This window comes from Salmo salar, chromosome ssa15, assembly GCF_905237065.1.
Source record: "Salmo salar chromosome ssa15, Ssal_v3.1, whole genome shotgun sequence".
Taxonomy (NCBI): domain Eukaryota; kingdom Metazoa; phylum Chordata; class Actinopteri; order Salmoniformes; family Salmonidae; genus Salmo; species Salmo salar.
In genome coordinates, this window is record NC_059456.1 from 29963410 (window position 1) to 30035498 (window position 72089).

Genomic DNA, 72089 nt, shown 5'->3' on the forward strand with positions numbered 1-72089 from the left:
GAGTTACACATGGAGTAAAACAAACATACAGTCAATAATACAGTAGAAAAATAAGTCTATATACACTGCTCAAAAAAATAAAGGGAACACTTAAACAACACAATGTAACTCCAAGTCAATCACACTTCTGTGAAATCAAACTGTCCACTTAGGAAGCAACACTGATTGACAATAAATTTCACATGCTGTTGTGCAAATGGAATAGACAACAGGTGGAAATTATAGGCAATTAGCAAGACACCCCCAATAAAGGAATGGTTCTGCAGGTGGGGACCACAGACCACTTCTCAGTTCCTATGCTTTCTGGCTGATGTTTTGGTCCCTTTTGAATGCTGGCGGTGCTTTCACTCTAGTGGTAGCATGAGACTGAGTCTACAACCCACACAAGTGGCTCAGGTAGTGCAGCTCATCCAGGATGGCACATCAATGCGAGCTGTGGCAAGAAGGTTTGCTGTGTCTGTCAGCGTAGTGTCCAGAGCATGGAGGCGCTACCAGGAGACAGGCCAGTACATCAGGAGACGTGGAGGAGGCCGTAGGAGGGCAACAACCCAGCAGCAGGACCGCTACCTCTGCCTTTGTGGAAGGAGGAGCAGGAGGAGCACTGCCAGAGCCCTGCAAAATGACCTCCAGCAGGCCACAAATGTGCATGTGTCTGCTCAAACGGTCAGAAACAGACTCCATGAGGGTGGTATGAGGGCCCAACGTCCACAGGTGGGGGTTGTGCTTACAGCCCAACACCGTGCAGGACGTTTGGCATTTGCCAGAGAACACCAAGATTGGCAAATTCGCCACTGGCGCCCTGTGCTCTTCACAGATGAAAGCAAGTTCACACTGAGCACGTGACAGACGTGACAGAGTCTGGAGACGCCGTGGAGAACGTTCTGCTGCCTGCAACATCCTCCAGCATGACCGGTTTGGCGGTGGGTCAGTCATGGTGTGGGGTGGCATTTCTTTGGGGGGCCGCACAGCCCTCCATGTGCTCGCCAGAGGTAGCCTGACTGCCATTAGGTACCGAGATGAGACCATACGCTGGTGCGGTTGGCCCTGGGTTCCTCCTAATTCAAGACAATGCTAGACCTCATGTGGCTGGAGTGTGTCAGCAGTTCCCGCAAGAGGAAGGCATTGATGCTATGGACTGGCCCGCCCGTTCCCCAGACCTGAATCAAATTGAGCACATCTGGGACATCATGTCTCGCTCCATCCACCAACGCCACGTTGCACCACAGACTGTCCAGGAGTTGGCGGATGCTTTAGTCCAGGTCTGGGAGGAGATCCCTCAGGAGACCATCCGTCACCTCATCAGGAGCATGCCCAGGCGTTGTAGGGAGGTCATACAGGCACGTGGAGGCCACACACACTACTGAGCCTCATTTTGACTTGTTTTAAGGACATTACATCAAAGTTGGATCAGCCTGTAGTGTGGTTTTCCACTTTAATTTTGAGTGTGACTCCAAATCCAGACCTCCATGGGTTGATAAATTGGATTTCCATTGATTATTTTTGTGTGATTTTGTTGTCATCACATTCAACTATGTAAAGAAAAAAGTATTTAATAAGATTATTTCTTTCATTCAGATCTAGGATGTGTTGTTTAAGTGTTCCCTTTATTTTTTTGAGCAGTATACAATGTGAGCAAATGAGGTGAGATAAGGGAGGTAAAGGCAAAAAAGGCCATGGTGGCAAAGTAAATACAATATAGCAAGTAAAACACTGGAATGCTAGATTTGTAGTGGAAGAAAGTGCAAAGTAGAAATAGAAATAATGGGGTGCAAAGGAGCAAAATAAATAAATAAATAAATAAATAAATAAATACAGTAGCGGAAGAGGTAGTTGTATGGGCTAAATTATTGATGGGCTATGTACAGGTGCAGTGATCTGTGCGCTGCTCTGACAGCTGGTGCTTAAAGCTAGTGAGGGAGATAAGTGTTTCCAGTTTTATAGATGTTTGTAGTTCGTTCCAGTCATTGGCAGCAGAGAACTGGAAGGAGAGACGGCCAAAGGAGGAATTGGCTTTGGGGGTGACCAGAGAGATAGACCTGCTGGAGCGCATGCTACAGGTGGGTGCTGCTATGGTGACTAGTGAGCTGAGATAAGGGGGGACTTTACCTAGCAGGGTCTTGTAGATGACCTGGAGCCAGTGGGTTTGGCGACGAGTATGAAGCAAGGGCCAGCCAACGAGAGTGTACAGGTCGCAGTGGTGGGTTGTATATGGGGCTTTGGTGACAAAACGGATGGCACTGTGATAGAATGCATCCAGTTTATTGAGTAGGGTATTGGAGGCTATTTTGTAAATGACATCGCCGAAGTCGAGGATCGGTAGGATGGTCAGTTTTACGAGGGTATGTTTGGCAGCATGAGTGAAGGATGCTTTGTTGCGAAATAGGAAGCCAATTCTAGATTTAACTTTGGATTGGAGATGTTTGATGTGAGTCTGGAAGGAGAGCTTACAGTCTAACCAGACACCTAGGTATTTGTAGTTGTCCACATATTCTAAGTCAGAACCGTCCAGAGTAGTGATGCTGGACGGGCGGGCAGGTGCAGGCAGCGATCGGTTGAAGAGCATGCATTTAGTTTTACTTGTATTTAAGAGCAGTTGGAGGCCACGGAAGGAGAGTTGAATGGCATTGAAGCTCGTCTGGAGGGTTGTTAACACAGTGTCCAAAGAAGGGCCAGAAATATACAGAATGGTGTCGTCTGCGTAGAGGTGGATCAGAGACTCACCAGCAGCAAGAGCGACATCATTGATGTATACAGACAAAAGGCTTTCCCTGTGGCTCAGTTGGTAGAGCATGGTGTTTGCAGTGCCAGCATGGTGTGTGGAACGCCAGGGTTGTGGGTTCGATTCCCACGGGGGGCCAGTACAACAACAAAAAAACATGCATGAAATGAAATGTATGCATTCACTACTGTAAGTCGCTCTGGATAAGAGCGTCTGCTGAATGACTAAAAATGTAAATGTAAAATGAGTTGGCCCAAGAATTGAACCCTGTGGCACCCCCATAGAGACTACCAGAGGCCCGGACAACAGGCCATCCGATTTGACACATTGAACTCTATCAGAGAAGTAGTTGGTGAACCAGGCGAGGCAATCATTTGAGAAACCAAGGCTAAATATGTGCAGCGCTCAAAACAACTGTTAACTCGAAACTGCAAAAACTTGACTTCAGTGAGTTCAAGACAACTGGCAATTCCGGGAAAAAATGAGCTCTGTCTGGGAAATGTGTGTTGAACGGTCATCCAACTCGGAATTGTAAATTGGGAACTTGGGCCTCTTTCTAGAGCTACGACTTGAAGATCAATGACGTCATCATGATTCATCCATGTTTTTTTCAGAGTTCCCAGTTGTCTTGAAAACACCATAAATCCAGAGATTGCCAGACTTTGATGACAAAATTTGCCCATGAAGGACCGCCTTGCCAACTTCCTGTTCAAGTGAGCACAGCACAACAAGGTGAGTCCAAAAATGTCTCATATGCTGCTGAAATTATGTAATATGCCAGGGAGATATGTATACTGTAGCTAAGAAAGTAATACTGTGTATGTTGTGTAGTAAGCTGTTAGTAGCCCATTTGCCTCACCCTAATAATTTGGTCTATTTACCCCTCTTCATTTCGCCTACTGTTGACTTGGTGGTGCACATGTAGCCTATAACCTGTTTTAGAGAAATGTCATCATCAAATTTTGTAAGAGCTTTCTTTGTCTGCTTATATGCCCCATTTATTTATCCTACGGTTCTGACTTGGTGTACAGGAAGAACTTCTCTGCTGACACCAGAGCAGAGTAAAAGGCAATTGACAGGAGTGTTGGGGTGTCAGAGTTCTTAAAGTGCATGTTCTGAATTCTGTCACTGTACATTTCAAAAGTGCTAAACAAATAGTTACATAGACTACTTCTGTCCTAGCTCGCTCATTAATGTCTTAATTGAAATTACGGATTGCCTCTTATCCGCTTGTCGTCCCATTATGCCATCAGTTGTACATCGCAATTGGAAACCACATTTGTTTAAGCAAGTCAGCCATATCAGCTATGTATTTTTGAAAAGGCAGTAAATGAGGCGGCCAGACAAGGCTCCGCTGATAGCCAGATATAGCAGTGGTAAGATGTTGAGACTGCTGTTAGGACAGCTTTATGTAGGCCCTAACAGTTTGTGGGCACCGTTTGTCACCGTTAAAGTGCAATTAATGTATTATTTAGTGTTTTGTTGTGCAGTTTTGCTAGCATGCATCCCAATTATTAGGGACATTCTGGAACAGGTACCACTCTGGCAGAAAGTAGCAGATTCTCCATTTAAAGACATTGAGTGAAATGTTATTAGCAGAATCTAGAAATAAGTTAGAGAAGCAAGAAATGTCAAATAGAATGGGGTAAGTTTAGAAAGTGGGAAAGGGAAGCCGAAAGACAGTCAGACAGGAAAGTTAAAGGAATATTGGTGAAAGAAAGTAAGAAGAAGAAACAGATGGAGGAAGATAAGAAAAGGAGGAACAGGGGTGATGATAAGACTTTCCACCCCCCTATTATACCCTGTATCCACTGCACCAGCACCAGACCTGGTTGCCCAACAGCAACTTGCTCAGCCGTCTCCCCAGCCGCAGCTCTACCCCCAACAAGACCTGATACAACTGCGGGACCAGCAGACCCTTAGGCAGCAACCCATGAGCAGTGGAAATCTGTTCCGTACACTGCCCACATTGACTCTGTTTTTTAATCAGTGACAGGGCCAGCAGTGGCAGGCTCAGGGAGCTACTCCAAATGATGGACAGAGGGGAAGAGCAAGGGGTAGAGAAGGGTAGGGGGAGCCAGTGCTGACGGACGGACTGGACGACAACCACTACAGGATCGGAACTTTGCTTGTTACAACGGCGGAAAGGGGGGACGTTTCGCAAGAACATGTCAAATTTTTACATTTTAGTCATTTAGCAGACGCTCTTATCCAGAGCGACTTACAGTAGTGAATACATACATTTCATTTCATGCATTTTTTTTTTTGTACTGGCCCCCCATGGGAATCGAACCCACAACCCTGGCGTTGCACACACCATGCTGGCATTGCAAACACCATGCTCTACCAACTGAGCCACAGGGAGAAATTAATCTACCAAACAGAGGGCAGTGGGGTGAGGTTGGAAAACCAGACCTCCACTGAAAACAACCCTCTACAACTCACATATGGACTGACGTGAGGTAGAGACAGTTGACACTCTTGGACAGCATTTAAAGATTTTTTAAAACCCCCATGAGGAGCCGATGGTTCGTCTTTTTGTCAATGGGGAGTCAATCGATTTTCTAGTAGAAACTGGCGCTGCAATGTCTGTCATAAATTCTAAATCTATGTCCGAACCTCCCATGTCAAATGAATCAGTCACCGCTGTGGGAGCCTCGGGAGTGACTATGAAAGAGTTGATCATGATGCCCCTACCTGTTAAAGTTGATAACACATGCATTCAACGTCAAATTATTTATTCTGCATGTTGTCCTGTAAATTTGGCAGGAAGAGATCTTCTCTGTAAATTGGGGATTACATGTGACTATGCGTAGGATGTACAGGATATTGATGGGTCACATTATGACCCTATTGACAAATTTTCTCAACTACTTGCAGTTACAGACTGGCTTGCATTGCACCGCAAATTTCTCACCATTGACAAGAGATTTATAATATGAACAGAATTGGCTGACAGGGACCATACCCCAAGAGAGCTTATTATGCAGTGACGCCCAAAATAACTTACTGTGAAGCTCTCATGTATAGTGGGCCCCAATTTTGTGCTCTGAGTGTGAAATTGACTAAAGAATAGGCTTTGTTGTATTTATTTAGTTGAGGGTGCCACATGTTTCGGTAGCTAAAACAGATATAGAAAGAGAAGCTTTTGTACCTTGTCCAGACTCTCCTTGTAATACCCCCATTCTTCCCATCCGAAAGGCCTCAGGTGACTGGCGTTTTGTTAAAGATCTCAGACCGGTTAACGATGCAGTCTATGTGCTGTGCCGACGTCAGCTAAATGATTTTCAGTTGTTGATGTGGCTAATGTTCTTTAACATTCCGCTGGCATTTATGGTAGTGAGTGGAAGCCCACCGGCAGGTAGTGGGAGAAGATGGAACGAGATGGATTTTGGCAGACATTCTGCAAAAGATTTGATTTGAGTTTTCTGTTCCCAAAACTGGAATCAGTTATAAATAGAGTGGATTAAGTTTTGTAGACTTTAGCTTTTGCAAAAGTTGAAAAAAATTGTGACTTTTCAAATAAGTTACAGTACGTTATACATTACAATTAGTTAAGTTATGCTATCCTTATGAACCATATAGTATATCATTACAGCAGTATGTACTGGTAATATATGTTAGCTAGCTACCTAAAATTAGTTGGCTACTAATTACATTTTAGTCATTAGCAGATGCTCTTATCCAGAGCGACTTACAGTAGTGAATGCATACATTTCATACATTTTCTTTTCATTTTTTATTTTTTTTGTACAGGTCCCCTGTGGGAATCAAACCCACAACCATGGCATTGCAAACACCATGCTCTACCAACTGAGCCACACGGGACTAATAGATTGAACTTGCAGTATATTAACTATATACTATCTAACTACCCTACGGTTATTGACTTGATTATTCACATCATTCTTAGCTTAGCTAAATGGTATAGTCGTTGTGCATTCTCAATGGAAATTGTTAAATCGACTGCTTCGTAAATTCGCTCATCTGAATGTGCCAGAGCGCAGAATAACTGATGAATTTAGGAACGCTCAACTCCTGTTGAATATGGCCGGTGTGTATGGGTATTCCAACACAGCGTGGGTATGTGAGTATGTTGATAAAATGTGTACGTATGCTTTGATGGCAGGTTTGAAACCTGTTATCAAAATGGGTATTGCGGGGGTAGTGGACCAATATTTTTCAATGGGATGAAATAGTAAAGGAGGTTTTGAGAGTGGAATCCAATTCCGCTCACTTTGCAGCCGTGCGTGTGATTAATACGGTCACAGTGAAAGCCACCCTGTTTTAGGTGTGGGGAAGTTGGTCATTGGAAAAGTGAGTGCAGGGGTAATGGAGCTCGAAATTGGCTAAATGTATTACTCAATTCCATAGTTTGGGTAGCACCAGGGATTTAAGTAAGAAGGTAATGTCATCAAAAACAATGATCTGTTTCCATTACGTGGAACTGTGTCAAGAATTGAAGTAGATCCAAGTAAATGTTTTCAGTACCGAATATTGAACTGATAAGCCAGCACCAATTTTTTGAAGGTCCAAGCAGATTTGTTCAACAATAGGTTTAATATTTTGACTAGTTTACGTCCCAGGAACAGTTTGATTACAAGAGGGGCTCTGGGATTGTTTACTTTAGAAGGTGCCTATTCAGCTTGACGGGACTGTTTCATCTGATGTGTCTGAAGTATATTGCTATATAGGACTGATGGAATGTCCACTAACAAGTTTTTTTTACATGTTTATCAATGATTCTGTCTCACTCTTTGAAATGTTTCCCAGAGTGTTGTCTTAGTGAAATTCTGCAGTTTTATAAAGTATAAAGGTATCCGGATTCTGCCGTAAAGGGAGCTCCCAAATAAGTAAGGCCTGACCATTGGTTTCTTTGTTTTTGCCCTACATTTTAACACACACACCAGCACAATTCAACTGTTATGAATATTTGTTAAGTGGTGTTAACACCGTGTTCGATTTATTGTGTAGAGTCTTTTTTAATCTGGTTGTAAACTGGGTACGCAGAATGATGGAAATGTTTTAAAATGGTTTCTGAGGTACAGGGAAAGAAAAGGAAAAGAAAACACTTAATGGGGTTGAATGACCTTTGTTCTGACTTCCTAGTGAAGCCTGATCACCCTCACTAGAAAGACTGGAGACATTGGGTGAGATTTAAATGGGCTATGTAAACACTGATAATTAGGAAGAAGTTTATTATTTAGCAATGTCCTGTGTGGGATTTGGAACATGAGAAGGCGAGAGAGCACTGTCCCTGAATGAGGGACACCTGTCTCTAGTCTATTTTACCATTACCGTATGGGATATATTTATTTCCTTTTGGAGTTATCAAGAGTTGTAATTCTAATTTGATTTGTTATTCTAATTTGTTTATTTTTGATTTAACAGGCAGTGTTGTTGTTTTTTAATAGGGCTAGGCCCCTTTTTTTCTCAATTTCCGCCTGAATGACGTGCCCAAAATAAACTGCCTGTTGCTCAGGCCCTGAAGCCAGGATATGCATATAATTGGTACCATTGGAAAGAAAACACTTTGAAATTTGTGGAAATGTTAAAATAATGTAGGAGAATATAACACAATAGATATGGTAGGAGAAAATCCAAAGAAAAACCAACTGGAATACATTTTTTTGGAGACCATCCTCTTACAATGGCAAGTACAAGGTCATACGTAAAATTAGCTCCCTGGATGCAATTCCTATAGCTTCCACGGGGTGTCAACAGTCTATGTTCTAGGTTTCAGGCTTGTAACTTCAAAAAATGAATAAGAAATAACAGTTTTAGTAGAAGGACACAGTCTTGGAAATGTGTGTTTGCGCGCGCCATTAAGACAGGACGCACATGTTAAAATCGGTATGCTATTGAACATACTTCTTTCCGTAAGAAATATTATAGTTTGATTACATTTTAGGGTATCTGAGGAGTAAATAGAAATGTATTTTGACTTGTTGAAGCAAAGTTTAGGGCTAGATTTTTGGATTCCTTTCTTTTTTTGCATTTTGAACGAGTGTATTACTCAAATCGATGGTGCCAACTAAACTGACTTTTTGGAATATAAAGAAGGATTTTATCTAACAAAACGACACTACATGTTATAGCTGGGATCCGTTGGATGACAAATCAGAGGAAGATTTTCTAAAAGTAAGTGAATATTTAATTGTTATTTGTGAATGTATGAAACCTGTGCTGGTGGAAAAATATTTTGATGTGGGGTGCCGTCCTCAAACAATCGCATGGCATGTTTTCACTGTAATAGCTACTGTAAATCGGACAGTGCAGTTAGATTAACAAGAATTTAAGCTTTCAATCAATATAAGACACTTATATGTACCTAAATGTTTAATGTCCATAATTTGTATGATTATTTATTTGAATTGCGCACACTCCAATTTCACCGGAAGTTGTCCCGCTAGCGGGACGCCTAGCCCTAAAAGGTTTTAATTACCGGTTGCCTGGGGCCCTTTGGTAAATATGCACATTTGTTTTCTTCACATCTGCCGATAAAAGGAAAAAATATATGTTAGTAATGGTTGACAGTTACTCCAAATGGGTTGAAGTTTTTCCCACCTCGAGTGATGTGTATTGTTTTCCCCACCTCTAGTTTTATATAAAGAAGTGCATTGCTGTTGTTGTGTTGTTTGTTTGTTGTTGTCTTGCTTCCTTAACAAATCTCATCAGATTGGGTCTACTGTATGGTCGAGATATCTCCCTAAGGGTTGGCCCTCTAACTCCCTGACCCTGTAACTTTGCAGTGAGATCGCCAAGATGATAGGAGAATATAAGCCAATTTCATAAAAAATGGTTCAACTGTGTATTCTTATTCTCTTTGACATTTGTTTTAATAAGTTGTATTAAGAATATAGCTATATGTAATAATTTGTCATACAGTAAATCATTTGTCTGGATTTCCTGATTCAGAAATGCCCTAAACTAAACTGTTGTATGTCCTCTCTCGAAGTTATGGTGAAGGTGACCACAGATGGTATAGATGCATGGAAGGGATAATTTGACCAAGATCAGTGTGAACCTCAACCCTCCCTAACCGGCTGAAGCAATGGCGACAATGGCGTTCAGTATGGTCCTGCACCACTTCTACCTGAGTCCGAGCCAACAACCTGTTCACAGCATCCAGTCAAAGCTATCAACTGCCTTTTCTCACATGCCTTTTCTCTCAGGAGTGCGACATGAGTCCACTTGAAGTGAGTATAGAGAGAGATCCCGTCAAAACTTCTTTGAACATGTGCCAAACAAACTGAAACACTGTCTGAAGAAGAACATGAAGAAGCGCCAGAAGGATGAATGGTGGGAGGGAGGGGGGCTGGTCAACTGTTAAAGTTTTCTTGTGCTTTTTATGGAGTTTTCTTAATGTTCTCTGAACAATTTGAGAACATTAATTTAAATTTAACCATGAAGTAACCTGTAGGAACATTATGCTTATTAAGTATTGAAATTCCCACTGAAGAATGTTATTTCTTAACGGTCTCTGAACTATTATATTTCAGAACATTCCCAATGTAACCATGTTTGAACTTTAAAAAAACGTTGAAATACCAAGGAAATAACTTGTTTGTCAAGTTCCTTAAATGTGCTGAGAAAGTTCCAAACCCAAGCACCTATCCCGCACCATTCCCAGAAAGTTGTGGGAAGGTTGTATGCAAAATAACCATAGGACATGCACGCTCTCTGTGCAAGCTGGGTATTTTGAGATAATACTGTGTGGTGTGTTTCCATGACCAGTGCCCAGTTCAGGTCTACATTAACTTTGCCCTACTTAAAATAACCTACTTGTTACATTAATTCATAGCCTTGGTATTGAATATATACAAAGGGAGACATTTCTACAGACTATTTTAACTGAACATAGTGCAAGAATAATATTTAGAGAGTTTTTTTCTTCTTCAAATAACTTTAAAATAAATTGATTTTAGGGAGGGCTAAAATGTCCAGTTTAGTTTCAGTCTGAGCTGACTGTCCAGTCCATTACTATTAATCATTTCTGAAGTGTATTTTTGTTTTGTTTTATGCTATGTTGAAATGTTGGACTTAGTTATCTAGTGCTGTCCAGTCCCTTGTCCTTTGCTTTGCACTCAGGCAGTCTAGAGAGGAGCAGAGTGTCTGAAAATGGACACATCCGCCCTGGAAACGTGTATAAAGTTGATTTGCTCCCAGTGTGTTCCCAGTGTGGAAAGAGTTTTACCATGTTAGCTAACCGGAAAAGGCATGAGAGAATACACACTGGAGAAAAGCCTTATCACTGTTCCCATTGTGGAATGAGTTTTATTCATACAGGCAGGGGCGAAAATCTGATATCAACTTTGGAGGGGACAATTACATTACATTTTCTCAAGAGCAATTCCTGAGGGGGACACCAAAAGTAGTGCTGTAACACATAGCCTACATTGTAATATGGTAAATGTATATTGAGGAACCAAAGAAATAAGGTGTTTGCCGTACTCCTAACTACCGGTACCCAAAACTACACAACTAATCACAACAGCAATACCATTGCCTTTAACAAATCTTAGTTCAGTCACCAGTTTAAGTTGAGAGTGGGGGTATCCATGGCATTTTCCAATTATGTTCCTATTTTACAAGTCAAAAAAATGGAGAACCTTTCATAATGTTGCCAAACAAAGACTCAACAAACTTACCTGAGACTCCCTGTCTCTGCCAGTCTGTCCCTGCATATCTGTCCCCAACTCTGCTGTCTGTGTGCCATCTGTTGCCTGCTCTGCCTAATGACATCATTGTGAAACATTTCCATTAGAATTTCATTTCTTTCTTATGAACATTTTATCAACTAGTCTTTGAGATATTAGGCTACTAGGGTTCTTACTTTGCGTTTTGGTGTACTGAAAAATACTCTGATGTCCGTCTTTTATTTTTCTGACATTTTTCTACCTGGCTGGCTGGCTGGCTGGCTACACACACACACACACAGTGTGTAGGTTATTTACAGTAGGAGATGGGCTTCTATCATTTTATCTTTTATCATTCTATTTGGGCTTCGATCTAAAAGGTAGCTAACAAATGTGAAACGGATTAAAATGACAAGAGTTGACAGCTGTATGAGTTCACCATTTACACAACATATGCTGCAACCTTTTGTAATTTTAATAGTTTGTTTCATATTGGCTGGCTTCCAACAATAGCTGAATTTGCAAAGCTAGCGAGCACCAATTCCGTTTCAGTGGTGTTTGCTATAATCTTTGCTACCCGGGTTAAATAAAGGTGAAATAAAATAAATAAATAAAAGTTCCCTTGCGACAATTTAGCTTTTGCAACGAGACCATTAAATATATTTAAGACCATGGTAGAAGAGAGTGTAGTTCTGTTCAGTTTGGACTTCAGCTTATCGCTAACCTTATCACAGGGACTTTGAAGCACTAACTTACATCATCTGCATGCTGATCTTGGAATAAATTGACGATAGCAAAGATTCCATCTTTGACGAGGCCACATAAATGGAATAGGTACTAGCTAGCTTAATAGTTAATATTTCCCGCTAGCTCTGCATATTCAGCTAGTGTGTGTGCGCGATTGACTGGATTAACCTCACGTCAGTTAGGTTCATTGAGTGCCTTTCAGACAGTGGATACCACCCCTCTGTTACCTTGTCAACTAAGGAACTGGCAGTGGATCAAACCATTGTGAGGCAAAGGGTGGGGGGATCGCAATCTTTTGAAACTTAAAAACGCGCTATTAAGTGTCTATAATCAGCACAATTGCTTTCATTGCGTATTATTAATATTATTTAAATTACATAGTTATGTTTCAGTGATATATTGGGGGGGACAAATCATATTTTTCCCAGGATGGGGGGGGTCGTGTGTCCCCCGTCCCCCCCGGGATTTCCGCCCCTGCATACAGGTTTGAGAAGAGCTGCTAACATGGGCGATAGATGGGAGACTGTGGACTAGACAGACCCAAAAATGTGGAGGTAACATCTGAGCTCAGAGTTTGGTACATGCTGTAGAATGGACTTATGTTTAGTAGACCAAGACCCCAAAATTATTTTCAACGGAAACCATTTACTGCAAATGGAAAACGTTTTGCCCCGAAAACGAGAGTTTCTATTGGACAAATTCAGGTAGGTTGGTCTCCTTTTCAGTCTGTTTGCTTTTGTTGCCTTCCATTTGGTTCGTAGTAAATACACCCCCAGCGCAATAGAGACAAACCATTTCAAATAGAGTAGGTAGGACACACACACACCATCCCTGGTGCCCTCTTTTCACTCACACTGAACCACTGTAGTCAACTACTAGATTTTGAGCGGCCTGCCAAGTTACAATGTTACAGGCATTGGTTACATGTTATTATAATGTAACAGGTTAGGTTACACAAGCTATCACAATGGAAATATCCACAGGTCGTGGTAAACACATGGGCCCACTGTACATACGGTCTACTGAGATGTAAGTCATCCCACCAGACAGAGCTTGTGTTACTCTAACTGTATCATGATGTCAACATGATGAAGGAAACTTCCCAGACTCCTGTAAGATCGAAGCATGCTATTTGACCCGTGAGGAGTGGCATCATGTGCCTGCGTCCGAAATGGCACCCTATTCCCAATATAGTGCACTACATTTGACCAGAGCCCTATAGTCAGTAAGCCCTATGGGATATGCTCAAAAGTAGTGCATAATTTAGGGAATAGGGTGCCATTTGGAACACAGACATGTGAGTTGCAGGTGGAGCAGCAACCATGGACACAAGTGGCAGGTGCTCCTGCCCCCACAGAAAGTATGTCAACCATTTCCTTAACATTCACTCCATTTGATTCAATGCATGGACATTTTCCTTTGGAACGTATATTATTATAAAGTCAACATCTTAATGAATTGTGTATTTAAATATCCATATTCCAGACAGATGGAGAGAAATGCAATTGTGTGTTTAAAAGCCTATTAATTAATGAAACAATATTCAATGTGTATGTACTGTATAATGAATAAATCAAATCAAGTCTTGGAAAATGTAAAGAAGATAGATATCTGTCTTATTCGAGAGGTGTTGTGCTTGACAATTATTCTCTCTCTAATAAATTGCAGCCAAGTTTCTGTGAAGTGAAATGTCTGCCAAGTTGGTCCGACAAGTCGACAGGCCAGACAATTAATTTTACCCTCCGTGCACCAGTATATTCTGCCTAAGGACTAAAACGACTATTAAAACCTGTGATGATATACAGTAAAGGTATATCAGCCAATCTTAGTCTTTCGATCTGTCTTCTCTCTCTGTCTCTTTCTCTCTCCCTCTTTCATATTCTCTCTCTATAACAAACTATAACACATCAATTTTATGAATATCCTTTCTGTTCTAGTTTCAGGCCCATCACAGGCACTTCTAGGGGTTCGGGTGATTTGCTCTTGCTGTCCGGACCTGTAAGTCACACGAGTCTGGTCATTACCCCAGATGAAGTTATTAGATGACTGAGACTCTGAGGTCATCCAACCTCCACCTTCTCTACTAAGCAGCCAAGGCACAGTACGTGAGGCTTGGAAAATAAAGATTAATCTACTAGGCCTAGTTGATGAAAAAGAGTGGAATTTGAAATGTCATGTGTTATATTGAATTGAGAGGATCAAGTAATAGGCCATAGGCTTAATTTGAAGACCAAATATTATAATTGTCTCTGGTAGGACTTAATTTCTATGTATGCACTAGTAACATTCAGAATTCCAAATAAAGAAAATGCCACGCCCCTTGGTTGATTATGACATCATAAACACTTAGCCTCCGTTACCTGATTAGTTTCCATGACAATACACTGTATCAATCACCTTCTGTGTGTCACAAACAAAATAGCTTTCTGCAAACCTATCTGGCCCTAGATAAACTCCATGAATACCTGATAAGATGCTGCTGCACAGTCGGTTGAACACTGTAGCCTTGATTCTAGATACCCCAGGGTATTACCTAACCACTGGCTAATTCAACTTCTTCTGACACTTGACCTCTGTGACAGGCTAAAAGGAGTTCAACCATCTGTGCTGCCTGTCTGCTAGTTTGTAACCTGCTTAGAATATAGAACCATGTCTGCAATCCCAGGTAGAGCGACGTCTCGCTCTCACCCCTCACCTATCAAAACTGTGGTGGTCTACAGGAACGGTGATGAGTTTTTCCCCGGAAGGAGGTTTGTGATCAATCCACGCCAAGTGTCATCTTTCAATAGCTTTCTGAACACCGTTACTGGAGGAGTGGAGGCACCATTCGGAGCTGTGCGGAATGTTTACACACCTAGGGAGGGACACCGGATTCAGAGTTTGGAGACTTTGCAGCATGGAGAGAAATATGTTGCTGGTGGGACAGAGCGCTTCAAAAAAATTAAGTAAGCTTTTTTTATGCCATATATTCCACATGGTTAAACATATTTTCCTTTCTCTATGCAATAGCCTAATGTTAATAAATGATCACACTTATTATAATCAAATGAAGAAAAAAAGCCTATAGACTTAAACCAATATCGTGTGAAAGTAAAGATGTCACTTGACTCACATCGTTTTGGTGCCCTTTAGTTACTTTCACATCACTTTGAAGAAGCCCCAAAGAAAGAAGAGTGAGGTGGTAAGTAAAGTGTCATTCAGGTGCTATGTATTCTCTAACTCTCAAACTGTAGAGCCCCACATTGGAGGTGTCATATAATACCCAGAAAACCTTGCGGTCAAACAGGGAAATGGTTTCAGTAGTTTTTCCACCATTAATTTTTCCCATAGGGAATTTTAGAAACCCTTAACATAAGGGCTGTGTTTAATTTAGTCTTACCTTGGGGTGACGTTTTGATAACCATGTATATCTCTCTCGGACAAGGTGAGTTTTATCAATACATTCAGCTCTATTTACTGTCCGATTCCAAAATGCTAATTAGCATCAAAATCATCGAAATGCTAATTAGCATTAAAAAAATTGACATCATGCCAAACTACAAATCCCTGCAAGTTCCTGCATATCATCTCTAGCTGACACCTTTGCTAACAGGTATACGTGTCATTTTAAAACTTGCACAATTTATTCATTACTACATTTAGCTAACATTAGATAGTTATCCAGAAATTCTTACCTTTGCCTCGATTCGGCAGTTTCGTCCAGATCATCATTTGCAGTTCTTTATGATAGCCACATTAGCAGCTAATTAGCATTTCATTTTGGGGGTAAATACAGGTGAATATATTGATAAAAGTCACCTTGTCCTAGAGAGATTTACACAGTCATCAAAACGTCGTGCCAGGGTAAGCCTACATGAAACACAGCCCTAAAAATCCCCCTATGGGAAAAATGAATGGTGGAAAAATTATTGGAACCATTTCTCTGTTTGACCACTAGGTTTTATCAGTATTATGACCCTGACTATGGTACTCTGTTGGCGGCATTGCAACCTGTTCTCAGATTATTTCGTATTATTCTGTACGTAAATGCGGGACACTCCATTTAGTATCATATGTTACGTTTAGTATGGTATGTATTCATTTGTGGATGTCATCATTCATTTTGTATGATATGTTACGAATTACAATTAGTATAATATGTTATGAATTTACCAAAAGTACAATAGAAGGCTTGCAGTTGATGTACGATGCCTCCTGGCGGCCATGTTGGAAGACCCCCGCATTAATTCTGCCGACAACATCAGCCAAGTGGCTACTCCAAACTGCATGATAACAGTGCCTAAAACTAGTTGATTTATCCCCACAGTGATTTTCTTAAGAATATTTGGCTACTCTAATAAGGCAGGAAACACAATGGGAAAAATTGTGACCCGTTTCAGGAAACTAGGCATATGCCGCAAGTCACGACTTCACAGGAGAGACATTTTAAAATGTTTAAATTCTTTTCTATCAAAATGTGTTTTTTGGCAGAAATGCCTTCTGGAAAATGTAAACTTTCATGTGCCTTAATAACAAACTTGTGTGTCATCTGTAAACACGAATCAAATTATTAAATTACGAGCCTTGTTGGTTAAGCAACAGAAAAAGGGAGCAACCTTCCCACTAGCCATGATTGGCTGAGCTAATGAGTGTGCTGGACATGCCGAGAGAGGAGTTCGGATTGGTCTGCCAGATAGAAGGCTTCTGTCTATTTGAGCTGGTCAGTCTGTGTTGGTAATTCTGTCTAACGCGGCTTTAAAAAAATGTATAGTGTAGTGGAGCTGCATAAGTGTTGCTCTCCACTTTCTGGAGGATCGAGTTTTGAAATCAGTGGAATTAGAGTATGATAGCTAAAGAGATGGAGAAAACACCTGTCTCCGGATTATATCTTCAAACCAAGGGCAACCGTATCATGACATCCATGACAGGGAGACGTGTCCATCATGCATGATGATGTATATGGGTTAGATAGTCTAGCGTTAGCTAGCTATATTTTCAGATATTACACATTTTATAATTTTGACAGAAAGTGGTATCATTTCAAGCTAAAATGTACTGTTAGCTAGCTAGCTAACGTTAGCTGGCTGGCTTCCTAGCCAATGTTAAGCGTATGACGTTATTATTCGTATCCCAGAACCGTTTGCTTTGCTAGTTAACATTGAACCTGGTTGGTTATTTCCCAGCAGATTCATGCAGGGTAGTTATGGCATGATTTGGCACTATGTTCATTGTTGTTTAACTAGCTAACATTAGCTGGCTAATTAGCTAACGTTACGTGACGTGTGTGATCTTACATGTTGTTTACCTAGCTAGGTTCATTGTTTACCTAGCTAGCTAGCTACATGTCTTAAGCTAGTGTACAACACCCGTTGAATATGTCTGTTGTCAGTAAACATCTGCAAAATAAACGTCGGCAAAAGAGTGCAATGAAATTGTTGCCAGCATAGCTGGTTAGGCTGTTTTCATGTAATCTGGAGGTAAACAAATCATTGGGCAAAGCATCAGGTGTGCGAGATGGATGGGGCTAAAGCTTAAGAGAGTGTGAATGATGCTGAATGGGTGTAGACAAAGAAGAGCTCTTTACTACATTTACATTTTAGTCATTTAGCAGACGCTCTTATCCAGAGCGACTTACAGTAGTGAATGCATACATTTCATACATTTCTTTCTCCGTACTGGTCCCCCGTGGGAATCGAACCCCTGGCGTTGCAAACACCATGCTCTACCAACTGAGCCACACGGGACCAGATAGCACAGAAAAAGGGATAGCATAGCACAGAAAAAGGGATAGCATAACATTCAAAGGCCATTTTCTCAAAGGTTTATCAACTTTCAAAGCAGAATTACTTCCTCAGTGTTTCTCAAAAGTGTAGTGTATGTTATACCATATTGTAGCTCTGAGTCTACTTTAATCCAATGCAAAAAGAAAATCAAATTTTGCTACATAAGACCGAATCCAGGTGGTGAGTCACAAATATGTTTACAGATTCCCCGCAATCATGAAACACCATTGGTGATACCAATGAGATAAGACTCAAGAACTGTCAGAAAAGAGAAGAAACCTTTTGCCTGTGAAGACCTGAACCCAGACAGCTGTCAGTACAGGGTCTTCAATGATCATTTCATCACAGGTAAGTCAAGTCTGATTGATTTCGAGTTCAGTTTAGCTGTTATGCTAATCAGCTGTTTACAACACTACAGTAAGTTTGCCAAAATTAGCCAGCTAGATTGCTTGTAGTCTAGCTATTAGCATGTGTTGTGCTAGTTTTATGTTTTGGGGAAGCAATTTTTTTCACCATAAAAATGTTGCTTTATAACAAAGGATTGCATGCCCCTATCGTCACATTTACAGACTAATGTAAGCCTACTATTCCTAATGTCATGAGTAGATTGGATAGTAATAATTTAGGCTATTAATAAGCGTGTAGTGGCATAGGATTATAGGCAATATCAGAGACGTTTCTTTCCTTTGCACAGGAAAAATATGGCATTTGATGAACATTTTATGCTACTACTACACTTTATATGACTGGAGACATTAGCATATATTTTTTTTATACGATTGTAGCCTAGGCTTACTCTACTGACACAGACAACAGGTCAATAAAAAAAATGACCTTGTCTTGAATGCAGCCATGTAATATAGGCTGAAAAGGGGTCCTGGCTAAAAGGGATCCAGCTTTTGTCAAATGAATGTCAAAAGTAATTTTTGTGGCATTTTAGCTAACCCCTTTCTTAACCTTATCCTAATTATCCTAACCTGCTACGCTAATCCAGCGTACATTTTCCTAATCTGCTATGAAATGTCAAATATTACGTTAATTTGACAAAAGCTGGATCCGTTTCAGCCATGACCATGAAAAGGGGAGACACAAATTCTACGATATGACCTCCATATAGCCTGGAGGACATTATTGTCAAAAAAACTTCAGTGGTTACCATATATTCATATAATAACCTAATGATAATTTGTTAAGAACTTTATTCATAAGAGGAGGGAAAATGTATGGTCATAGGACAAAGGCCTCAATGGTATAGGACAACCTGCTGTGTTGACTATAGATATATTTCATCTTTATATGACTATAACACCTGAATAAATGTAACACAACCAAACACTTAAGTGGCCTGATGGTATAGGTACCCTGAAGAAGTGATATTGTAACATCAGGAGTGCTTTTCATTTGTTTATGTACTATTGTAGGTTTACCAGCGGACCTCTATCAAGACACCCATGTCGACTGGATTCCCACTGTGAAGATCAGCAATGCTGCAGCAGCATCAGTTTCTACTTTGTCCTTTTCCAGATATGAAAGGAGACATCACTCAGTTATGCAAGATGGTTGTCATATGAATGATTCTGTTGTGCCATTTGAGTAGAGAGCACATTCATCTTGTCTTCATGACAAAAGTTCTCCATTAAACCGTATGAAAATATAAAATGTAATTTGGAACATGTAAAATACTATTGTGTATGATATTGTAAACATACTGTACTTTAATAATAGGCTATATTGTTGTATGTGTGAAATTTGCCTAGCCCCATTGAATAAAAAAGTATTTCTTATAGCCCAACTATTTTCTTTATTTTACAATTTAAACACATTTAGCATAGACAATGTAATTGTTGTGTTAGTCTTAGGCAAACCATCTTCATTATCACAGTAGCACCTCCAAGTGCCACTCAGACCTTCTGGGAGAAAAGTATCTGGCATTGAACTTGGTAGTAGTAGTTGTGTGTATGTTTTAAGATAAGGGCCCCATCATCTCCTACTTCTTGACATTTCACCACCTAGATTACAAGGGTTGGATTTGCACAAAACAATTTCATGTAAGCACAAGGCGTGTACAAACTACAGTATAATGGTGAGCCTCATATACTTACTGTACATTGTCCACTGGTATAATTTTTAAATTGAGAACATATAGCTGAACAATATGTAAACAATGTGTGAGTTAAGCTATTCTCTGCTTCCGATGCACAATGTCAAGGGGTGCATTGCAAATGTCCCGTAAGGCTAATGCCATCATACTGTAGGCCAGTGGTTCCCAACTCCGGTCCTCGAGTACCCCCAACAGTACAGTTTATTGTAGCCCAGGACATACACACCTGATTCAACTTGTCAACTAATCATCAGGCCCTCAGAGTTGAATCAGATATGTTTGTCCGGGTCTACAACAAAAATGTGTGCTGTTGGGGGTACTCAAGGACTGGAGTTGGGAACCACTGGCCTACAGTATGATGACATTAGCCTTACGGGACAACTGTGTTAAAGGCTAGAGCTGCCGCTTTCAAGGAGCTGCCGCTTTCTAACCCGGAACCTTATAAGAAATCCCGCTACGCCCTCCGACGAACCATCAAACAGGCAAAGCATCAATACAGGACTAAGATCGAATCGTACTACATCGGCTCTGACGCTCGTCGGATGTGACAGGGCTTGCAAACCTTTACAGACTACAAAGGGAAGCACAGCCGAGAGCTGCCCAGAGACACGAGCCTACCAGACAAGCTAAACTACTTCTATGTTCGCTTCGAGGCAAATAACACTGAAACATGCATGAAAGCACCAGCTGTTCCGGAAGACTGTGTGATCACACAGTCTTGTGAGTAAGACCTTTAAACAGGTCAACATTCACAAGGCCGCAGGGCCAAACGGATTACCAGGACGTGCACTGCGAGCATGCGCTGACTAACTGGCAAGTGTCTTCACTGACATTTTCAACCGCTCCCTGTCCGAGTCTGTAATAACAACATGTTTTAAGCAGACCACCATATTCCCTGTGCCCAAGAACACTAAGGTAACCTGCCTAAATGACTACCGACCCGTAGCACTTACGTCTGATCACCGACAACGACGAGACAGCCTATAGGGAGGAGGTCAGAGACCTGGCCGTGTGGTACCAGGACAACAACCTCTCCCTCAACATGATCAAGACAAAGGAGATGATTGTGGACTACAGGAAAGGAGGGACCGAGCACTCCCCCATTCTCATCGATGGGGCTGTAGTGGAGCAGGTTGAAAGCTTCAAGTTCCTTGGTGTCCACATCACCAACAAAGTAACATGGTCCAAGCACACCAAGACAGTCGTGAAGAGGGCACGACAAAACCTAGACTGTGTGGGATGTGTCCTCAGATCCTCAAAAGGTTTTATTTTGATAATATATTACACTTGATCTTTCTTGAATAAGTTCATCCAGTTCTTTTTGTTTTTCCTCTAACATTTTCCTCTTAACTTTTTTTTATTGCTATCTATTTTTATTGCTTTTGTTTTAAAGAATTGCATGGCTTCTAAAGGCACATTTAAAAGCAATTCCAATATCCTCGCCCATGTGGAAATTCTGTAAGAGTAATGTATATGCCAATTATTGGATAGTCCGACCGCATTCTGTCCCCATATCAACACTTTTTACTTTTGGTGCAAGCAAGATTGACATAAAAAGACGAGGCTATTATTATTATTACTAATTTCAGGTGATCCCTGATCTACTGTTCCAGTCCAGCAATAGGACATTTGATTATTAACTAATTAGGTTTGATACATTGAATCAGATGTGTTAGTGCTGGGCTCAAAAGAAGTGTGCAGACCCAGCAGGGTTGGCTGCTCCAGTTGTAATAGGTTTATTGTTTGTGACTTTTTGTTCACAGAATGTGCTAACATATAATTCATGGTATACAAGGATGTACCCTTATTATCTTGGGACATTCATTGGGACCTCTTCATCTGCAGACAAGGTTTTACGGCTCTCTGTATCTGAGGATGGAAAACATCACTAAAGAAACTGCATTATACTCAAATTCGACAGCACTGAATGTTATGTTGCTCTGTCCTCAGTTTTTCTCGCTAGGGACTGGAACTGGTGAATATTTTCATAATATCCGCCCACAAAGGTACCTGCCCTATCCAGAGTAGCCTACTTTCCCTTCTCTGATAGCTGGAACTGCTAGCTAATCCTTTCACCCTCTTCCATCGACTGACTTTGGTCTTCCAACATGGTGCCTGGTGCGGTTGCTAGGTGATTTGTGACGCAACTGCAAGCCCTCTATATGTTCAGAATTTGCTAAACATATGATAGCTATGTTACAAATTCCAATTTGTTGTGGCTAATGTTAGCTGGGTGGCTAGGTTAGGGTTTAAGATTAGGGATAAGGTTTTTAATTGCAAGTAATTGTAATTGGAAAGTAGCTAAAAAGCAGTTGAAAAGTTGCTAATTAGCTAAAATGCTAAAGTTGTCCATGATGAGATTTGAACACGCAACCTTTGGGTTGCTAGACACCTATCCATCCACCCTGACCATCCACCCTCCTTTTGTTTTTGCCTTAAGTAGTCTGTCTTATGTAACCATGCCAAACGTAACATATCAGACAAATTTTAGTGTCCCATGACTGCATCATTTGAATTACAATCCCGACACTGTGTTTTAACATTTAGAAATGTCAATAATCATCGCTAGCGATACGGTTTTCGAAACATATGTCCCTCATCTTTCATCAGAGAGAAAGAATGCTTCAAATAAAAAATATACACTTTCCGTATCAGTTTTGCACAGATCCGTTACAATAGGTGCCTCCAGCCGATGAAACTACACTGCCTCTACACTTACCGAGTTACGATTACACACAGGTGTCCGGAGCATGCTAGATAGCTAATTAGCATAGGTGGTCACCTCTTGTCTTCCATCTGTTTTCCGTAAACACGTGCTGTAACATGGAGATATGGCCATGTGGGAACGCTAATCCTAACCCTATCAAGGTGTGTATCAATTGAACCTGTTTTTCTGATATGAAAGATAAGGTCCTTATGCTTCCAAAACCATACCGCAAGCGATGCATGTTAATGTTCAGACCGAGCATCGGGGATCTTAACCAAACTCCTCCCTACAGAAGATGCCTTTGTCCAATGACTCTTATGTGTAATGGAACTGAGAATCGTGATCAAGGGCTATGTATTCTTTGGATATGTCCATTACTGCCACTACCAGGCATACTGGAAAAGAGCAGAGTATACATTCCAGCAATGAAATTATGCTGTGCAACAATGCTACAAGAAGCTAAAATATACAGTTGGTTTCCAGTGACAGTGTGTAGCTAACCTTGCAGTTATGAATTTCACATTTGTACATCAGATAATTGAAATCATTTTGAATACTATGAAATACTGTGAGATGGAGCGAGGGATAGAAGACAGAATGAATGGGGTTGTGGTTATCTCTTTTTTTTAATCCCTCCTTTCAGATAAAACCAGTGGTCCATAGCAGAATAATCGTGCCTGCACGGTGGAGGAAGTTTCTCCATGAGTCATGCACTATCAAGTCAGTACCGATTTCCCCAGTCATCCCTTTACTAATGGGACTCTCCATGGGCTGCGTCCCAAACGGCACCCTATTCCCTATATAGCTAGTTCACTACCATTGACCAGGGCCCATGGGGCTCTGGTCAAAGGCACTGAACTATATAGGGAATAGGGCATCGTTTGGGACGTGGAACACACACACAGCACTCCATTACTAACAGATTCCACCCCTGAGTCAAGCTAATAGAAGACTGCACACATGCCTCATTGAACTGATTCAATTGAGATTGGATTGGAATTGCAAAGCCATTTGTATTTAACTCATGGTGTTCATCTAGTCGTGGTACAATCAGCAACGCTTGCACATCATTTAACTTTGAGAAGAAAACCAAATGTCCTTGTAGGATGGTATTGTTCTTTATGTTAATAATGGCATGGTAATGGAAAAAAATGACAGATAGTATGCTAAAGCCTCAAGCCCTCAACAGTTGGGTAGCTATAGTGGAAATGAGGATTACTGTACATGTAGACAACATTGATGATGGATGGAGCCACTGAATGTTGTGTTGTTGTATTGTTTTGTTGTAGTGTTTTTACCAATGGAGATGTCTTGGTTCCTCCAGCTCGGATACTTATACCAAAGTATACTCTAAGGAGCTGGGAGAGAGTACTGGCCATGGTGACGGAGAAAGTGCACCTTCGCACTGGTGCTGTGCATAGGTAGGTCTACCCAGTAGACTGTATCTCTCAATGATTATCCACAGGTGTTTTGTTTGGCTTTTTTACAACATTTATATGTCCCAAATGGCAACCTATTCCCCATACAGTGCACTACTTTTGACCAGAGGTCCTGGTCAAAAGTATTACACTATATAGGGAATAGGGTGCCATTTGGATGCATGACATTAACTGTAGTAACACCGACGCCGCCGATGGTTAAACTATATACTGTAGTCTACTTACCAACCATGTCTTTTCTGTGCGTTCTCTCGTCAGATTGTACACGTTAGATGGGACCCCATTATCCGGCTCAGTGGAGCTAGAAAACAACCACTACTACGTAGCGACAGGAGTGGAGAGGTTCAGGCTCCTACCATACTTCCACTGGGTACCCAGGAAAGGACTCATCCAAGACATCGGCCTAGGGTAAGTAATACATACCTATGGTGCTTGGTCAAAAGAAGAGGTCTAAATATAGGTTGCCATTTTGTATACAGACAATGTTTTGCTATGTGTCACAACTCAAAAAGGGAAAATATTGTATCCATCTGAAATATGAATTTTTTCCCCAGTGTCCACAGTGACTTTCTACCACCAGTGATGAGGAAGGGAAAGCAGCACACAAGAGAACTGGTAAGTTCTCTGTAAGTGATAACGTTAAGAAATGTTTATTTGTAATTTTTTTAAACTAAGCATTGCTGAGGCAATAACAGTAGTTTGTGTTGAATTATTGATAAAGTAATTTATAAAACTAGAGAGGTAGCTTGCTGAAAGTATTATTGCTGGATGTTGATATTTTGTTCAAGGAAATGTTCATCTTCAGCTTCAGAATGTTATAGTAATAGTCTGAGTGAAAAGAAGCTCATCATAATTGGATTGGATACTATATGATTATAAGTGGGTTGATATAATCCTGTCTATAATAAAGTGATGACATCATCATATGCATGTTTCCCTTTGCACCAACCACTAGTAGTTTGACTATGTCCACTCTGAATATGGCCTATTTCTTTTATTTTATTTTACCTTTATTTAACTAGGCAAGTCAGTTAAGACGGCCTACCAGGGAACAGTGGGTTAACTGCCTTATTCAGGGGCAGAACCACAGATTTTTACCTTGTCAGCTCAGGGATTCAATCTAGCAACCTTTCAGTTACTGGCCCAACGCTCTAACCACTAGGCTACCTGCCGCCCAAAAATACAGACCATCAATACAGACCGTCAATAGAGTACTGTTAATAAAAACCGTCAATACAAACCGCCAATACAGACCGTTAATACAGAACCTCAATAGAGTACTGTTAATACAGACCAACAATACAGACTGTCAATAGAGTACTGTTAATAGAGACCGTCAATAGAGTACCGTCAATAGAGTACTGTTAATACAGACCAACAATACAGACCGTCAATTGAGTAGTGTTAATACAGACTGTTAATAGAGTACTGCCAATAGAGTACCGCCAATAGAGTACCGTCAATAGAGTACTGTTATTACAGACCGTCAATAGAGTACTGTTAATACAGACTGTCAATAGAGTACCGCCAATAGAGTACCGCCAATAGAGTACTGTCAATAGAGTACCACCAATAGAGTACCGCCAATAGAGTACCGTCAATAGAGTACTGCCAATAGAGTACCGTCAATATAGTACCGTTAATACAGACTGTCAATAGAGTACCGTCAACAGAGTTCCGCCAATATAGTACCGCCAATAGAGTACCGCAAATAGAGTACCGTGAATAGAGTACTGTTAATACAGACTGTCAATAGAGTACTGTCAATAGAGTACCGCGAATAGAGTACCGCAAATAGAGTACTGCGAATAGAGTACTGTTAATACAGACTGTCAATAGAGTACTGTCAATAGAGTACTGCGAATAGAGTATCGCGAATAGAGTACTGTTAATACAGACTGTCAATAGAGTACCGCGAGTAGAGTACCGCGAATAGAGTACTGTTAATACAGACTGTCAATAGAGTACTGTCAATAGAGTACCGTCAATAGAGTACCGGCAATAGAGTACCGCCAATAGAGTACCACCAATAGAGTACCGCCAATAGAGTACCGTCAATAGAGTACTGCCAATAGAGTACCGTCAATATAGTACCGTTAATACAGACTGTCAATACGGTACCGTCAACAGAGTTCCGCCAATAGAGTACCGCCAATAGAGTACCGCAAATAGAGTACCGTGAATAGAGTACTGTTAATACAGACTGTCAATAGAGTACTGTCAATAGAGTACCGCGAATAGAGTACCGCAAATAGACTACTGCGAATAGAGTACTGTTAATACAGACTGTCAATAGAGTACTGTCAATAGAGTACTGCGAATAGAGTACCGCGAATAGAGTACTGTTAATACAGACTGTCAATAGAGTACCGCGAGTAGAGTACCGCGAATAAAGTACTGTTAATACAGACTGTCAATAGAGTACTGTCAATAGAGTACCGTCAATAGAGTACCGCCAATAGAGTACCGCCAATAGAGTACCGCCAATAGAGTACCGCCACTAGAGTACTGTTAATACAGACTGTCAATAGAGTACCGCCAATAGAGTAATGTTAATACATACTGTCAATAGAGTACCGCCAATAGCGTACCGTCAATAGAGTACCACCAATAGAGTACCGCCAATAGAGTACCGCGAATAGAGTACCGCCAATAGAGTACTGTTAATACAGACTGTCAATAGAGTACTGTCAATAGAGTACCGCCAATAGAGTACTGCCAATAGAGCACCGTCAATAGAGTACTGTTATTACAGACTGTCAATAGAGTACCGTCAATAGAGTACCGTCAATAGAGTACCGCCAATAGAGTACCGCCAATAGAGTACCGTCAATAGAGTACTGCCAATAGAGTACCGTCAATATAGTACCGTTAATACAGACTGTCAATAGAGTACCGTCAACAGAGTTCCGCCAATAGAGTACCGCCAATAGAGTACCGCAAATAGAGTACCGTGAATCGAGTACTGTTAATACAGACTGTCAATAGAGTACTGTCAATAGAGTACTGCGAATAGAGTACCGCGAATAGAGTACTGTTAATACAGACTGTCAATAGAGTACCGCGAGTAGAGTACCGCGAATAGAGTACTGTTAATACAGACTGTCAATAGAGTACTGTCAATAGAGTACCGTCAATAGAGTACCGCCAATAGAGTACCGCCAATAGAGTACCGCCAATAGAGTACCGCCACTAGAGTACTGTTAATACAGACTGTCAATAGAGTACCGCCAATAGAGTAATGTTAATACATACTGTCAATAGAGTACCGCCAATAGCGTACCGTCAACAGAGTACCACCAATAGAGTACCGCCAATAGAGTACTGTTAATACAGACTGTCAATAGAGTACTGTCAATAGAGTACCGCCAATAGAGTACTGCCAATAGAGCACCGTCAATAGAGTACTGTTATTACAGACTGTCAATAGAGTACCGTCAATAGAGTACCGTCAATAGAGTACCGTTATTACAGCCCGTCAGTAGAGTACTGTTATTACAGACCGTCAATACAGTACTGTTAATACAGCCTGTCAATAGAGTACCGTCAATAGAGTACTGTCAATAGAGTACCGCCAATAGAGTACCGTCAATAGAGTACCGTCAATAGAGTACTGTTATTATAGACCGTCTATAGAGTACTGTTAATACAGACCGTCAATAGAGTACTGTTAATACAGACCGTCAATAGAGTATGTTAATACAGACCGTCAATAGAGTACTGTTAATACAGACCGTCAATAGAGTACTGTTATTACAGACCGTCAATAGAGTACTGTTAATACAGACCGTCAATAGAGTACTGTTATTACAGACCGTCTATAGAGTACTGTTAATACAGACCGTCAATAGAGTACTGTTAATACAGACCGTCAATAGAGTATGTTAATACAGACCGTCAATAGAGTACTGTTAATACAGACCGTCAATAGAGTACTGTTATTACAGACCGTCAATAGAGTACTGTTAATACAGACCGTCAATAGAGTACTGTTATTACAGACCGTCTATAGAGTACTGTTATTACAGACCGTCTATAGAGTACTGTTATTACAGACCGTCAATAGAGTACTGTTATTACAGACTGTCTATAGAGTACTGTTATTACAGACCGTCTATAGAGTACTGTTATTACAGACCGTCAATAGAGTACTGTTATTACAGACCGTCAATAGAGTACTGTTAATACAGACCGTCAATAGAGTACTGTTAATACAGACCGTCTATAGAGTACTGTTAATACAGACCTTCAATAGAGTACTGTTAATACAGACCGTCAATAGAGTAACGTCAATGCAGACCGTCAATAAACTAAGTTCTGTTAATAGGGTGTCCTTTTAGAAAACAGTACTATTTAATGTGTGTATAATTGGGATTGAATCAGGTAATTACAGCATATATGACTCCTCCTGATACGTCCTTCTAAAACAATCGTCTAAAATGATTTGCGGCTTAAATGACTTCACATTGCAAATGAGTTAATGAAGCATGATCAAGTCATTGGAAGAGGAGAGCAACATCACTAAGGAGGAAAAGCATCTCTCTCTCTCTCTCTCTCCCTGTCCTTCAGATCAGATGAGTTATTGTTGGGCGCTAAGCTGTCAGTTTCCATGGTAATAAAGAGATATTTCACGTTGACCTTTTCTAAAACCAAAGAGCTGAGTCGGCACACTAGCTCACTCCCCTCAGTCATTTAAACCCTTATATCTGAGACACTTATCTTTATTCACACCGGGGTGTCCAGGAGTAGTGACAACACACAGTACACTGTGTGTGTGTGTGTGTGTGTGTGTGTGTGTGTGTGTGTGTGTGTGTGTGTGTGTGTGTGTGTGTGTGTGTGTGTGTGTGTCGTGTCCTTGCATGAGTGAGTATCATATGTTGTAATTAATCACAATAGAGATTGTTTGGCTCAAGAGGAATTAAGGATGTCGGTCGGTTGTGTTTTCACGCTAGGTCAATCTGTTGAAGGGCATCTGAAGCTGCCTGAGCCATTCTGAATGAAAACCTCATCAATATTTGTTGTGGTTTGACATTAAAGCCACTTAACGTTTTTGATTGGACACATCATGCAAGGAGACATTTTTATACCACTAATTGGTTATTTCTACTACGTTACACAGATTAAGCTGGTCCCAAATGGCATCCTATTCCCTCTATAGTGCTCTACTGTTGTCCAGAGTTCACACACTGACTGAAACTATTTCAATATCTGATTAACCAGGACTTGAGATGGCAATACTCTTCTTTTCAATAAATTGAATATAACCCAGATGGGCTCATTAGCGTTTCATCACATTACTTTTGGAGATTTGCCAATCTTTGGTTTGAAAATTCTGCATTGCTTCAACTGATGTTGTCTTCTCAGTACGTACCACACGGGGGCGACAGAGGATCAGCTATTGGCTCATCAGCCCTTCAGGGAGTCAACAACTCATATTCTTTCTTTCTTTCTTTCTTTCTTTCTTTCTTTCTTTCTTTCTTTCTTTCTTTCTTTCTTTCTTTCTTTCTTTCTTTCTTTCTTTCTTTCTTTCTTTCTTTCTTTCTTTCTTTCTTTCTTTCTTTCTTTCTTTCTCTACATGATGATTGAAGTGCTGTCTGGCCCCATAGCTTTAGATCAGAGGTAGGCAACAGTAGGCCTGCGGGTCAAAACCGGCCTGCAAGTATATTTTTTTGCTCCCCCCAAGGTTTTAAAAAAAATAAAAAATAGTTTTTGGTAAAAAAAATACAGTAAAATCACCAGGAATTCAGCTTAAAATGAGTTTAATGTAGGAAATATGTTCCTAAGTATTCCCACAAATAAAAAAAGAGATATGTGATTGTGTCTCAATGTAATCAAGGTATGAAATAATTATTTTCAAATACAATGTATTTTTGGGCTTAGTTGTGGTACATTTGCAGTGTACAATTATAATTGTGTTCCGGCCCCCCACCTATTTTCAAAAATCGTCCCGCGGCTGAATCTAGTTGCCTACTCCTGCTTTATATGTAATGTCCATGCTGCCCCTGCTGTGTGGCGGCCCTTCATATAAAGCTGTTTGAGAAGGGAGCCTATGGCGAGGTCATTAGCCCAGTCCATCACTCTAATGCTGAGTGTTTGATCATGCAATGCTGGCTGGGGGAGATAAATGCAAGAATTCTTCTTACTGTAGCTTATCATTCATCAGACGTTTTTATTTCTTCACTGTTGTCAAGAAATGTATCAGATGTGTTCTATTTAATAGGCACCAAACATTACCCAAACAGGGATGCACTTACATGAATTTGATCATTAAAATACGCTTGTTTTCCTTTTTTCGTTGCAAAATGTTCTGCTGCGGTGTGCATTAATGAATACAAAACCCTGATGTTGAGGTAATAACATTAGAACAGCTCTGTTTCTATTGATATTGAGTGTGACACAGACAGAAGTGTTTTATTTTTTACTTGTAGTTTTCTCATCGCTTCAGCTCCCCAATGGGCTCGGGAGGCAAAGGTTGAGTCATGCGTCCTCTGAAACATGACCCACCTAACCACGCTTTTTAACACCCGCCCACCAGCTGCACCAATGTGTCGGAGGAAACACTGTTCAACTGACAACGGGGCCAGCCTGATGTCACCTTGCCCGCCACAAGGAGTAACTAGAGCACGATGAGCCAAACCCTCCCCTAATCCAGACGACACTTGGCCAATTGTGCTCAGCCCTTTTGGACTCCTGATCACGGCCAGTTGTGATACAGCCCGGGATTGAACCTGGGTCTGTAGTGACACCTCTAGCACTGTGATGCAGTGCCTTAGACCGCTGCGCCACTCGGGAGGCCCCAGACAGAAATATTCTGTTCGCTACAGTTTTTCTGCAAGACATGACTACTGAACTCTTCTACTTACAGCATCTTACCAGTGATCGTGATATGTGCTTGTTTAACCTACTTTGATTGAATGCACTGATTGTCAGTCGCTACCGTAGCTATAGCAGTTGGCTGGTATTTTCACTCGATGTTCATTTCTAGCCAATGTTCATTTCTCATTTCTGATGTCTCTTGTGTGATGTCCTCTTTGACTTGCTGTGTTGTATAGTATTGTATATACAGTGTAGCCTATATTTCTGCCCTGTTTCCATCCAATGTTAAATCCACAATGTCATGGGGATCTGGATGAATTCATAAACCCTTCAGAGTTCAAATAGGGATTTATGAAGGTCCAAAATGGCATGTTATTGCCACAGGGAGGCTTGTTGGAAACAAAGACCTGTAAATATTGAACAGAATCGCAACCCCTCAAACCTAAAGCAAGCAGGTGTAATGAACTGAGATGAATATTATTATCTTCGGAGGGTCAGTCATTGGCATTGAGAAATAGAGAACTGTTGAACTTTGCTCCTAGTGTAGCCCGAGCCTCTGTCAATATCTGCCTGCAGTCTGAATAACCAATGCCTGCTCTTGCTACTCACTGAGGGGCGTAGAGACAGACAGAATTCAAAGGAGTTGATCAGTGAACTTAGCCTAGCTCCCTGGGCTGCCTGCGTTTCTATAAGGGCTGCGTCCCAAATGGCACCCTATTCCCTATATAGTGCACTACATTTGACCAGAGCCTTATGGGCCCTAGCTGGTCAAAAGTAGTCCACTATGTAGGGAATAGGGTGCCATTTGGGACACATCCATGGAGTCTAGCTAATAAACATCCTCCGGTTCCCCAGACACCACATTAGCACACTAACAAACACCAATGCCTGCAGTGCAAGGCTTCAGAAAGACACACAAAGAAGATCAGTTCTCTTCACCCCTAGATCCCCCTGCGAGGAGTCAACTAAAAGCACCATGATGGAAGAAAATAAATAAAACATACACTTTCTGTTCTTCTTTTCCTCTTCCTGTTCCCCAAAGAACAGGGAATATTTCACCCACAGAGGCCTTGTGTTGATAACGCATGTGAAATGCAGATTGGTTACCCTCCCACCCAACAACATCCCCCTCCTCTCCCTTTACCCTTCCTCCCCCTCCTCTCATTACTTCCATTAATAACTGGCCGTGGGGCTGCCATAAAAAGACAGATATTCCCAGGAACATTTTCTTTTCCCTCTGAGTACATTTGCATTTTTCCTGTTTGATCAGGACTGCTAAATGAGACGAACGCTATTAGACATTAATGGCTGCTCCAAATCTATCAATAAATTATTAGTTTGTGCAGTGCACTGATTGGCTGTGCATGAGATGTATTGGAACCAGACTCATTCAATAGGCCAGTCACAGGGGAGCTGCTAAGCTAATCAGCACCACCACCTCAACAACAGAGCACTGGTAGAAACAAAGAGCCAGAAATGAAAAACACACGTTGGCTTGGCAGTCTGACTGATTTCATAACAACAGTGGGTGTAATTCATTAAATTCATCATGTTTATTTAACTCTGTGCATGGCATACAGTGTAGTTGAATATTAATGTTGTTTCTCCATGATCAGTTACTGTACCCAGTCAGTCATACAAGTCCTTCATGTGGAACAGGCTACTCTTTAGTATGTGTGCAAGATTCTCTTATTGCCACTGTCAGTGTCAAGTCAATGTATCCCATGAGCCATGAAAACCGGGTCACATTCTATGTAGATTAAATTCCCCAAGTAATCAAAACGGTAACCTTTGCAATTACACTGCAATAATTACACTGCGCCTGCTTGCTTAATCTGTCATTCTGCCCCTGAGCAAGGCAGTTAACCCACTGTTCCTCGGGCACCGATGACGTGGATGTCGATTAAGGCAGCCCTCCTCACCTCTCTGATTCAGAGGGGTTGGGTTAAATGCGGAAGACACATTTCATTTGAATGCATTCAGTTATACAACTGACTAGGTATCCCCCTTTCCCTTATGTAACTTCAATACATAGATATATGTTAAGGACACTTATTTCAAAGTGGGACCAAACCATAAATAAGTGGATTCAAACGACATACTATACAATGTTTTATCATGTATAAGGTAACAGGTTTGAATTCCAATGAGGTACATGTAGTGAGACAATCTGAGACAAGTTGTGCATCCCAAATGGCACCCTATTCCTTATGCAGTGCACTACTTTTGGCCAGGACCCAGAGGGACATAGGGCCCTGTCAAAGGTAGTGCACTATATAGGTAATAGGTTGCCATTTGGGAAGCACACAGGTTATTGTATTAGAACAACATTCTCATGCATAGAGCTGCATCAGAATCAGTAGATATATCTCTGTATAGGAATGTTCACTACAGAGCCCCCCAGCAGTGGCGGAAAAAGTACCCAACTGTCATACTTGAGTAAAAGTAAAGATACCTTTTAATAGAAAATGACTCAAGTAAATTTGAAAGACACCCAGTAAAATACTACTTGAGTAAAAGTCTAAAAGTATCTGGTTTTAAGTATACTTAAGTATAAAGTAAAAGTCAATGCTATAAATCCTTTCAAATTCCTTATATTAAGCAAACCAGACGGCACAATTTTCTGTTTTTTTATTTATTTAAGGATAGCCATGGGTACAGTCCAATACTCAGACATCATTCACAAACAAAGCATTTGTGTTTAGAGAGTCCGCCAGATCAGAGGCAGTAGGGATGACCAGGGATGTTCTCTTGATAAGTTTGTCAATTAAACCATTTTCCTGTCCTGTTAAGCATTCAAAATGCAACGAGTACTTTTGGGTGTCAGGTAAAATGTACGGAGTAAAAAGTACATTATTTTCTTTAGGAATATAGTGGAGTAAAAGTAAAAGTCAAAAATATAAATAGTAAAGTAAAGGACAGATACCCCCCCCCCAAAAAAAATACTTAAGTAGTACTTCAAAGTGTTTTTACGTATTTACTTTACACCACTACCCCCCAGTAGCATTGTTCCATGTGTAGATTGCAGATCACAGACAACAGGCAGACTCTCTGTTCAACCCCAAGTCTGAGAGAGAGAGAGCTGCCCGAGCAGCCATGAAGCAGCAGCCAGTCTCCACCACCTCAAACCCTCTCCTCCTCCTCTCATCAGGGGGTATGTAACACACACGCATGCTATCACTCACCAGACACATGTCTCTCTCCCTCTTAATGCACCTCCATCTCTTTTAGCGTACAAATGTGTGTATAGGTGTGGGGGGCCCGGTGTGAATACACTCGAGAGCCCCTCTGTTAAATCATAGCAAAGGTGTCCCGGGCGCCAGAGAGAAAGGCGGCGACTCTGCAAGGTGAATACTTTACCTCATCTCATCCTCAAATAGGATCATAAATTAATTCACTGCTAGAGTCTTGTCAACCTTGCCTGATACGGCTCTCTTCTGTTCTCCTTCTCTTCTCTTCTCTGTGTGTTCTATAGGGTGGAGGCAGGATGCCAATCAATCATTCTTTTCATCACAACTCCATCAGACAAGAGATTGTTGTGGATGGCTTTCTGCATTTTAATAATGGCTATACTGTTGTCTATTCGTTGTCTGCATTGTCGACTGAAAGACTATTCTTATTAGTGATGGGCAGAGAAACAAATTGCCCCCTATTCCCTATAGGGACTACGCCTACTATACGTGGGAAATAGGTTGCCATTTGGGACACAGCCATGTTCCATCTGATATTTTATTTATCACATAGTCTACACGTGTATTAACAGGAACATGAACATGACAATATGAACATGATTAAGTTATCATTGCACCTATCTAAGAATGGTGCTACTGTAGCTGGTGGCTGAACTACTGCATTCTGGTTAGCACAAAAGACATTGCCATAGACATGTATGGAATTCAAGAGCATTGCCTAACCATTTAGCTAGCTAAAAGTTTTTGGGATTGTACAGGCGTCTTAAAGAAAACAAAGACCCGCACACTACTCTTTTCCGTCATAACTTTAGTTTATTTAAGCTTACATATTGGTCTATGGCATTCGTCAGAGCTTCTGTGGGGTAGAGACAGGAAGGAGCGCTCAAGCCAACCGTTTAGGTTTGAGAACAGGGCCTGACAGTGTAAGGAAGTGGACAGGATGTTAACCCTGACTGACAGGCTCATTGATTAGGTCACAGTTAAAGGACAAATAAGAGAGAGCAACAGAGGATGGGACCACAGACAGACGGACTTGGCTGTGACCCAAATGGTACCCTACTCCCTATAAAGTCCCCACAGGGTTCTGGTCAAAAGAAGTGCACTAATTAGGGACTTGGGTGCCCTTTGGGCCCTAGGTGGCTGACTGACTGAGTGTCATTAGAAGGACTAATGGTGATTAATGGTCTGGTTGGTCTCTCCTCAGAGGACAGTGTGTTCAAAGCCAAATCAAGGAGGAGGGAGACTGTCGGGGTGGCAGAGATACAAGAGGATGGACAACTAACAGTGGACCTGCCAATCGACCAGGTAACATGGTGTGCATCCCAAACGGCACCCTATTACCTATTTATTGCACTACTTCTGACCAGGGCGCATAGAGATTAGGGTGCCATTTGGAACGTGTCCATGGATGGACCCCCAGAGATATGAACATTTAAACACAGTCAATATAGGAAAGAGAAATAAACAGCTGGGTGAAATTATAGGGGCTACTTTTAAATTCCAAGCAAATAGACTAGACTTTAGAGAGACATTTTCCTACTGTAAAGTGTGTGTTCTTCTGAACATGTGAGATAGTAACATCAGAGGTTGGACCCTGGCAGGTGGAGGCCAAGGTGGTGGAGGAGCAGTGTGATGTCATCATGGCGTTGTCTCCTCAGCCAGACAGTGGTGGAGGTGAAACATTCTGCTCTATAGTACCCAAGTCAGCCAGCTCCAAGAAGGTCAGTCTTACTGTGTGCACACACATGTACACAAACACACACACACACACACACACACCACACCACACCACACCACACAGCCTGGTCTCATAGTTTAGACGTAACATAGTAAATGTAAATTCAGGACACTCAAATTAGTATGATATGTTACGTTTGGTATGGTTACTTAAGGCAAAAAAGTGAAAGGAGGGTGGTTGGTCGGGGTTAGTGTAGGTAAACTTTTGTCTTGAAACCCAAAGGTTGCATGTTCGAATCTCATCATGAACAGCTTTTGCATTTTAGCTAATTAGCAACTTTTCAACTATTACTACTTTTAAGCTACTTTGCTAGTAGTTAGCATATTAGCTAACCTTAAGCCTAACCTTAAAACCCTTTAAGCTAACCCTTCCCCTAGCCCTTTAACCTAATTCCTGAACTTAACCTTAACCCTAAATCCTAACGCTAACACCTAGCCTAGCTAACGTTAGCAAGCTAGCTAACGTTAGCCACAACAAATTAGAATTTGTAACATATCATACATTTTGCAAACTCGTAACATATGGTACTATTGGCAACTTCGTTACAAATTGTACATTTTGGAAGTTCGTAACATATCATACGAATTGTAATTTGTAACACATGATACTAAACGGAGTGTCTCGGATTTACGTACAGAATAATATGAAGACCATACTTATTTCCCTCATTAAAACGCAATTCAATTTATAACATTTTTGACATGCCTTTTTCTGGATTTTTGTTGTTGTTATTCTGTCTCTCACTGTTCAAATAAACCTACCATTAAAATTATAGACTGATCATTTCTTTGTCAGTGGGCAAACGTACAAAATCAGCAGGGGATCAAATACTTTTTTCCCTGACTGTATCTTGACCGGTGATGTACTCTCTTGTACTGTAGGCCTCGACCAGACCGACCAGACCGACCAGTGACTTTCCTGAGCAGCCAGCACCCCAGGCTGGGCCCCCAGAAACGGGTCGAATCACCCGAACCCTCACCCACACCCCTGTAGGGACCAGCCCCACCACACCTACCAGAGACACAGAGCCCCTACAGAAACATGGCAAGACTGAGCCACAGGTACATGAATACTTCATTGAGTAATGGCAAGGTGAGCGATAGGGACTCAAAACACAGTGGTGTCCGTGACTCAAATGGCACAACAATATTCCCTATATAGTGCACCAGGGGCACAACATACACTGGGGGCGGGGGGACGGGGACATTCAGAAATTGCATTTTTGTCCACCCCAGTTTTACATTGGCTTGCGAAAGTATTCACCCCCTTGGCATTTTTCCTATTTTGTTGCCTTACAACCTAGAATTAAAATAGATTTTTGGGGGGTTTGTATCATTTCATTTACACAACATGCCTACCACTTTGAAGATGCAAAATATTTTTTCTTTTGAAGCAAACAAGAAATAATACAAAAAAACTGAAAACTTGAGCGTGCATAACTATTCACCCCCCCAAAGTCAATACTTTGTAGAGCCACCTTTTGCAGCAATTACAGCTACAAGTCTCTTGGGGTATGTCTCTATAAGCTTGGCACATCTAGCCACTGGGATTTTTGCCCTTTCTTCAAGGCAAAACTGTTCCAGCTCCTTCAAGGTGGATGGGTTCCGCTGGTGTACAGCAATCTTTAAGTCATACCACAGATTCTCAATTGGATTGAGGTCTGGGCTTTGAATATGCCATTCCAAGATATTTAAATGTTTCCCTTTAAACCACTCGAGTGTTGCTTTATCAGTATGCTTATGGTCATTGTCCTGCTGGAAGGTGAACCCCGTCCCAGTCTCAAGTCTCTGGAAGACTGAAACAGGTTTCCTTCAATAATTTCCCTGTTTTTAGCGCCATCCATCATTCCTTCAATTCTGACCAGTTTCCCAGTCCCTGCCGATGAGAAACATCCCCACAGCATGATGCAGCCACCACCATGCTTCCCTGTGGGGATGGTGTTCTCAGGGTGATGAGAGGTGCTGGGTTTGCGCCAGACATAGCGTTTTCCTTTATGGCCAAAAAGCTAAATTTTAGTCTCATCTGACCAGAGTACCTTCTTCAATATGTTTGGAGCGTCTCCCACATGCCTTTTGGTGAACACTTTAATAAGCAATGGCTTTTTTTCTGGCCACTCTTCTGTAAAGCCCAGCTCTATGGAGTGTACGGCTTAAAGTGGTCCTATGGACAGATACTCCAATCTCTGCTGTGGAGCTATGCAGCTCCTTCAGGGTTATCTTTGGTCTCTTTGTTGCCTCTCTGATTTATGCCCTCCTTGCCTGGTCCGTGAGTTTTGGTTGGCGGCTCTCTCTTGGCAGGTTTGTTGTGATGCCATATTCTTTCAATTTTTTTAAATAATGGATTTATTGGTGCTTTATAACCCAACCCTGATCTGTACTTCTCCACAACGTTGTCCCTGACCTGTTTGGAGAGCTCCTTGGTCTTCATGGTGCCGCTTGCATGGTGGTGCCCCTTGCTTAGTGGTGTTGCAGACTCTGGGGCCTTTCAGAACAGGCGTATATATACTGAGATCATGTGACAGATCATGTGACACTTAGATTGCACACAGTTGGACTTTATTTAATACATTATGTGACTTCTGAAGGTAATTGGTTGCACCAGATCTTATTTAGGGGCTTCATAGCAAAGGGTGTTTATACACATGCACGCACCACTTTTCTGTTTTCAATTTCTGTATTTTTCTTTTAAACAAGTCATTTTTTTTTCATTTCACTTCACGTATTTGGACTATTTTGTGTATGTCCATTACATGAAATCCAAATAAAAATTAAATTACAGGTTGTAATGCAACAAAATAGGAAAAATGCAAAGGGGATGAATATTTTTGCAAGGCACTGTATCATTGGAATGTGATACGAGGCAATGGTGTGGATATATACAAAATAAAAATGATAATATATGCCCCCCCCCACTTCTAAAACCAAAGTTGCGCCCCTGTTGGGCACTACAAAGGGAATAGGATGCCATTTGGGATGGGTACATTGAACAGTGTTTAAATCATTTGTTCAGAGCAAGAAACACATCTGTGTCAGAGAAAAACCTTTAATTCAGTAACAATTTCTTTGTGAAATACATTTTCAGGCGAAGTGCATTTTAAGCTAAGAGGAAGTATCTTCAGCATTGTCAATAGTGATGGAAATGGCGTACTGTTATATATCCCGCTCAAACAGACATTCAACTGTAAGCTGTTTACCTACTCTACCCTCACACAGCATTACAATCCATGAAGAGAATTTACAACAGGGAGAGCAAGGTTAACAGAAAGCCCCATTTTCTCCTCATCACAATCATTTATTTAGATTTAATGGTATCGGCTGCTTTATCCATCAGTCAACAGTGCATTTCTTCTTAAGTAATAACGTGAGATATGCCAATACAGAGAGGGGATGCCGGATCAATTGTTGCTCTCTTCAGAAATTAGCAATACAAAATCAAATAGCCATCGATCCGTTCCTCATTGATTTCCTTTAGTCTTTTCCACCGCAATTATCTCTCGTCCATCTCGCTGTGTTTTCTGGTTCCTATTCCGTCGGCTCAGTTTAGCCGCTCTCCAGGCTCTCTCTGAAGCTCAAGGTTAACTTTAATCAACCTCAGGCACTGTCACCGACTGGCTGCAAGCTACAGCCCTGGAGCCTTCTGCTGTGTGTGTGTGTGTGTGTGTGTGTGTGTGTGTGTGTGTGTGTGTGTGTGTGTCCATCCAGCCTGCAGGCTCAGGCTCTATTCCTCAGGGTCCCTCCAACTGGATCAGAGAATTAACTCTAGTGTTCATGAAGCACTTACTCACTGAAGTCTACTACAGCACTCATTACTCACCCCCAGCTCAGGGGGTCTCTACCACAGGCCCGTACTTCATGGGCTCCCTCGCACATCATTCTCCAGCTCAGAGGGCTTCTATTGAGGATGTGGGTTCTCTGTCCCCCATCTCCCGTTGGTCCTTTTTTTATTGTATTTTTTTTCACCTTTATTTAACTAGGAAAGTCAGTTAAATAACTTATTTACAATGACGACCAACCCCGGCCAAACCCGGACGACACTGGGCCCGTTGTGCGCCGCCCTATGGGACTCCCAATCACAGCCTGATGTGATATAGCCTGGATCAGGATGTCCTCAAGGAGGCTCAGAAAAGGCCGGACGTCCACGGCCACTCACCTTCCTCTAGCCATCATCATTGGTCGTTCCATGGTGAGGCACACCTTGGTTCCTGGAGCAAAGACTCTGTGCTACCCGGGGGCTAGGGTTCAGGAGGCTCTTAACACTTTATATCTTGCTCAAAGACTACTAACTTTGAAACCTGCTAAGCTTATAAGCTTACAAAAAAGTGTGTGCCCTCAGGCCTGGAGGGAAGCAATAGTCATACCCCCCCCCCCCTCCAGGAAAAGTAAAGCACCCTGTACTGGCTCAAAAAGCCGACCAATCAGTCTGTTACCAACCCTTAGTAAACTTTTGGAAAAAATTGACCAGATACAATGCTATTTTACAGTAAATAAATTAACAACAGACTTTCAGCACGCTTATAGGAAAGGGCATTCAACATGAACAGCACTTACACAAACTACTGATGATTGGCTGAGAGAAATGTATAATAAAAAGATTGTGGAAGCTGTTTTGTTAGACTTCAGTGCAGCTTTTGACATTATTGATCATAGTATGCTGCTGGAAAAACGTATATGTTATAGCTTTACACTTTACACTATACTGTGGTTTGAGAGTTACCTGTCTAACAGAACACAGAGGGTGATCTTTAATGGTAGCCTCTCCAACATAATCCGGCATTCCCCAGGGCAGCTGTCTAGGCCCCTTACTTTTTGCAATCTTTACTCATGACCTGACACTTAGCTCTGAGTTAAGCCTGTGAGTCTATGTATGTGTCACGAGAATTTTCAATTCCAATGATGATAACTAAACAATTATTTAAGCTTTGACCAAACCCCGAGGTTTGTAAGACCCTGGGTTTAATAATAATTAGGCAAAGACTCAGCTTCTGCAAAAGGTCCATGAGGTTTATTCAGAGAACGTTCTAAAGTCAACCAAAATTCGAACAGTCTTTATAACCCCCTCTACGCACGCACACACACACACACACACACACACACACACACACACACACACACACACACACACACACACACACACACACACACACACACACACACACACACACACACACACACACTTTATGCATACAGGTGTCAGCATCGCTGTGGTGTTAGCATTGCTCTATGTATGTCACTTGGTTTTGTGGCTCTGCTCTTGCTCTCTGATGTACAGTATATCACATTCATATGCAAGATGATGATGATGATGATGCCCTTCACACTCATTGGAATTTCCCTGTGTGTGTAAATCAAGTGTGATTTCTCTCTCTCTCTCTCTCCTCTCTGTGTTTACTGAGGGTTGGTTGTGGCATCAGTTGAACTACTAAGACATATCCTGTATTGTTTTTATCTGCATCTAAGAATGTTGAGTTACCAACAACCCCTGCTTGATCTGCATCTTCTTGAGAATCATTCCAAAGCATGAAATGTCACTGGGGAAAGATTTAATCAGTTACACCAAAACAACATTTTGTCACGTTGGTGTTTGACCCCTCCCATAAAAGGCAAAGGTTTAAAGGAAAAGCTGCTTTTTTGGGAAGTTGTCATTGGTTCTGAGAGAAGGGATAGGTCCCTGTTGTGTGTGTTGAAACAGCATCTCAAATGGCACCATACAGTGAGGGAAAAAAGTATTTGATCCTCTGCTGATTTTGTACGTTTGCCCAATGACAAAGAAAGGATCAGTCTATAATTTTAATGGTAGGTTTATTTGAACAGTGAGAGACAGAATAACAACAACAAAAACGCATGTCAAAAATGTTCTAAATTGAATTGCATTTTAATGAGGGAAATAAGTATTCGACCTCTCTCAATCAGAAAGATTTCTGGCTCCCAGGTGTCTTTTATACAGGTAACGAGGTGAGATTAGGAGCACACTCTTAAAGGGAGTGCTCCTAATCTCAGTTTGTTACCTGTATAAAAGACACCTGTCCACAGAAGCAATCAATCAATCAGATTCCAAACTCTCCACCATGGCCAAGACCAAAGAGCTCTCCAAGGATGTCAGGGACAAGATTGTAGACCTACACAAGGCTGGAATGGGCTACAAGACCATCGCCAAGCAGCTTGGTGAGAAGGTGACAACAGTTGGTGCGATTATTCGCAAATGGAAGAAACACAAATGAACTGTCAATCTCCCTCGGCCTGGGGCTCCATGCAAGATCTCACCTCATGGAGTTGCAATGATCATGAGAACGGTGAGGAATCAGCCCAGAACTACACGGGAGGATCTTGTCAATGATCTCAAGGCAGCTGGGACCATAGTCACCAAGAAAACAATTGGTAACACACTACGCCGTGAAGGACTGAAATACTGCAGCTCCCGCAAGGTCCCCCTGCTCAAGAAAGCACATATACATGCCCGTCTGAAGTTTGCCAGTGAACATCTGAATGATTCAGAGGACAACTGGGTGAAAGTGTTGTGGTCAGATGAGACCAAAATGGAGCTCTTTGGCATCAACTCAACTCGCCGTGTTTGGAGGAGGAGGAATGCTGCCTATGACCCCAATAACACCATCTCCACCGTCAAACATGGAGGTGGAAGCATTATGCTTTGGGGGTGTTTTTCTGCTAAGGGGACAGGACAACTTCACCGCATCAAAGGAACGATGGACGGGGCCATGTACCGTAAAATCTTGGGTGAGAACCTCCTTCCCTCAGCCAGGGCATTGAAAATGGGTCGTGGATGGGTATTCCAGCATGACAATGACCCAAAACACACGGCCAAGGCAACAAAGGAGTGGCTCAAGAAGAAGCACATTAAGGTCCTGGAGTGGCCTAGCCAGTCTCCAGACCTTAATCCCATAGAAAATCTGTGGAGGGAGCTGAAGGTTCGAGTTGCCAAACGTCAGCCTCGAAACCTTAATGAGTTGGAGAAAATCTGCAAAGAGGAGTGGGACAAAATCCCTCCTGAGATGTGTGCAAACCTGGTGGCCAACTACAAGAAACGTCTAACCTCTGTGATTGCCAACAAGGGTTTTGCCACCAAGTACTAAGTCATGTTTTGCAGAGGGGTCAAATACTTTTTTCCCTCATTAAAATGCAAATCAATTTATAAAAATGTTGACATGGGTTTTTCTGGATTTTTTGTTGTTATTCTGTCTCTCACTGTTCAAATAAACCTACCATTAAAATTATAGACTGATCATTTCTTTGTCAGTGGGCAAACGTACAAAATCAGCAGGGGATCAAATACTTTTTTCCCTCACTGTATTTCTATGTAGTGCACTACTTTTGACCAGAGCCCCATGGACCCTGGTCAAAGTATTGCACTATACAGGGGACAGGGTCCTGTTTGGGGCTGGACTGTGGAGTGTGCTAACCAGCTCCTGCTGTCGACCCTCCCTTCCTCTCCTTATAATCATCACATCCCACTGCTAGTTTGATGCAACTCACAAACCAGCTTTGAGTTACATAAATTATGACAGAAATATTAAATAAATGCACAACTTGTCAGGCTTGTCTACGAACCGGAGCTAGCTGATGTATTTTCCTCCTGGTGAAACGTCAAGAGAGCCACGAGACATGCTGAGATTAAGTTAATCTATAATTTATCACAGAGTGCATCTCAAACCGCCCCTCTGCACTCGAATGTAATCTGACATTATATACCTCAAATGCATGCACACACACACACGCATATACCCACACACACACACACACCACCCTCATCTTCAAACCACACTCCAGTATATCAACCCAGCCCCTCTATATTGCATGCAGGTGGAGTGTCACTTTTTAAACATGACGTTCTTAAGCCAACTGTCTCTTAACGCATCCCTTGTGTTTCTCTCTTTTTTTCGTCCTCTAGAACGTAAAGAAAGCCCCCAAGGTGGCGGCGAGAGCAGAAGACACAAGACGCCAGTAGTCTAGCTTTACCTCAGTATAATACCCAATAAACATGTCCATCCGTATCTCAGCAACCCACTTCATTAAGATACTACTGGACATATTACTGTTGTTGTGCTTGTTGTTGTTGTTGTTGTGCTTGTTGTTGTTGTTGTGGTTGTCTGAGTCAAGAGACATACATTAACCTGAGTGCCTGTGATTACAGCATACAGGTGATTACTTTGCCCAGAGGCACGCTTTCTCTCTCTCGCCGACTCTCTCTCGCCGACTCTCTCTCGCCGACTCTCTCTCGCCTCGCCGACTCTCTCTCGCCGACTCTCTCTCTGTGTGTGTATTGCATTTTCTCTGCAGTATTCAAATAAATGGTTTTGTTATTTCTCATAATGCCTACATCAACAGCCAGAGAAAGTGTGCATGTCTGTAAACGTGTATGTGTGTGTGTGTGTGCAAATGTGTGCGTGTATGTAAACCTGTTTGTGTGTCGAGACATAGCAAGGCCTTTCTTTATACAGTACCTTGTCCTGTGATGGGTGGCAGGTAGCCTAGCAGTTAGAACGTTGCACCAGTAACTGAAAGGTCACTAGTTTGAGTACCTGAGCCGTGAAGGTGACACATCTGCCGATGTGTCCTTGAGCAAGGCACTTAACCCTAATTTGCTCCAGGGGCTGACCCTGTAAAACAACACGTCACTGCACCTATCACATGCTGTTGGATATGACCATACAATAAAAAAAAAGTTGCATCAGCCGGCTGATTAAAACTGACATCATCTAATAAGCTGATGATATTTAACTGATGGGGGAAAAAACACTCTGCACATATCTATAGATATTAAAAACCATGAGGACTAATGATGCATAAAATAAAGGTGTTAATGTTTCTACCCCCAGGCTGTATATGTAGCCAGCGATACAAATGAGAAATACAAACCTGTGTGTGTGTGTGTGTGTGTGTGTGTGTGTTTGTAGACCTAGTGTGAAAATGTCACCTGCTGAAGATGTGAGGTTTGGTCAGTAGTACTGTAGCTCTATTTTAACACCAGACAAGCAAGTGTGTAAAGTTATTCATCTTGCTATTGTTTCACTGCCGGATCCATACCTATAAACTCTTGTACATTGTGTGTGTGCTGGTGTCTGTAAATATGTGTGTAAATGTGCATGCCTGTGTGCGTTTCTGAAGAGGGGACACAGAAATTAGTGGTAGAGAACTCTAGTTTAATTTCAGCTCATCACAAAATATAATTTTGGCTCTTATAGCATGTCTGTCTGACAAATGTTTAGTGCCATAAGCTAATGCCATATGACCTCATGAAAATTATATGACCTTCTAACAGAGCTAATCAGAGTAACAGCTTGTGTTCTGGTACATTGTATAGACCCAGTCTTTACTAGGGCTTCAGAGAGAGTGTGTGTGTGTGGTTTCTGTAGGATAATTCATGTATTCCCCAGGTTGTTTTCCTGGCTTCCAATATGTCTAGAATAGAACACTGTAATGTTCAGTGTTTAATTCCTCTGTTTTATCAGGGACCATGCAATCTAATGTGTGGCAAATTGCAGCCATTTCACGAGGATGACACGTAATCGAAAGTGTATTCATTTGAACACTTTGTCTGATAGAACTGACTAAGGGTTAATTGTTCAAGCGCACGGGCTGCATGTAGATGAACTCAAACTCCCACTTCCCAAATGGCACCCTATTCCCTACATAGTGCACTACTTTTGAGTTCTATGGGCCCTGGTCAAAAGTAGTGCACTATATAGAGAATAGGGTGCCATTTGGGATGCAACCCCTAGTCTAGTTAGTATCAACCAGGAAAGGATGCTACTTTATATTAAACAACTTCAAACCAGATACTGTATGTAGTGGAGTACAATTCAAGCTATTGTATCTGGTTACAGCACTACATCACACAGGTCCATACCATAGAAATAGAATGAGTTCTGTTAGTTCTCATTTTAGTTATGTGATCCACACAGAACTAGGTAAATTTGTTTTTAGTTTAAACCAGTGGCTGGAACTGGTTCAGGGAGCAGAACCGAGAACCGGAAAATAAAATTTTTCGAGGAACAAAAATGGAACCGGGAACAAAAGTGATCCATACTGTTCCGGAATAGAACCGTTATTTTTAAAAGCATGGGAACCGGTTAATAACATTATTTTACATTCCAGACATTTTTTCTAGCTCCACAAAAAAACGCAACAAAGCGCCTATGCAAAGCCCTCACTCTGTCACTCATAAACGTATTCCAGTGTCTGCCTGCAAGCTACTTTGCCAGTGTGTGTGACTGTGTAGGCTACCTGCCCTCCCCCATCCAAAGCATAGGCTACTGTACTGACGTTAGAAGTGTGATTCAGAAGATGGGGATAGATTTTTAATTAGCTAGAAAGGAATGGATTAACTTTTTCAATGCTAGTTAAGGATACTATAGGCTAGTTATCACGTTTTCACGTTGGATTTATTAACTACAAAAAGGTACAGTAAGACGTGCTTTAAATTCTAGTTCCGCTCTGCACACACAAGCCTGTTAGCTAGCTAGTTCAAAAGGACATTCAAAGTTCCTCCATAGAAGCTGCTCCTCCTAGGTACAATTCTGTGGACCTAATTCAGATAACGTATGTCATAACAAGATGCCCAGCGGTTCAAGCCTCCTCCACAAACCTCTCTCACTCTCTCCCCACCCGCAAAATGTCTGTCGCATCTTGCGACATAGGCTACACTTGTCTATCCATCACGCATGTAAACAACTAGCTTGCCTGCATTATCCGCACTGATTGGTGAAGTAATTTAATGAGCTACATTTTAACAACTGGATTTCACAGGTTAAAAAAGGAACAGAAAGGAACAATTATAAAACAGTACTTTTTGGGGGTTCGAACCGGTTCAGAACTTTATTTTGCTGGTCAGAACAGCTGAACGAAACGGAAAAAAATAGTTGTTCTGTTCAGAATGAAACGCTCCACATTTTTGGAACCACTTACAAAATGAATTACATTTGGATTCCCTGGTGCCACTAGGGCAGTTTAAAACCCTGATGATAAATGAGTTTACCGAGGTGTGCAATTGTTTTGATTGACTTTAATTATGATGCCTGGGATGTTTGTGAAGTTCTAATGTAATGTAGTTATTGTATCTTTTATTTTATTTGATGTCCTCAGGGCACCATTGAAATTGAGACCCTGGTCTCAAATGGACTCCCCTGATTAAATAAAAGTAAAGAAAAAATATTTTGCTACAGCAATACTAACCCTAATCTCTCGTGGAAAGATTCTGCGTGTAAACTTACAAAGAAATGATCAGTCTATAATTTTAATTGTAGGTTTATTTGAACAGTGAGAGACAGAATAACAACAAAAAAATCCAGAATCAAAAATGTTATAAAATGATTTGCATTTTAATGAGGGAAATACGTTTGACCCCTCTGCAAAACATGACTTAGTACTTGGTGGCAAAACCCTTGTTGGCAATCACAGAGGTCAGACGTTTCTTGTAGTTGGCCACCAGGTTTGCACACATCTCAGGAGGGATTTTGTCCCACTCCTCTTTGCAGATCTTCTCCAAGTCATTAAGGTTTCGAGGCTGACGTTTGGCAACTCGAACCTTCAGCTCCTTCCACAGATTTTCTATGGGATTAAGGTCTGGAGACTGGCTAGGCCACTCCAGGACCTTAATGTGCTTCTTCTTGAGCCACTCCTTTGTTGCCTTGGCTGTGTGTTTTGGGTCATTGTCATGCTGGAATCCCCATCCATGACCCATTTTCAATGCCCTGGCTGAGGGAAGGAGGTTCTCACCCAAGATTTTCCGGTATATGGCCCCGTCCATCGTCCCTTTGATGCGGTGAAGTTGTCCTGTCCCCTTAGCAGAAAAACACCCCCAAAGCATAATGTTTCCACCTCCATGTTTGATGGTGGAGATGGTGTTCTTGGGGTAATAGGCAGCATTCCTCCTCCTCCAAACACGGCGAGTTGAGTTGATGTCAAAGAGCTCCATTTTGGTCTCATCTGACCACAACACTTTCACCCAGTTGTCCTCTGAATCATTCAGATGTTCATTGGCAGACTTCAGACGGGCCTGTATATGTATTCTTGAGCAGGGGGACCTTGCGGGCGCTGCAGGATTTCAGTCCTTCATGGCGTAGTGTGTTACCAATTGTTTTCTTAGTGACTATGGTCCCAGCTGGCTTGAGATCATTGACAAGATCCTCCCGTGTAGTTCTGGGTTGATTCCTCACCGTTCTCATGATCATTGCAACTCCACGAGGTGAGATCTTGCATGGAGCCCCAGGCCGAGGGAGATTGACAGTTCAGTTGTGTTTCTTCCATTTGCGAATAATCGCACCAAATGTTTTCACCTTCTCACCAAGCTGATTGGCGATAGTCTTGTAACTCATTCCAGCCTTGTGTAGGTCTACAATCTTGTCCCTGACATCCTTGGAGAGCTCTTTGGTCTTGGCCATGGTGGAGAGTTTGGAATCTGATTGATTGATTGCTTCTGTGGACAGGTGTCATTTTTACAGGTAACAAACTGAGATTAGGAGCACTCCCTTTAAGAGTGTGCTCCTAATCTCAGCTCGTTACCTGTATAAAAGACACCTGGGAGCTAGAAATCTTTGATTGAGAGGGGGTCAAATTCTTGTTTCCCTCATTAAAATGCAAATAAATTTATAACATTTTTGACATGCGTTTTTCTGGATATTTTTGTTGTTATTGTGTCTCTCACTGTTCAAATGAACCTACCATTAAAATTATAGACTGATCATTTCTTTGTCAGTGGGCAAACGTACAAAATGAGCAGGGGATCAAATACTTTCCCCCCCCACTGTAGCTCCAAGTATAACAAGTGCAAGCAAACGAGCTGCGAAGAGCTAGGACTATACATTCAGCTCTTCTGAAATGGACAGCGACAGAAATTCAAATAGATGTTAGTTCAGATAAATTCAGCAAGATGGGAGAGAGGTGTCAGCTTACCATTTGAAGTATTTTATTATGGGGTCTAAAAGGGAGGTGTCAGGATACTCTAGAAATGCAGAAGGGGTGAAGTCAGGCGCAGGAGACCAAAGGTACGTGAAAGACGTTTAATAGATACCCAGTCCAAAAATGCCAAACACAAGGCAGGGAACAAGGAATCCAAATAGGCAAAATACACCAGAACTGAGTCGGGACACAACCCAGGGAAACGCGTACTTGCGACTAAATAAGGCAGAGAAAAACCAATCCCCAAACCCCACGACAGAAAACACAAACAATCCCGCACAAACCTAAACCTAGAAAGACAGACTAAATACCCCCACTAACGAACTAACTCAAAACAGGTGCTAACACAAAACAGACACCACCAAATTAAAATGAAAAGGGGATTGGTGGCAGCTAGTAGGCCGGCGACGACGACCGCCGAGCGCCGCCCGAACGGGGAGAGGCGCCACTTTCCGTAGACATTGTGACAGGAAGGGAAATACAATCACGAGGATCCCCTTTTATAGACAATATACTGAGGCACAGACAGCGCGTTGCACAAGCAAAACAACCCTCACAATATGAACTGAAATTACATGTGTCTATTACTGAATCTTTTTGATAAACAAATGGGAAGAGACTGTCTCTGGTAAACCTGGTTACAGACCCAACAACATTATATAGTATATCCTCCTCACGGTTACAGACCCAGCAGCATTATACAGTATCTCCTCACGGTTTCAGACCCAATGTCACAGCTGTTAGAAGGAGCGGATCAAGATGCAGCGTTTTCGTAGTTCCACACATTTATTTAACCAGTGAAACCGAATGCAACAATTAAACACTTCAAAATATACACAAAACAACAAACCGTGACGCAGGAGGATCAAATACACTCACAACGAATAATCACCCACAAACACATGTGAAACAAACATCAACTTAAATAGGACCTCCAATTAGAGACAACGACAACCTGCTGCCTCTAATTGGAGGTCATGCCAAACAACACCAACATAGAAATGCAAAACTAGAAATTGAACATAGACATACAAAAACAGACAAACACCCCCTGACCTACTCCAACATAGAAAATAACCACTCACTATGGTCAGGACGTGACAGTACCCCCCCTCCCAAAGGTGTGGACTCCGACTGCGCCTAAAAAACAACAACACAAAGGGAGGGTAGGGTGGGTGACAACTGTCTATGGTGGCGGCTTTGGTTCCGTGCGTGGTACCCCCACTGCCCACTGATCCCCCCGCTTCTGTATGTCCGGAGGAACCAGACCATGGATCCTCGCCGGATGCTTCGGACCACCAACAGCCGCTGAAAACTCTGGGCTAAAAATCGCCGCTGACGACTTGGGGCTGCAGGCCGCCGCTGAAGGCTCTGGGCTGCAGGCCGCCGCTGAAGGCTCGGGGCTGAGGAGCGTCGCTGGAGGCTCCGGGCTGAGGAGCGTCGCTGGAGGCTCCGGGCTGAGGAGCGTCGCTGGAGGCTCCGGGCTGGGGAGCGTCGCTGGAGGCTCCGGGCTGGAGAGCGTCGCTGGAGGCTCCGGGCTGGAGAGCGTCGCTGGAGGCTCCGGGCTGGAGAGCGTCGCTGGAGGCTCCGGACTGGAGAGCGTCGCTGGAGGCTCCGGACTGGAGAGCGTCGCTGGAGGCTCCGGATTGGAGAGCGTCTCTGTAGGTTCCGGACTGGGGACCTTCGCTGCAGGCTCCGTGCCATGGATCATCACTACTGGTCACGCGCCATGGATCATCACTGGAGGCTTTGTGCCATGGATCATCACTGGAGGCTCCGGGCCATGGGTTATCACTGGAGGCTTCGTGCCATGGATCATCCCTACAGGCTCCGGGCCATGGATCATCACTGGAGGCTTCGTGCCATGGATCATCCCTACAGGCTCCGTGCCATGGATCATCACTGGAGGCTTCGTGCCATGGATTAACCCTCCAGGCTCCGGGCCATGGATCATCACTGGAGGCTTCATGACATGGATTATCGCTGGAGGCTTCGGACCGTTGATCATTACTGGAGGTTTCCTAAGGGGAACTGGAACCGGTCTCAGAAGACTGGGGAGATGCACAGGAGACTGGGTGCGCAGAGCAGGCACAGGGCACACTGGGCCGTGGAGGCGCACCGGAGGTCTGGAGCTCAGGGCTGGCACACCCCGTCCTGGCTGGATGGTCACTGTAGCCCGGCACGGGCGGAGCGCTGGCAGAGGGCGAACTGGGCTGTGCTGGGGAATGAGGGCTGCCGTGCGTAGAGCAGGCACAGGATAAACTGGGCCGAGGAGACGCACTGGAGACGCACTGGAGACCAGATGCGTTGAGCCGGCGCACTTCTTCCTGGGTGCCGGCCAACTCTCGCCTGGCAACGCTGTGGAGCCCGTACCGACCACATTGGACTGTGCATGCGGATGGGCGAGGTAGTGCAAATCACACAGTAATGCATTTCTCGCCCCTCTGCACGCCCGCTCCGCAGTGCCCTTTCCGCTAGCACCATTTCCGGGAATCTCGCGTCGAACTCAGCGCTTGACTCCTTAACTGGCTCCGGTTTGCTCCACGGCTCTCTCCTATAGGCCCGGGAAGTTAGGTCAGGGCTCCCCCTGACAACCCGTATGCTCCCCCCTGCCTCTCAGCTTCCTCTTGCCATTCCAGCCGTTCCTCCCAGTAACGCCGTTCCGCCTTCGCTGCCTCTATCTCCTCTGGCGGGCGGCGATACTCTCCCGGCCTTATCCACGGTCCTGCCCCATCCAGGATTTCCTCCCAGGTCCATGACTCCACGTACCTCCTCCCACGCTGCTTGGTCTTCTTTTGGTGGGTGGTTCTGTCACAGCTGTTAGAAGGAGCGGACCAAGATGCAGCGTTTTCGTAGTTCCACACATTTATTTAACCAGTGAAACCGAATGCAACAATTAAACACTTCAAAATATACACAAAACAACAAACATCAACTTAAATAGAACCTCCAATTAGAGACAACGACAACCTGCTGCCTCTAACTGGAGGTCATGCCAAACAACATCAACATAGAAATGCAAAACTAGAAACTGAACATAGACATACAAAAACAGAAAAACACCCCCTGTCACGCCCTGACCTCCACCATAGTAAATAACCACTCTCTATGGTAAGGACGTGACACCCAACAACATTATATAGTATCTCCTCCTCACGGTTACAGACCCAACAACATTATATAGTATCTCCTCCTCATGGTTACAGACCCAACAACATTATATAGTATCTCCTCTTCATGGTTACAGACCCAACAACATTATATTGTCACGTCCTGGCCAGTATAAGGGTTAATTGTAATTGTAGTTTCGTCAGGACGTGGCAGAGGGTATTTGGTTTATGTGGTTCGGGGTTGTGTGTTTGTTGTAGGGAATTTGATTTATGTATTCCGGGGTTTTTGGGCACTGTTCCTTGTTTATGTATTTCTATGTTGATCTAGCTGGTTGTATGTCTATGTTTGGTTAATTGTGGTTGGGACTCTCAATTGAAGGCAGGTGTTGTCTATTTGCCTTTGATTGAGAGTCCCATATAGTAGGGTGTGTTTGTCTTTTGTGGGAGATTGTTTGTGAGCACTGCTTGTTTAGCCTGCCACACTGTTGTTAGTTGTGAGTATCATTTATTGTTTTGTTTTTTCTGTGGATGCTTTACTCTTTTTGTGAATTAAAAGAATGAGTATCCATATACCCATTGCATTTTGGTCTTCCCTGCAACACCACGACGAATCCCGTGACATATATAGTATCTCCTCTTCATGGTTAGAGACCCAACAACATTATATAGTATCACCTCCTCACGGTTACAGACCAAACAACATTATATAGTATCTCCTCCTCACGGTTACAGACCCAACAACATTATATAGTATCTCCTCACGGTTACAGACCCAACAACATTATATAGTATCTCCTCACGGTTACAGACCCAACAACATTATATAGCATCTCCTCCTCACGGTTACAGACCCAACAACATTATATAGTATCTCCTCCTCACGGTTACTGACCCAACAACATTATATAGTATCTCCTCCTCACGGTTACAGACCCAACAACATTATATAGTATCTCCTCCTCACGGTTACAGACCCAACAACATTATATAGTATCTCCTCCTCACGGTTACAGACCCAACAACATTATATAGTATCTCCTCCTCACGGTTACAGACCCAACAACATTATATAGTATCTCCTCCTCACGGTTACAGACCCAACAACATTATATAGTATCTCCTCCTCACGGTTACAGACCCAACAACATTATATAGTATCTCCTCCTCATGGTTACAGACCCAACAACATTATATAGTATCTCTTCCTCACGGTTACAGACCCAACAACATTATATAGTATCTCCTCCTCACGGTTACAGACCCAACAACATTATATAGTATCTCCTCCTCATGGTTCAGACCCAACAACATTATATCGTATCTCCTCCTCATGGTTACAGACCCAACAACAATATATAGTATCTCCTCCTCATGGTTACAGACCCAACAACATTATATAGTATCCTCCTCACGGTTACTGACCCAACAACATTATATAGCATCCCCTTTTCACGGTTACAGACCCAACATCATTATATAATATCTCCTCACGTTTACAGACCCAACAACATTATATAGTATGTGAGCGGACCAAGTCATTTGGTGTCACTCTAGAGTGGAAAGGTGGAATAAACGAGTCCAGAGTAGGTTTTCTTGATTCAACACAGTTCTCTATTGAGGGATTTCTGACAATACAAACACTCCAACACAGTCAATGAGAATCTCCAAAGGAACAACATACATCTTCTTTAGATGACACAGGATCACATTACGATTATCTTCAAACTATAACAACAATCACATATTCATCACCGTCTTAATGGCTCTTCATGGATAGCACCTCTCTCTCCGTAGCCATTCATTATTCTCCCTTCTTGCTGGTTCCATCCTCTCCCTTGTAGGGGAAAGAGAATATCTCATTAGTACCGTCAGCTGTGCTTAATTGACTCTGGTTACCTTGTCTCACATGCCTTGTTGGGCTACTATCCGTGAGCCCAGCCTGCCCTCTGGTGGTCCTTCCACATACCTCCCCCCTCAGGACCGGAGGGTCGGGCGCCAGACGCACCGTCTTGGTCGCGTCGGGACAGCGCGTCTGCATTCCCGTTCCTCGATCCGGGGCCCTGTGGATGACATGGAAAGAGAACGGTTGTAAAGCAAGAAACCATCTGGCTATTCGGTTGTTACTGTTTCTCTTACCAGCCATCCACGTGAGGGGCGCATGGTCCGTAACTAATGCAAACCTCCGACCCAGTAGGTAGTACCGGAGATAATCGAGGGCCCACTTAATGGCTAGGGCCTCTTTCTCTACGGTAGCTTCCTACTTATAAAGAGAATCGGCCTCTCTGCTTCGCCTTCATCCTGAGCTAGTACGGCCCCGAGCCCCGTATCCGAGGCGTCTACCTGTACAATGAACTCTTGTGAGAAGTCCGGAGCCTGTAGGACGGGATCAGAACACAGGCCCTCTTTTAGCAATTGAAAGGCCTCCTCCGCCTCATCTTTCCACTCTACCCGGTTTGGCAAGTTTTTCTTGATGAGGTTTGTGAGGGGGTTGGCAATGGTTGCATATCCAGGGATAAAACGGCGATAATATCCCATTATCCCTAAGAAGGCCCAGCCTTGGGTCCTTTGCGCCTTCTCCATATGCTCCTTTACTATGGGCCACACTGCCGACAGGCGGTCTCTCATCAGGGTAACATGTTCTATTGTGGATCGAAAGGGACATGGTTGGGTCTCCCAGGTCTCCTTGGCTAAGTCGAGGATCCCTCGACAGGGTCTGCCGTAGAGCAATTCAAACGGGGAGAATCCAGTGGACGCCTGGGGTACTTCTCGCTGGGTAAACATTAAGTGGGGGAGAAGCATGTCCCAGTTTTTCCCGTCTCTGGACACCACTCTTCTCAACATGCTTTTAATCGTTTTGTTCAAGCGTTCGCACAACCTGTCTGTTTGAGGGTGGAATATGCTTGTACGTATCTGTTGAACCTGATATAACCGACACAAGTCCTTCATCAACCGGGACATGAACGGGGTTCCCTGATCGGTTAGGATCGTCTTGGGAAGGCCTACCCGAGAGAACATCATGAACAATTCCTTGGCAATTCCCTTGGACGACATGTTATGCAGGGGTATGGCCTCTGGGAACTTGGTAGTGTAATCTACGACCACTAGGATGTACTCGTGTCCTCTGGCAGATTTTTGGAGGGGTCCCACGAGGTCCATAGCTATGCGTTCAAAGGGAGTCTCTATGATGGGGAGAGGAATCAAGGGGTTACGTAGGTGTGGCCGTGGAGCTGTACGCTGACATTGATCACACGTCCTACAATACCTGGCCACATCCCGGGTGATACGGGGCCAATAGAATCTCTGCATGATTCTGTCGATAGTCTTGTCCCGTGCCAGGTGTCCTCCTAGGACGTGGGAATGGGCTAACTGTAGGACTGTATCCCTGTATGGTCTAGGCACCATTAGTAATTCCTGGATTTCCCCCCTTCGTTGCACGACCCAATATAAGAGACCCCGCCTGATTGCATAGTAAGGAAAGGGGGCTCACCTGATCCATCGACGTTCCTCCCGTCGATCACCTTCAACTTCCTCATGGCCTCCCTTAGGTCTGGGTCTCTATGCTGCGAGGTGCCGAACTGTCCCTTTAATTCCTGGGGCAGGTCAACCTCGGTAGAGGGGTGTGGAGGTTGTTCCCCATCCCCTCCAGGGGTGACCGAGGAGAACCCCTTCCAGGTTCCCTCCTCGGATGGGGCTTCAAATATATCTACTACCTCGGGCTTGGATTTGGGTTTTTTCTTCTTTCCTGTCCCCCTTCTTCCCATGCATAACGTCATCTGCCACAGCTCTTTATATAGAGGACAGTCTCTCCCTATCAATAATGGCACCTTCAGCTGGGGTACTTTCCCTGCCCTGACTGTACACCTTCCTTTCGGAGTGAGAATAGACAGATTCACGGTGGGGTAATAGTGGGTGTCTCCATGGATACAGGACACGGCTACTTTGTCTGGTAGCAGTGTTGCTGAGGTCACCATCCGCTCCTCTACTAACGTAACCATACTTCCCGAGTCGAGAATGGCTACCACATCTTGTCCTTCTACTCGAACCGGAATCTCTGGGGCTGGGGCTACCTCTTACATCTAGACGGTCCGCTAGCGGAACACCTGCTCCAATATCCAATGATAGGCGTGGCGCGAATTACAAATTCCTCAAAAATACAAAAACTTCAATTTTTCAAACATATGACTATTTCACAGCATTTTAACCTTTATGGGCTAGGTGGGACGCAGGCGTCCCACCCGTGGTGCACTCCATCAACAGCAGGTGCATTTCCAGAGCGGCAAATTTGAATCCAAATAAATGTCAAAATTCTAATTTTTCAAACATACAACTATTTTACACCCTTTGAAAGATAAACATCTCCTTAATCTAACCACGTTTTACGATTTCAAAAAGGTTTTACGGCGAAAGCATAAATTTAGAGTATGTTAGGACAGTACATTTACAAGAGTTGTGTGTAATGTTTTGTCAATTCTAAGACAGGGTCACCAAAACCATAAAACCAGCTAAAATGATGCACTAACCTTTTACAATCTCCATCAGATGACACTCCTAGGACATTATGTTAGACAATGCATGCATTTTTAGTTCTATCAAGTTCATATTTATATCCAAAAACAGCGTTTTACTATGGCATTGATGTTGAGGAAATCGTTTCCCTCCAATAACCGGCAGTCAAGTCAGCATCACAAATTAAATAATTAAAATTAGAAAACATTGGTAAAATATTATATTGTCATTTAAAGACAAGACTCTCCTTTATCTAACCACACTGTCCGATTTCAAAAAGGCTTTACAGCGAAAGCAAAACATTAGATTATGTCAGCAGAGTACCAAGCCAGAAATAATCAGACACCCATTTTTCAAGCTAGCATATAATGTCACAAAAACCCAGAAGACAGCTAAATGCAGCACTAACCTTTGATGATCTTCATCAGATGACACACCTAGGACATTATGTTATACAATACATGCATGTTTTGTTCAATCAAGTTCATATTTATATCAAAAAACAGCTTTTTACATTAGCATGTGACGTTCAGAACTAGCATACCCCCCGCAAACTTCCGGAGGAATTTGCTAACAATTTATTAAATTACTCACGATAAACGTTCACAAAAAGCATAACAATTATTTTAAGAATTATAGATACAGAACTCCTCTATGCACTCGATATGTCCGATTTTAAAATAGCTTTTTGGTGAAAGCACATTTTGCAATATTCTAAGTACATAGCCCGGCATCACAGGGCTAGCTATTTAGACACCCGGCAAGTTTAGCACTCACCAATATCAGATTTACTATTATAAAAGTTTGATTACCTTTTGTTGTCTTCGTCAGAATGCACTCCCAGGACTGCTACTTCAATAACAAATGTTGGTTTGGTCCAAAATAATCCATCGTTATATCCAAATTGCGGCGTTTTGTTTGTGCGTTCCAGACACTATCTGAAAGGGTAAATAAGGGGCGCGCACATGGCGCAATTCGTGACAAAAAAAATCGAAATATTCCATTACCGTACTTCGAAGCATGTCAACCGCTGTTTAAAATCCATTTTTATGCCATTTTTCTCGTAAAAAAGCGATAATATTCCGACCGGGAATGTCCATTTAGCTAAACAGAGGAAAGTAAACAAAGCTTTCGGTCGACGCGGGCACGAGCCTGAGTCTCACAGTACTGTAACCAGCCACTACCCAAACACGCTACTTTTTTTTCAGCCAGAGCCTGCAAAGCCACGATTCAGCTTTTTACCGCCTTCTGAGACCCTATGGCAGCCGTAGGAAGTGTCACGGGACAGCTAAGATCCTCACTCTTCAATAAACAGAGACAAGAAGAACGACACCTTGTCAGACAGGCCACTTCCTGCATGAAACCTTCTCAGTTTTTTGCCTGCCAAATGAGTTCTGTTATACTCACAGACACCATTCAAACAGTTTTAGAAACTTTAGGGTGTTTTCTATCCATATGTAATAAGTATATGCATATTCTAGTTACTGGGTAGGAGTGGTAACCAGATTAAATCGGGTACGTTTTTTATCCAGCCGTGAAAATACTGCCCCCTAGCCATAACAGGTTAACCAACAGTGTTGATCATGTCCTCTAGAACCGGGATGCGTGGGGATGGGCAGCGATGACTCCGTGACCATGGACTTGTCCTTGCTAGGACATTGTGAGGCATAATGGTCTGGAGACTGACATTTATAACACCGACCCTGCTGTGTGGGGGATGACTTCTCCCACCTCCGGAGGGGGTTTGGAGGTTTCGGTGGCGGACGTGCCGGTGGCGAGTCGTGGTACGGGATTTGCAGAATCCTTCCGTTCCTTCTTGTCCCCTTTTAACAACTCCCCTGTAGATCGGTGTTTCGACCGCCTGGGCTATGTCGTCGGCTGACAACGGGTTGGTTTGACCCACAACCCTTTTTAAGTCACTGGGTAATTCCCTCAATATCTTGTCCACAACGAGGGTCTCTATTACATGTCCTACTCCCTTTCCGGGTTCCAGCCACTGTTTCATCAGTCGTATTAGAGCGAAGATCTGGGCACGGACGGGTTGGTCAGCCATATAGGTCCACTGATGGAACTTCACAGCTCTATCTCTGGCAGTCAGCTGGTACCGGGACAGGATCTCGGTTTTTAGTCGCCCATAGTCCGCAGCTTCGCGGAATCCAGGTCAAAATAGGTTTCCTGGGCCACCCCGGTCAAAAGAGGGGCTAATGCGCTCGCCCATTCTGTGGGCGGCCACTCTTCCAAGGTGGCCGTCCTTTCGAAGGTCATGAGGAAGGCCTCGATATCATCCTCCTTGGAGAGACGAGGTAGGCTTCACTCTAGGTTCTTCTCGCCCACTCTGCTGTCGTTGCAGGAGTTCTACGGTTGTCTGCTGTGCCGTGATCAACTGTTGTAGTAGGGCGTTGTCCATCGTTCTTGAATGGTTCCTCTGTCTACTGGAAGAATCTTGATTTACTCACTTATCCTTGTGTCACTCGTCCACCTAGTACCCACATTCTCCACCAATGTGAGCCGACCAAGTCATTTGGTGTCACTCTAAAGTGGAAAGGTGGAATAAACGAGTCCAGAGAAGGTTTTCTTGATTCAACACAGTTCTCTATTGAGGGATTTCTGACAATACAAACACTCCAACACAGTCAATGAGAATCTCCAAAAGAACAACATACATCTTCTTTAGATGACACAGGATCACATTACGATTATTTTCAAACTATAACAACAATCACATATTCATCACCGTCTTAATGGCTCTTCATGGATAGCACCTCTCTCTCCGTAGCCATTCATTATTCTCCCTTCTTGCTGGTTCCATCCTCTCCCTTGTAGGGGAAAGAGAATATCTCATTAGTACCGTCAGCTGTGCTTAATTGACTCTGGTTACCTTGTCTCACATGCCTTGTTGGGCTACTATCTATGAGCCCAGCCTGCCCTCTGCTGGTCCTTCCACAAGTATCTCCTCCTCACGGTTACAGACCCAACAACATTATATAGTATCTCCTCCTCACGGTTACAGACCCAACAACATTATATAGTATCTCCTCCTCACGGTTACAGACCCAACAGCATTATATAGTATCTCCTCCTCACGGTTACAGACCCAACAACATTATATAGTATCTCCTCCTCATGGTTACAGACCCAACAGCATTATATAGTATCTCCTCCTCACGGTTACAGACCCAACAACATTATATAGTATCTCCTCCTCACGGTTACAGACCCAACAACATTATATTGTATCTCCTCCTCATGGTTACAGACCCAACAACATTATATAGTATCTCCTCCTCATGGTTACAGACCCAACAACATTATATAGTATCTCCTCTTCACGGTTACAGACCAAACAACATTATATAGTATCTCCTCATGGTTACAGACCCAACAACATTATATAGTATCTCCTCACAGTTACAGACCCAACAACATTATATAGTATCTCCTCCTCACGGTTACAGACCCAACAACATTATATAGTATCTCCTCATGGTTACTGACCCAACAACATTATATAGTATCTCCTGCTCACGGTTAGAGACCCAACAACATTATATAGTATCTCCTCCTCATCGTTACAGACCCAACAACATTATATAGTATCTCCTCCTCACGGTTACAGACCCAACAACATTATATAGTATCTCCTCCTCATGGTTACAGACCCAACAACATTATATAGTATCTCCTCCTCATGGTTACAGACCCAACAACATTATATAGTATCTCCTCCTCACGGTCACAGACCCAACAACATTATATAGTATCTCCTCCTCACGGTTACAGACCCAACAACATTATATAGTATCTCCTCCTCATGGTTACAGACCCAACAACATTATATAGTATCTCCTCCTCATGGTTACAGACCCAACAACATTATATAGTATCTCCTCCTCATGGTTACAGACCCAACAACATTATATAGTATCTCCTCTTCATGGTTACAGACCCAACAACATTATATAGTATCTCCTCCTCATGGTTACAGACCCAACAACATTATATAGTATCTCCTCCTCATGGTTACAGACCCAACAACATTATATAGTATCTCCTCCTCATGGTTACAGACCCAACAACATTATATAGTATCTCCTCCTCACGGTTACAGACCCAACAACATTATATAGTATCTCCTCCTCACGGTTACAGACCCAACAACATTATATAGTATCTCCTCCTCACGGTTAAAGACCCAACAACATTATATAGTATCCCTTCCTCACGGTTACAGACCCAACAACATTATATAGTATCTCCTCCTCACGGTTACAGACCCAACAACATTATATAGTATCTCCTCACGGTTACAGACCCAACAACATTATATTGTATCTCCTCCTCACGGTTACAGACCCAACAACATTATATAGTATCTACTCCTCACGGTTACAGACCCAACAACATTATATAGTATCTCCTCCTCATGGTTACAGACCCAACAACATTATATAGTATCTCCTCACAGTTACAGACCCAACAACATTATATAGTATCTCCTCCTCATGGTTACAGACCCAACAACATTATATAGTATCTCCTCCTCACGGTCACAGACCCAACAACATTATATAGTATCTCCTCCTCACGGTTACAGACCCAACAACATTATATAGTATCTCCTCCTCATGGTTACAGACCCAACAACATTATATAGTATCTCCTCCTCATGGTTACAGACCCAACAACATTATATAGTATCTCCTCCTCATGGTTACAGACCCAACAACATTATATAGTATCTCCTCCTCACGGTTACAGACCCAACAACATTATATAGTATCTCCTCATGGTTACAGACCCAACAACATTATATAGTATCTCCTCCTCATGGTTACAGACCCAACAACATTATATAGTATCTCCTCCTCATGGTTACAGACCCAACAACATTATATCGTATCTCCTCCTCACGGTTACAGACCCAACAACATTATATAGTATCTCCTCCTCACGGTTACAGACCCAACAACATTATATAGTATCTCCTCCTCACGGTTACAGACCCAACAACATTATATAGTATCTCCTCCTCACGGTTACAGAGCCAACAACATTATATAGTATCTCCTCCTCACGGTTACAGACCCAACAACATTATATAGTATCTCCTCCTCACGGTTACAGACCCAACAACATTATATAGTATCTCCTCCTCACGGTTACAGACCCAACAACATTATATAGTATCTCCTCCTCATGGTTACAGACCCAACAACATTATATAGTATCTCCTCTTCACGGTTACAGACCAAACAACATTATATAGTATCTCCTCATGGTTACAGACCCAACAACATTATATAGTATCTCCTCACAGTTACAGACCCAACAACATTATATAGTATCTCCTCCTCACGGTTACAGACCCAACAACATTATATAGTATCTCCTCATGGTTACAGACCCAACAACATTATATAGTATCTCCTGCTCACGGTTAGAGACCCAACAACATTATATAGTATCCTCCTCATCGTTACAGACCCAACAACATTATATAGTATCTCCTCCTCACGGTTACAGACCCAACAACATTATATAGTATCTCCTCCTCACGGTTACAGACCCATCAACATTATATAGTATCTCCTCCTCATGGTTACAGACCCAACAACATTATATAGTATCTCCTCCTCACGGTCACAGACCCAACAACATTATATAGTATCTCCTCCTCACGGTTACAGACCCAACAACATTATATAGTATCTCCTCCTCATGGTTACAGACCCAACAACATTATATAGTATCTCCTCCTCATGGTTACAGACCCAACAACATTATATAGTATCTCCTCCTCATGGTTACAGACCCAACAACATTATATAGTATCTCCTCCTCATGGTTACAGACCCAACAACATTATATAGTATCTCCTCCTCATGGTTACAGACCCAACAACATTATATAGTATCTCCTCCTCATGGTTACAGACCCAACAACATTATATAGTATCTCCTCCTCATGGTTACAGACCCAACAACATTATATAGTATCTCCTCCTCATGGTTACAGACCCAACAACATTATATCGTATCTCCTCCTCACGGTTACAGACCCAACAACATTATATAGTATCTCCTCCTCACGGTTAAAGACCCAACAACATTATATAGTATCCCTTCCTCACGGTTACAGACCCAACAACATTATATAGTATCTCCTCCTCACGGTTACAGACCCAACAACATTATATAGTATCTCCTCACGGTTACAGACCCAACAACATTATATTGTATCTCCTAATCACGGTTACAGACCCAACAACATTATATAGTATCTCCTCCTCACGGTTACAGACCCAACAACATTATATAGTATCTCCTCCTCATGGTTACAGACCCAACAACATTATATAGTATCTCCTCACAGTTACAGACCCAACAACATTATATAGTATCTCCTCCTCATGGTTACAGACCCAACAACATTATATAGTATCTCCTCCTCACGGTCACAGACCCAACAACATTATATAGTATCTCCTCCTCACGGTTACAGACCCAACAACATTATATAGTATCTCCTCCTCATGGTTACAGACCCAACAACATTATATAGTATCTCCTCCTCATGGTTACAGACCCAACAACATTATATAGTATCTCCTCCTCATGGTTACAGACCCAACAACATTATATAGTATCTCCTCCTCACGGTTACAGACCCAACAACATTATATAGTATCTCCTCATGGTTACAGACCCAACAACATTATATAGTATCTCCTCCTCATGGTTACAGACCCAACAACATTATATAGTATCTCCTCCTCATGGTTACAGACCCAACAACATTATATAGTATCTCCTCCTCACGGTTACAGACCCAACAACATTATATAGTATCTCCTCCTCACGGTTACAGACCCAACAACATTATATAGTATCCCTTCCTCACGGTTACAGACCCAACAACATTATATAGTATCTCCTCCTCACGGTTACAGACCCAACAACATTATATAGTATCTCCTCACGGTTACAGACCCAACAACATTATATTGTATCTCCTCCTCACGGTTACAGACCCAACAACATTATATAGTATCTCCTCCTCACGGTTACAGACCCAACAACATTATATAGTATCTCCTCCTCATGGTTACAGACCCAACAACATTATATAGTATCTAATCTCCTCATGGTTACAGACCCAACAACATTATATAGTATCTCCTCCTCACGGTTACAGACCCAACAACATTATATAGTATCTCCTCCTCATGGTTACAGACCCAACAACATTATATAGTATCTCCTCACAGTTACAGACCCAACAACATTATATAGTATCTCCTCCTCATGGTTACAGACCCAACAACATTATATAGTATCTCCTCCACATGGTTACAGACCCAACAACATTATATAGTATCTCCTCTTCATGGTTACAGACCCAACAACATTATATAGTATCTCCTCCTCACGGTTACAGACCCAACAACATTATATAGTACCTCCTCACGGTTACAGACCCAACAACATTATATTGTATCTCCTCCTCACGGTTACAGACCCAAGAACATTATATAGTATCTCCTCCTTTCGGTTACAGACCCAACAACATTATATAGTATCTCCTCCTCATGGTTACAGACCCAACAACATTATATAGTATCTCCTCCTCATGGTTACAGACCCAACAACATTATATAGTATCTCCTCCGCACGGTTACAGACCCAACAACATTATATAGTATCTCCTCCTCATGGTTACAGACCCAACAACATTATACAGTATCTCCTCCTCACGGTTTCAGACCCAACAACATTATATAGTATCTCCTATTCATGGTTACAGACCCAACAACATTATCTAGTATCTCCTCCTCACGGTTACAGACCCAACAACATTATATAGTATCCCCTCCTCACGGTTACAGACCCAACAACATTATATAGTATCTCCTCACGGTTACAGACCCAACAACATTATATTGTATCTCCTCCTCATGGTTACAGACCCAACAACATTATATAGTATCTCCTCCTCACGGTTACAGACCCAACAACATTATATAGTATCTCCTCCTCATGGTTACAGACCCAACAACATTATATAGTATCTCCTCTTCATGGTTACAGACCCAACAACATTATATAGTATCTCCTCCTCACGGTTACAGACCCAACAACATTATATAGTATCTCCTCCTCACGGTTACCGACCCAACAACATTATATAGTATCTCCTCCTCATGGTTACAGACCCAACAACATTATATAGTATCTCCTCACAGTTACAGACCCAACAACATTATATAGTATCTCCTCCTCATGGTTACAGACCCAACAACATTATATAGTATCTCCTCCTCACGGTTACAGACCCAACAACATTATATAGTATCTCCTCCTCACGGTTACAGACCCAACAACATTATATAGTATCTCCTCCTCACGGTTACAGACCCAACAACATTATATAGTATCTCCTCCTCATGGTTACAGACCCAACAACATTATATAGTATCTCCTCCTCACGGTTACAGATCCAACAACATTATATAGTATCTCCTCCTCATGGTTACAGACCCAACAACATTATATAGTATCTCCTCTTCATGGTTACAGACCCAACAACATTATATAGTATCTCCTCCTCATGGTTACAGACCCAACAACATTATATAGTATCTCCTCTTCATGGTTACAGACCCAACAACATTATATAGTATCTCCTATTCATGGTAACAGACCCCAAAACATTATATAGTATGTCCTCCTCACGGTTACAGACCCAACAACATTATATAGTATCTCCTCCTCATGGTTACAGACCCAACAACATTATATAGTATCTCCGCTTCATGGTTACAGACCCAACAACATTATATAGTATCTCCTCCTCATGGTTACAGACCCAACAACATTATATAGTATCTCCTCCTCATGGTTACAGACCCAACAACATTATATAGTATCTCCTCCTCACGGTTACAGACCCAACAACATTATATAGTATCTCCTCCTCACGGTTACAGACCCAACAACATTATATAGTATCCCTTCCTCACAGTTACAGACCCAACAACATTATATAGTATCTCCTCCTCATGGTTACAGACCCAACAACATTATATAGTATCTCCTCATGGTTACAGACCCAACAACATTATATAGTATCTCCTCCTCACGGTTACAGACCCAACAACATTATATAGTATCTCCTCCTCACGGTTACAGACCCAACAACATTATATAGTATCTCCTCCTCATGGTTACAGACCCAACAACATTATATAGTATCTAATCTCCTCATGGTTACAGACCCAACAACATTATATAGTATCTCCTCCTCACGGTACAGACCCAACAACATTATATAGTATCTCCTCCTCACGGTTACAGAACCAACAACATTATATAGTATCTCCTCCTCATAGTTACAGACCCAACAACATTATACAGTATCTCCTCCTCACGGTTACAGACCCAACAACATTATATAGTATCTCCTCCTCATGGTTACAGACCCAACAACATTATATAGTATCTCCTCCTCACGGTTACAGAACCAACAACATTATATAGTATCTCCTCCTCATGGTTACAGACCCAACAACATTATATAGTATCTCCTCCTCATGGTTACAGACCCAACAACATTATATAGTATCTCCTCCTCACGGTTACAGACCCAAGAACATTATATAGTATCTCCTCCTTTCGGTTACAGACCCAACAACATTATATAGTATCTCCTCCTCATGGTTACAGACCCAACAACATTATATAGTATCTCCTCCTCATGGTTACAGACCCAACAACATTATATAGTATCTCCTCCGCACGGTTACAGACCCAACAACATTATATAGTATCTCCTCCTCATGGTTACAGACCCAACAACATTATACAGTATCTCCTCCTCATGGTTTACAGACCCAACAACATTATATAGTATCTCCTATTCATGGTTACAGACCCAACAACATTATATAGTATCTCCTCCTCACGGTTACAGACCCAACAACATTATATAGTATCTCCCTCCTCACGGTTACAGACCCAACAACATTATATAGTATCTCCTCACGGTTACAGACCCAACAACATTATATAGTATCTCCTCCTCACGGTTACAGACCCAACAACATTATATAGTATCTCCTCCTCACGGTTACAGACCCAACAACATTATATAGTATCTCCTCCTCATGGTTACAGACCCAACAACATTATATAGTATCTCCTCTTCATGGTTACAGACCCAACAACATTATATAGTATCTCCTCCTCACGGTTACAGACCCAACAACATTATATAGTATCTCCTCCTCACGGTTACAGACCCAACAACATTATATAGTATCTCCTCCTCATGGTTACAGACCCAACAACATTATATAGTATCTCCTCACGGTTACAGACCCAACAACATTATATAGTATCTCCTCCTCATGGTTACAGACCCAACAACATTATATAGTATCTCCTCCTCACGGTTACAGACCCAACAACATTATATAGTATCTCCTCCTCACGGTTACAGACCCAACAACATTATATAGTATCTCCTCCTCACGGTTACAGACCCAACAACATTATATAGTATCTCCTCCTCATGGTTACAGACCCAACAACATTATATAGTATCTCCTCCTCACGGTTACAGACCCAACAACATTATATAGTATCTCCTCCTCACGGTTACAGACCCAACAACATTATATAGTATCTCCTCCTCATGGTTACAGACCCAACAACATTATATAGTATCTCCTCCTCATGGTTACAGACCCAACAACATTATATAGTATCTCCTCCTCACGGTTACAGACCCAACAACATTATATAGTATCTCCTCCTCACGGTTACAGACCCAACAACATTATATAGTATCTCCTCCTCATGGTTACAGACCCAACAACATTATATAGTATCTCCTCCTCATGGTTACAGACCCAACAACATTATATAGTATCTCCTCTTCATGGTTACAGACCCAACAACATTATATAGTATCTCCTATTCATGGTAACAGACCCCAAAACATTATATAGTATCTCCTCCTCACGGTTACAGACCCAACAACATTATATAGTATCTCCTCCTCATGGTTACAGACCCAACAACATTATATAGTATCTCCTCCTCATGGTTACAGACCCAACAACATTATATAGTATCTCCTCCTCACGGTTACAGACCAAACAACATTATATAGTATCTCCTCCTCATGGTTACAGACCCAACAACATTATATAGTATCTCCTCCTCATGGTTACAGACCCAACAACATTATATAGTATCTCCTCCTCATGGTTACAGACCCAACAACATTATATAGTATCTCCTCCTCATGGTTACAGACCCAACAACATTATATAGTATCTCCTCTTCATGGTTACAGACCCAACAACATTATATAGTATCTCCTCCTCACGGTTACAGAACCAACAACATTATATAGTATCTCCTCCTCATGGTTACAGACCCAACAACATTATATAGTATCTCCTCCTCATGGTTACAGACCCAACAACATTATATAGTATCTCCTCTCAGTTACAGACCCAACAACATTATATAGTATCTCCTCCTCACGGTTACAGACCCAACAACATTATATAGTATCTCCTCCTCACGGTTACAGACCCAACAACATTATATAGTATCTCCTCCTCACGGTTACAGACCCAACAACATTATATAGTATCTCCTCCTCATGGTTACAGACCCAACAACATTATATAGTATCTCCTCCTCATGGTTACAGACCCAACAACATTATATAGTATCTCCTCCTCACGGTTACAGACCCAACAACATTATATAGTATCTCTTCCTCACGGTTACAGACCCAACAACATTATATAGTATCTCCTCCTCACGGTTACAGACCCAACAACATTATATAGTATCTCTCCTCACGGTTACAGACCCAACAACATTATATAGTATCTCCTCCTCACGGTTACAGACCCAACAACATTATATAGTATCTCCTCCTCACGGTTACAGACCCAACAACATTATATAGTATCTCCTCCTCACGGTTACAGACCCAACAACATTATATAGTATCTAATCTCCTCATGGTTACAGACCCAACAACATTATATAGTATCTCCTCCTCACGGTTACAGACCCAACAACATTATATAGTATCTCCTCCTCATGGTTACAGACCCAACAACATTATATAGTATCTCCTCCTCACGGTTACAGACCCAACAACATTATACAGTATCTCCTCCTCATGGTTACAGACCCAACAACATTATATAGTATCTCCTCCTCATGGTTACAGACCCAACAACATTATATAGTATCTCCTCTTCATGGTTACAGACCCAACAACATTATATAGTATCTCCTCCTCACGGTTACAGACCCAACAACATTATATAGTATCTCCTCCTCACGGTTACAGACCCAACAACATTATATAGTATCTCCTCCTCACGGTTACAGACCCAACAACATTATATAGTATCTCCTCCTTTCGGTTACAGACCCAACAACATTATATAGTATCTCCTCCTCATGGTTACAGACCCAACAACATTATATAGTATCTCCTCCTCATGGTTACAGACCCAACAACATTATATAGTATCTCCTCCGCACGGTTACAGACCCAACAACATTATATAGTATCTCCTCCTCATGGTTACAGACCCAACAACATTATACAGTATCTCCTCCTCACGGTTTCAGACCCAACAACATTATATAGTATCTCCTATTCATGGTTACAGACCCAACAACATTATATAGTATCTCCTCCTCACGGTTACAGACCCAACAACATTATATAGTATCTCCTCCTCACGGTTACAGACCCAACAACATTATATAGTATCTCCTCACGGTTACAGACCCAACAACATTATATTGTATCTCCTCCTCACGGTTACAGACCCAACAACATTATATAGTATCTCCTCCTCACGGTTACAGACCCAACAACATTATATAGTATCTCCTCCTCATGGTTACAGACCCAACAACATTATATAGTATCTCCTCTTCATGGTTACAGACCCAACAACATTATATAGTATCTCCTCCTCACGGTTACAGACCCAACAACATTATATAGTATCTCCTCCTCACGGTTACAGACCCAACAACATTATATAGTATCTCCTCCTCATGGTTACAGACCCAACAACATTATATAGTATCTCCTCACAGTTACAGACCCAACAACATTATATAGTATCTCCTCCTCATGGTTACAGACCCAACAACATTATATAGTATCTCCTCCTCACGGTTACAGACCCAACAACATTATATAGTATCTCCTCCTCACGGTTACAGACCCAACAACATTATATAGTATCTCCTCCTCACGGTTACAGACCCAACAACATTATATAGTATCTCCTCCTCATGGTTACAGACCCAACAACATTATATAGTATCTCCTCCTCACGGTTACAGACCCAACAACATTATATAGTATCTCCTCCTCATGGTTACAGACCCAACAACATTATATAGTATCTCCTCCTCATGGTTACAGACCCAACAACATTATATAGTATCTCCTCCTCACGGTTACAGACCCAACAACATTATATAGTATCTCCTCCTCACGGTTACAGACCCAACAACATTATATAGTATCTCCTCCTCATGGTTACAGACCCAACAACATTATATAGTATCTCCTCCTCACGGTTACAGACCCAACAACATTATATAGTATCTCCTCCTCATGGTTACAGACCCAACAACATTATATAGTATCTCCTCTTCATGGTTACAGACCCAACAACATTATATAGTATCTCCTATTCATGGTAACAGACCCCAAAACATTATATAGTATCTCCTCCTCACGGTTACAGACCCAACAACATTATATAGTATCTCCTCCTCATGGTTACAGACCCAACAACATTATATAGTATCTCCTCTTCATGGTTACAGACCCAACAACATTATATAGTATCTCCTCCTCATGGTTACAGACCAAACAACATTATATAGTATCTCCTCCTCACGGTTACAGACCCAACAACATTATATAGTATCTCCTCCTCATGGTTACAGACCCAACAACATTATATAGTATCTCCTCCTCACGGTTACAGACCCAACAACATTATATAGTATCTCCTCCTCATGGTTACAGACCCAACAACATTATATAGTATCTCCTCCTCACGGTTACAGACCCAACAACATTATATAGTATCTCCTCTTCACGGTTACAGACCCAACAACATTATATAGTATCTCCTCCTCACGGTTACAGACCCAACAACATTATATAGTATCTCCTCCTCACGGTTACAGACCCAACAACATTATACAGTATCTCCTCCTCACGGTTACAGACCCAACAACATTATATAGTATCTCCTACTCATGGTTACAGACCCAACAACATTATATAGTATCTCCTCCTCACGGTTACAGACCCAACAACATTATATAGTATCTCCTCCTCATGGTTACAGACCCAACAACATTATATAGTATCTCCTCCTCACGGTTACAGGCCCAACAACATTATATAGTATCTCCTCCTCACGGTTACAGACCCAACAACATTATATAGTATCTCCTCCTCACGGTTACAGACCCAACAACATTATATAGTATCTCCTCCTCACGGTTACAGACCCAACAACATTATATAGTATCTCCTCCTCATGGTTACAGACCCAACAACATTATATAGTATCTCCTCACGGTTACAGACCCAACAACATTATATAGTATCTCCTCCTCACGGTTACAGACCCAACAACATTATATAGTATCTCCTCCTCATGGTTACAGACCCAACAACATTATATAGTATCTCCTCTTCATGGTTACAGACCCAACAACATTATATAGTATCTCCTCCTCATGGTTACAGACCCAACAACATTATATAGTATCTCCTCTTCATGGTTACAGACCCAACAACATTATATAGTATCTCCTATTCATGGTAACAGACCCCAAAACATTATATAGTATCTCCTCCTCACGGTTACAGACCCAACAACATTATATAGTATCTCCTCCTCATGGTTACAGACCCAACAACATTATATAGTATCTCCTCTTCATGGTTACAGACCCAACAACATTATATAGTATCTCCTCCTCACGGTTACAGACCAAACAACATTATATAGTATCTCCTCCTCATGGTTACAGACCCAACAACATTATATAGTATCTCCTCCTCACGCTTACAGAACCAACAACATTATATAGTATCTATTCCTCACGGTTACAGACCCAACAACATTATATAGTATCTCCTCTTCATGGTTACAGACCCAACAACATTATATAGTATCTCCTCCTCACGGTTACAGACCCAACAACATTATATAGTATCTCCTCCTCATGGTTACAGACCCAACAACATTATATAGTATCTCCTCCTCATGGTTACAGACCCAACAACATTATATAGTATCTCCTCCTCACGGTTACAGACCAAACAACATCATATAGTATCTCCTCATGGTTACTGACCCAACAACATTATATAGTATCTCCTGCTCACGGTTAGAGACCCAACAACATTATATAGTATCTCCTCCTCACGGTTACAGACCCAACAACATTATATAGTATCTCCTCCTCACGGTTACAGACCCAACAACATTATATAGTATCTCCTCCTCACGGTTACAGACCCAACAACATTATATAGTATCTCCTCCTCATGGTTACAGACCCAACAACATTATATAGTATCTCCTCCTCATGGTTACAGACCCAACAACATT

At 42.2% G+C, this 72089-nt stretch overlaps 1 protein-coding gene across 2 annotated transcripts; it reads left to right on the forward strand.

The window, feature by feature from the left end:
• Window positions 1–14533: 14533 nt before the first annotated feature.
• On the forward strand, window positions 14534–44038 carry LOC106571237 (doublecortin domain-containing protein 2). Of its 2 annotated transcripts, XM_014144029.2 has the most exons (11): window positions 14534–15050; window positions 15238–15286; window positions 23319–23395; window positions 23965–24096; window positions 24373–24522; window positions 24669–24729; window positions 33952–34084; window positions 35326–35426; window positions 35723–35842; window positions 36741–36920; window positions 43762–44025. In XM_014144029.2, the coding sequence occupies exons 1-11, from the start codon at window positions 14755–14757 to the stop codon at window positions 43816–43818; spliced, it is 1356 nt and encodes a 451-aa protein (XP_013999504.2). In that variant the 5' UTR covers window positions 14534–14754; the 3' UTR covers window positions 43819–44025. The 2 variants fall into 2 exon arrangements, with proteins under 2 accessions (XP_013999504.2, XP_013999505.1); XM_014144030.2 differs by lacking the exon at window positions 36741–36920 and having other exon boundaries at window positions 43762–44038.
• The last annotated feature ends 28051 nt before the right edge of the window (window positions 44039–72089 follow it).

Bases quoted from the DNA above. Each gene is read 5' to 3' on its own strand.
- LOC106571237 (XM_014144029.2), top strand. From the start codon at position 14,755: ATGTCTGCAATCCCAGGTAGAGCGACGTCTCGCTCTCACCCCTCACCT. The intron at 34,085-35,325 runs GTATGTAACACA...GTCTCTCCTCAG, and splicing joins CCTCCTCCTCTCATCAGGGG to AGGACAGTGTGTTCAAAGCC. The intron at 36,921-43,761 runs GTACATGAATAC...TTCGTCCTCTAG, and splicing joins ATGGCAAGACTGAGCCACAG to AACGTAAAGAAAGCCCCCAA.